Source organism: Mytilus galloprovincialis, chromosome 10 (assembly GCF_965363235.1).
Source record: "Mytilus galloprovincialis chromosome 10, xbMytGall1.hap1.1, whole genome shotgun sequence".
Taxonomy (NCBI): domain Eukaryota; kingdom Metazoa; phylum Mollusca; class Bivalvia; order Mytilida; family Mytilidae; genus Mytilus; species Mytilus galloprovincialis.
In genome coordinates this window covers 74,381,625-74,445,201 of record NC_134847.1, presented here as the reverse complement: position 1 = coordinate 74,445,201, position 63,577 = coordinate 74,381,625, and the positions used below count along the sequence as shown (strand labels likewise).

Below are 63,577 nucleotides of genomic sequence, written 5' to 3'. Positions count from 1 at the left end.
GTAGGTATGGAGTGAGTCGTGGATGACATTACGACACTCATTCCAATTAATAATTGACGGGGGACGATATCTAGGTCCTTTACTGAGGAATGATTTTAACTCTCGGTCGCGAACGATGTTAAGGTCTCCTGTTATGACATGGGAAATGGGCCATAGGTGTATTCGGAATTTCTGCAATTACACGACAAAGGTGTATTTTCAATGATATTTATATCTTTACACAATTGGCTATAATTAAACACATATTTCCGGGTAGATTTCTTGTAAATATAACAAATAAGAGGGAGTTCAGTATTATCAAAATATCCAGGAATTTGGTCTTTAACAGAATGGTCGTTGAAAATAAGAAGGCTTCTGCTACATAAATATGGGCTGTTTTTGACAATATAATGCACATATATTGGGTACTAGCATCATTAAGTCATGCTAAATTACTGAAATCTTCAATATTTTAGCATTTTAGTTAAATTTTAGACGGTTTCCGTCTTAAATGAAAGTGGCCGCATTCGTGTTCATTCATAATATTGAAATGTAAGTTGTATTTGATGATAATAGATAACATATATAAATGTTAATGATGAACACGGATGCGGCCACTTTCATTTTTGACAAAAAACATCTGAAAAGTGACGGTTTTTTTTGCATAATTGATAGATTTTTCATATTAGAGGTTGAATTGAAGCGTTTTTAATGACTAAACCAGTTAAAATCTTTCACATAAACCAATCGAATCAATTGAAATAGACACTTAAGTGTTTAAAAAGTGTCTAAAATTTTTCGTTAGATGAACTTGAAATTTGAGGCCAAAATCGGCCCTTACCGGACTTATTCCTTTGTTGCGAAGTTTGAGTAAACAATGACATCAACAGCACTTTTTTTGTCAGAGTAGGGCTACTTTGTAAATTGGAAGGTGGTAATTGGTGGTCTGACACCTTAAGTTATGCCCAGTCTTTTCAGTGAATTTGCAGATTTATCGACGTCACACCATTCAGTTCGCTTCAGAGAATTCAGTAAATAAAGTTCTGTTCAGTAGCTTTACAGACTATTCAGTATGTTGTTACTTTGTACCGGTAAGTACCAACGATTGAACAGTCTAAAAATAAACTGAAAAGATCTTAAATTACTGCAAGCAAAATGTTAGACAACACTGAATTTACCACAGAAGAAAAGTCTGAAAATTTACCGAAAATCTAAAAATGACCAGATCATTAATTGTTAAGTATTTTAAGAGATATTAAAAACCGAAGGAACGGTTCAGAATACATTTCGTTTACTATCTAAAATTACCTCCTTCAAGATTTCCCTCCTCAATGCCCTATGGAAAGTAATCATTGTCAATTTTGATTCGATAATACACTGTTAGTTTTTAGTTTATTCAGCAGACTGGAAGAGGTACAACTTCACAGCAAAATTGACAGTTTTTCTGTGTTGGTCGTAGGGCTGGATTAGAGATCTGTAGGTACAAGTTATCTCCTGGAATTTGTCTATTAGGATATGCTTGAGGTATAGATATGCTTGCGCATATGACAACACATTTGTAGATTGTATTGTTTCAACCGTTTATTATCAGTTTGTTATATTGGTTCCAGAGATTGAAGAATTAGACTTTGACTTCGATCAAACTCTATCGTATCATTCAGTGATCTCTTAGGATCAAGTTGGTCAAACTATAACTTATATCTGTTCTTCGACCCATCAGAATCTTACATCTTTATACCGTATGTTTTTATTGATCTTGTGATTTTGTTTCATTAAAAAGCAATGACCTGACTTGTATTTATTACATCTCAACATTTAATGGTCTAATCCTTATTGGTCATACATTGACATGTCTGAGGATGCAGTAGCTTTGGCGGTTAAGATTTAAGTACAGGAATCGAATATTTTAAAACATTTCTCCATGAATATCTTTCAATTTTATTAACATAGTTGGGTGTTTTCCGTTAATTATTCTTATCAGATAAAATGACTAGGAACAGGCACAGATCGCAGGATTAATTAATCCTATAACAAATTGATGATACTAGTATGAGCAAAAGTGTTGGTACAATAATTGATCCCATTACTGTGTCACTTCAGTGCAATTGCACTTTGGTGACAACATTAAAAAATTGTTTGATCTATGCACATGTTTGAATGTTCAAGTACTAACATGATATATAAAACTGCGACTTATCGATCATATACAACGTTTTAAATCAATTTTTTATCTAGAGGGGTGTGGCGATGGTTTTCCATAAAAAAGTTTTAAAATGTTTGCATGCTTTAATTACGACATAAGGTGGTATGGGAGTCTAAATGAAAAAGGATAGAATTTGCTCAAACTTTGCCAAAGTGTAGTATTTATTGATATATGTTCAAAAATATGATAAAAATGATAGGTCACCGGGCTACAGGTTATGACAAAATGAAACATTTTGTATGGATTATACAGGAAAAAACACCATTATATGATTAGAAGCTAAACTAAATGCTAGAATTGTAAAATGAAATACGAGAATATAGCTTTAAGAAAATACTTTGAGTTAATCAAGAGTAAAGATAATGTCACCGTGCGTTTTTTTCGGTTAGTACTCAAAATAGCAAAATTCCATGTAGATTACTACCGAAAATGCACTATTTCAGAGTTACTCCCCCTTAAAATGCCAATTTTTGAAAAACATAAAAAACCAAGCTAAAATAATTAACACTTGTAAAAATATCAATTTTTATAAGTTATAATCTTATAAATTTGTTCTATTTAATGCAAATTCAGATTCGTTAACAGCATTCCTGCATCAAATTTTGCTTACTTGATTGAAAATCTGGACCTAAGATTCTCTGTTTTTCACAATCAAAGAAGGCGAAAGACACCCATACCACCTTAAACTGAAATTTTAATAAAGTTTCTGTACTTAATATAGCGTATAATAATTATAACAACTGTCATACAAGTGGGATGTTAAAAATACACATGTACAAGAATTTGACAGTTGTTTTCCATTCGGAACGTTCCATTGGTTGATAACGGTGTAACGCTTGATGTTGTCAGTTTTATGGACTTCCACTTTTTATTTACCTTAGAGTTCGATTATTTTGTTATACTTTTTTTTGCCTACAAAATAGGAACCATTCCATACCCTTATTCTCGAGCCTATCCTCTTTTAATTAACACTTTTATCTACCTGCTGCTACATGATTTTGTGTATGTAAAAATAATTTGCTCGGAAATACATATTCTAAACCAGGATGATTGATAAATCCGTTATGTCCAGTTTTCCTATTGTTTACTTCTGGTTCCCGAGTAGTATCATATTATCTGCCTAAGTGTGTCCACATTTGTCAGTTGATTATAGATGACAGTATGGAATGTCATAAGCTGAAACATACTCATAACTCAATAAAAACTTATCTCGTCTAACTGGAAATAGGTAAATTCTGCAATAATCTTGCAGGTCCACTAGCGTTCGACTGACTTTACCATGTGCTCTGTAGTATGAAATTGACATTTTCTACTAGGTACGTTAATGAATTTTCGTTTATATCACTTACTTATATGCTATATACTCTTGTAGTTCATGTACTATACATTTATATATCACATTGTTTTCGTCTCTGAATAAAGTCAGGAAAATGGCAGCTGTTATCTTATAGTTCGTTTCCGTGTGTGTGTTGCATTTTAGTGTTTCTGATGTGTCATTGTTCCTCTCCTATATTTGATGTGTTTCCCTCAGTTTTAGTTTGTAACCCAGATTTGGGTTTTTCTCAATCGATTTATGAATCTCGAACAGCGGTATACATCTACATCTACATCAGTAACTGCTCTTATCAAAATTTAAACTTTACTTTCACCTTGTTTTTAAAACAAATGTGTTCACGTGATCTGATACATTTAACTCTTTTCTGACCAAGAGAACAAAAGGTTCAATGATGGGGCTTTTATTCTAGAGGTGAGGATACTAAAACATTCCAAAGATCTTTTAGAGTACATACAATCTTACTCTCTTTCATCTTGCAATAGTATTAACACATTTGACTTTTCTACACTTTACACAAGTATTCCACATTCCAAACTTAAAGACAAATTGAAAGAGTTGGTATTGATTTGTTTCATAAAAAAGAATGGCCAACGTAGATACACGTATCTTGTCTTAGGGAGGGATAAATCCTACTTTGTAAAGGATCACTCTGATTCAAACAAAAAATTCTCTGAATCTGACAGTATCAAGATGCTTGATTTCTTGATTGACAACATATTTGTTAGGTTTGGGGGACGTGTTTTTCAACAGATTGTCGGCATTCCAATGGAAACCAATTGTGCCCCTCTTCTTGCCGACTTGTTTCTTTATTGTTATGAGGCTGACTTCATACAGGAACTTATTAGGAAGAAAGATAAGACGTTAGCAATAACTTTTAACTTTACTTTCCGCAATACAGATGATGTTTTCTCACTAAATAATTCAAAATTTGGTGACTATGTTGAATGCATCTATCCAATCGAACTCGAGATAAAGGATACAACAGATACAGTTAAGTCGACCTCATATCTTGACTAACATATAAACATTGACATATGTAATGAGGGTCGGTTAAAACAAAAAAATAGAGATGATTTCAGCTTTCCGATTGTGAACTTTCCATTTCTAAGTAGCAACACCTGCATACGGGGTATATATCTCCCAATTGATACGATATTCCCGTGCTTGCATTTCCTATCATGATTTTCTTGATAGAGGGTTGCTGCTCACAAGGAAGCTATTTAACCAAGAGTTCCAAATGGTGAAGTTGAAATCATCAAATCGTAAATTTTACGGACGCCATCACGAGTTGGTTGACCGTTATGGAATAACCGTTTCACAGATGATACCGGATATGTTCCTTGCGTAGTAACTACAATCCCTTTCCCTTTCATGAATGTGACCTACCGAATTAGACTATTTACCGGATTTGATATAACATGAGCAACACGACGGGTGCCACATGTGGAGCAGGATCTGCTTATCCTTCCAGAGCACCTGTGATCACCCGAGTTTTTGGTTGGGTTCGTGTTGCTTATTCTTTAGTTTTCTATGTTGATTCATGTGTACTATTTTGTCTGTTTGTCTTTTTCATTTTGAGTCATGGCGTTGTCAGTTTATTTTCGATTTATTAGTTTGACTGTCCCTCTGGTATCTTCTGTCCTTCTTTTAAAGATGAGGTTAAAATCATCTCTTCGAAAGTTGCACGTACGTCATGTTGATTTAGTTGACCGTTATGGATTATCTGTTATAGATGACCGCGCGTACAAACATGTATGTTCCACTAGTCGTAGCTATAATCCCTCTGACTGGTATGCGATCGTTTGTCCTCACATGAGTTCGCCCCTGTCATTTGTTCTTTCAACATTTTTTTTAATAGCCATAAACACCACGAATAGTTATCAAAGGTACCAGGATTATAATTTAATACGCCAGACGCGCGTAAGGTGACAGGATTGGAACGGGAACTACTAGTACTTACCCATTTGAAGGACCTGAGGTAGTCAGTATTTTTTATGGTGTTTGTATGACTGCTGCTTTTAATTTCAGGGTTTCGTTTTGAGGGAGTTTATTTCATATCTTCAGTGACTGTAGAACGTCCACCATTTGTGATGAAAAATGAATCCAAAATTCCCACTCCTTGTCCATGTTGTCATAAAAATGAATTATATAATTTAAACGCTCCAATAAAATTTGAACTTGGTCATAACCTTAACTTAAGGTTAAAGAAGACACCTTTTAATTTTGTCAGCTATTTAATACCACCTTATCACCAGATGACCTTGTACACATGAATTTTTGTATGTGTCATTCGAAGCCAGGATGCAACTAGTGGTCGTCTTGGCCCCTCTGAGTTTGGCAATGACCTTGCCCTTTACTGGTAGCTGATGTCTCTTTTCATAGTATAGTAAGTGTTCCCTCAACTTATACGACAATTGGCGTCTTCTCAAATATTTTGAAGATATATAAATATTTACTTTTTGTTGTTTTTTGTACTTCACATACATATTTCCTTGAGATCTAATATACATCACACTCATTGTCATATTTGATGTATTTGCACTTTATTAAGCAATATTTTGTTTGTCTGTAGCTTTGATTGAAAACAAAATTGTTAAATTAAGATACAAATTGATCTGTTAAACAATAAATTAACAAAAGTCCTTGCAAGAATGTATAATTAAGGCATACAATTATAATAGATCACTTATGCAACATGATGAAGCTGCCGCGGTAAATTGAATTGATAAAAGACATACCTTGTATTTTTGTTGACCCCCATTATGATGATTTATTGACGGATTCATGTTAGTTTTTATTGGCTTTCATTTAATTTTGACCTTTTGACTTTCATTCTCATTTTATTACTCCGATATTGCATTGTTACACACACACATTTATTTTGTGTTTCATTATATTTCTTGTTCACATATAAACATGTATAGCTTGCTGTTCGGTGTGAGTCAAGGCTCCTTGTTGAATGCCGTACCTTGACCTATAATGGTTTACTTTTATAAATTGTTACTTGGATGGAGAGTTGTCTCATTGAAACTCATACCCTCATCTTACTACACATATTTGACATCAATCTTAAACTAAAGTCTGGGCTGATATGGATTTGGATCAATAATATTTTAATATGTCGTGTCTTGAACATATATCAACTACAACATTCCATTTTCACCTTATTCAAAAGTAATATAATAATCAATAAGGTGGACTAAATGTTTTTGCTTTTTTAAAACCAATAACATATGTCTTTTTCCTAAGATTTTTCGAATTTCTTGGATTACACAGGAATGTGATATTTGTGACAAACCTCATATAAACTAAAGTAAATAGAGACAAATAACTTAACTGAAAAAGAAGCATACATACCTAATATGAAATGAATGATACTGTGTCTATAAATTAGGAGCGGTGGAATGTTTAACCAACCTTTAAAGACCCGTCGAAATTGCATTTAATTGATAAATTCAACAACACTTACCGTTATCTTGATGATATTTTTTCGTTAAATAATCAAGAATTTTCTCAATATACTGCTGAAATTTACCCCAAGGAACTTACTTTAAATAAATCAAATTTATTCGGTAATAACTGTCCTTTCCTGGATTTAGATATTTCGGTTTTAGATGGGAAACTCCACACTAAAATTTACGACAAAAGAGACGATTTTTCGTTCCCTATTGTTAATTTTCCATTTTTAGATGGTGATGTTCCTTTGGCACCATCTTACGGTGTTTATATTTCACAACTTGTTCGGTATGCCCGTGTCTGTTGTGACGTTTTTGATTTTAATGAACGCAACCTATGTATTACTGGTAAATTATTAAACCAGGGATATTGTTACCATAAATTACTGAAAACCTTTACTAAATTTTTCCATAGATATAAAGATTTGGTTTTGAAGTTTGTATGTACCTGTAGAAAACTTATTTCAAACGGGATAGCACATCCTCGTTTTTACGGAAATGTTGTTAACCGTGCCCGGAAATTTAGAAATGATCCATGTAAACTTGTCGTTCCTTTAAAAAAACTTATTCTAAAAGGTTACCTATTCAACACCGTAATAAGATCATTGAATATTGTTTTTATTGGAAAACATATTGATTTTGTTATCAGTAGATTAAAAGCTAACTAAATTTTACTAGTATGTTATATATATACATATTCATGGATCTACAATCTGTCGATACCTGTAACTTGGCATTGCACAAGGTCATGTTTTTCTGTGGCAGTTTATGATGTCTTTACACTAAATCCATTGGATGTTGGATGTGTACGGATTGATAGTTTATTTTTAGATGCATGATTTTTTTGATTAGTTGTTAGTGGCTTTGAACTAGCTGTCAGATAACTGCGAGTACTCTCAGATCTGTTCATTGTGTCGTTTTGTGTCGGGATGTATAAGTACCCGGCCACGTCCATTTATATTTTTGTCCATCTGATGAGTTAAGCCTTTTTCAACTGATTTTTATAGTTCGTTCTTATGTTGTACTTTTATACCACTGTCCCAGGATAGGGGAGGGTTGGGATCCCGCTAATATGTTTAACCCCGCTGTCAGATAACTGCGAGTACTCTCAGATCTGTTCATTGTGTAGTTTTGTGTCGGGATGTATAAGTACCCGGCCACGTCCACTTATATTTTTGTCCATCTGATGAGTTAAGCCTTTTTCAACTGATTTTTATAGTTCGTTCTTATGTTGTACTTTTATACCACTGTCCCAGGATAGGGGAGGGTTGGGATCCCGCTAATATGTTTAACCCCGCTGTCAGATAACTGCGAGTACTCTCAGATCTGTTCATTGTGTAGTTTTGTGTCGGGATGTATAAGTACCCGGCCACGTCCACTTATATTTTTGTCCATCTGATGAGTTAAGCCTTTTTCAACTGATTTTTATAGTTCGTTCTTATGTTGTACTTTTATACCACTGTCCCAGGATAGGGGAGGGTTGGGATCCCGCTAATATGTTTAACCCCGCCACATTATTTATGTATGTGCCTGTCCCAAGTCAGGAGCCTGTATATGTAGTGGTTGTCGTTTGTTTATGTGTTACATATTTGTTTTTCGTTCATTTTTTTACATAAATAAGGCCGTTAGTTTTCTCGTTTGAATTGTTTTACATTGTCATATCGGGGCCTTTTATAGCTGACTATGAGGTATGGGCTTTGCTCATTGTTGAAGGCCGTACGGTGACCTATAGTTGTTAATGTCTGTGACATTTTGGTCTCTTGTGGATAGTTGTCTCATTGGCAATCATACCACATCTTCTTTTTTATATATACTAGTCAACATTTTGAGCTTGTCCTTTTGCATAACACCTGTCTACTGTTGATAGCTGTCATGTTTGTTGTTTAGTAGACGTCTTTTGATTGTTTGTGCCGTTCGATTGTTGTCCCATTATTGTGTTGCTATAACATTTCAGATTGCTCTCTCTGTATTTCATGACAGTGCGATGCATACGTAAAGTATTTTTCGGTCATTAAAATGAACTAACGCCTGGTCTATAAAATTGCTTACATGACGAGTGCCTGATTCTGAACAGAATAATTTTACAATTCGAGGGTACCTGAGATTATCCCTGGTTTCGAGAAGGGTTGGTGTTATAACTCAGTCTTCCATTTTCTATTTTGAGTTTTGTAAACTGTTTTCGTTTCTGCAAAAGCGCTGTCAACTTGTTTTCGACACATGAATTTGATAACCCTTTGATGTCTTTAGTGTCTCTTTTGATAAGTCCCAAACAAAAATGAAGACATTCAGGGACAGTTGCAATATTTATTTGAAATCATGCATTTTTTTATTCATTCTTCAACGAAAATAGCATTGAAGCAAGTTGAAAACTAATTAAGGTATATAAAAAACAACTTATAAAAGTATCAGGTTGACGATTTTAAACGTTAGATGCAGTTTTTCATTTAAACACACTTCAATAGTGTTATCGTGTTTCTATGCAATTTCTTCTTTTTGATGTGACATTCGTTTTCTTTTTAACATCGTTCCTGAATCTAGAGGTCTTATCCGAAATGTCAAAATAAACAATCATACAAGATCTCGTTATTTTGTTCATCATAAACACTATTAAGGTTAATATTCTGTCATTTTGGAAAAACAATGCCAAGCTTCATCTTCGATAATGATTTCTCACCACTTTAACACTTGATTATATAACATTTGATATTTATGATTAAAAATATGAATAATTCAAAATGTTTGTTTAATAAAAACAAATATTTATCAAAAATTTACAATAAATGTACTCGATTTTCATTGTGAGAGAATTTGAATGATCAAGTCTTACTACACTAGTCATTTCAACATTATATTTAAATTTAAAAAAAAGACCGATCACCGCAATCGACTATTTTGATAAAAGTTTAACATTTCAGCAATCTTTGTACAATAAATTCAATGGTTCAATATAACAGTAATAGCCATTTGAATAAATATTTTTTCATAATAATAGTTTTATTTTTTCCCAATCAAACGAAGTTGACGGAATGTACACAGACTGCTAGTACCTAAGAATATACCGAAATGAATGAAGGATACAAATAATTCGTTTAAACAGTATATATGCTGTGAAAAATAAACGGATTTTGTATGCCCCACCTACGATAGTAGAGGGGCATTATGTTTTCTGGTCTGTGCCTCCGTTCGTCCGTTTGTTCGTCCCGCTTCAGGTTAAAGTTTTTGGTCGAGGTAGTTTTTGATGAAGTTGAAGTCCAATCAACTTGAAACTTAGTACACATGTTAACTATGATATGATCTTTCTAATTTTAATGCCAATTTTAAAGTCTTGACCCGAATTTCACGGTCCAGTGAACATGTAAAATGATAGTGCGAGTAGGGTATCCGTGTACTATGGACTCATTCTTGTTTTTTATGAGAAGTTAAGCCTAATTATGCAAATCACATATTCTCATGCAATAAGTATTGGATTCATTTCCAAACCTGAAGTTTTTGTTTTCGTTGTTTTTCAGTCACGTCTGTTGGGATGTTGTTGGTTTGTATTCTGTCGTTATGTATTTGTTCTTGAGTTTCTGTGCAGTTTTCATCAGAATCATAACCTTGGTCGTTGCTAGTATGTCCAGATTTCGTACGAACAGTGCCTGTATTGTCACTACCATCATTATTGACAGTTTGGAATTTTAAGCATTTCAGTTTTGTTTTTTCATCTTTGCGTAACTGTTGCGATTGTCCACTCACAATTTTAACCGGCATGCTTTTTGGTCGTCTTGATGACACATGCAAGGACGAAAACAATCTTGGGTTCATTGAAGTATTTGAGCTGTTCTTTAAATTAGGCGTTGCGTTAGCAACTAATTTCTCCAGACTACTTTTTTGATAAGGATAAAGTGCTGCACGAAGCGAACGTTGTTTAAGGTAATCGAATTCTCTTTCATATGCAATACGAATAAGTGTTTCTCTCCAAGCAGCATGCTCAAAACAAATTTTTCTCAGTTTAACGTCTCTTCGTTTATTTCGTTTGATATCAGAGTTACTTTTCACTGGAACCATGTCATGGTTTACGTCTGTATAACATGTATAACATTCGCTAATCTTACAACAATTTTGTGAACTGTAATCGCACGTTGGTTGCGTAAAAAGTTTATGACCTTTAGGCCATCTACTGTCAATTTTGCTTCCAGACGTTACCACATATTTTTTCTTTTTACATTTCTTACATTTTCGCCTTGTACCTGTGGGTTTATCTTTTAATTTCGAAACATCAGGGTTTTTCACAACCTCTGGTGGCATAGGACTTTCGGTATGGATCTCGACTTGATGTATTTCTGGAGATTTTTCTGCTCGTGACGGAGAATCCGGAAGTAGAAAAATATTTAATCGGTGTGAGGTTGGAGTTGTAGGAACAGTTGAAGTTGCACATTCCGGAGAAGAACATCTTTCAGGGGTAAGCAGCTGGTTTGCTATCGGTGACAGTATTCTTTGACGATTTAAAGTTTGCTCATTGTTTTTCATGATTTCGTGTATTATATTTTCTCTGTGTTTAATATCATGTTTGTTTTTGAGGGCAAATTCTGCATTATCCGACACTTCCTGTTCACTCTCGGTTTCTGAATCTCTATAAAAGTCTTCTTTATCTACTCCCCTCAACATACGTATTGTTTCAAGTAACTCCATTTGTTTTTCTTGCTCCTTTTTATTTCGTTTTTTCAGCTCCGCGACCGAGGATAAATGTTTGGCAGTCTTTAGTTTCAATTTCACTCTTTTCTGAAAGCAATTAAGACAAAATGATTAAATAGATTAAAATACATGTTGAAAATTGCACAATCTCACATTTTCCATTATACCCAGCCATCAATAAAAATGTGTTATTCCGACATGGTTTTATTTTGGGGTGGGGGTGGGAGGGGGTGCATTATCTTGAAAAACAATTATAGATATTTTTTGTGTGCAAAATATAACTGATCGTCAAAACAAAACCATAAATAAAGTCATATGGACTAAATATACAGTGGACTTTTTATATGCGTTATTTCCCTTTAAAAAAGTGCTTACGAAATAGACAACTTTCGAGTTCGATGTATTTCCGTCAATAACTGTGGTTTTAGTGAACGTCATTTGTGCGTTTAGGGGCGTCGTCACTTCCATTCCAATGTTGAGCGAGTGGTTGGAAAACTATAATTCTATATTGTACGAATTATTCGGCAAATTGAATTTTCAAAATTGCAATACGTTAAACAAATTAAATTAATAACTATGTTGATATATAGATTAGTAAATAAACAATCAAAAGACACCATGCTTATAGTTTGGTACGCCTGACGCCTGTTTCGAGTACATGAGACTCATCAGTGGTTCTTGAAAGCCAGACCTGTTAGGTTTAGTTCTAGAGTGAGGTGTCAAAATCAGTTATAAAGAAGAGCTGGCAAAACTTGTTCAATTGTTGAACTATAAAAACCTAGGGTAGATTGTTATAATATTTACTCTAAGTCATCTACACATGTAGCAAAACTAGTCTATTGTGAAATCAAATGGATAATGTAAAACAGCAACTGTAATATGCGTAGAAAATTAGATGAATTACCATAGTTTTAGCCGGCGAGAATTGTGGTATACTTCCATCATTATAACTCTGTATGGTATCTCCTGATGGTGTGCCTTTTCCAGAATCCCTATTTTCGTTTTTTGATTGACTTATGGTAGTATTACCACCGTTAGGAGTCTCAGACATTGGCTGTTTTAATATCTTGCTGAGTAATGATGGGCCAGCACTGTAACGATCCAGCTTATCCTCTTCCTCCTCCTCAGAATCGGTATCAATTAAAGTATTTCTTCTCTCTCTTGCAGCTTTCAGTTTAATTCTAATTTTGTTTCTCGTTATTAGTTCCCTGAAATATCCCTCGGAGTCAAAGTTATTCTGAAAAATAATATGAATCAATTATTTTATCTTTGATCTCATAATAGGCGAGTGATTTATTTCAAAAAGACGCTTAGTTAACGACTTTAATGCACCCACCTAACACACGGCTGTATTATATATCATTGGAAAGCTGTTTATCTGTACTTTCTGTTTTGCCTGGTCGTAAAAAAATCGTACGGTGCAATTTTTGTTAAATCAAGGTCAAAGGTCATGAAAACACATTCCAATTTTTGCGATTACTAAATAAAACGCCATTTTCTAATTCTTGTACCATAAAATTTTCCAAAAGATCATATGAACTTTATGGAACATGATACATAATTTCCAAATCAAACAAAAAATAAGAGATTCGATGCGCAAAATTTCCCGAAAATTGAAATTTATCAAAAATCTAAAAAAAAATGAAAAATTATTCAAAAAGCAAAATATATCTTGGGGAATAGATATTTGTATGCTAAAAAAATGAATAAATGTATATGTTTTAGGTCAAGGAATATTTGTTTTGTAATTTTAAGATGCAATTATTAATTATTGTTCATGGAACAGCCTTCTATTGAAGTGTTTGCAGTTGCCCAAAAATCTGCCATCTGCAAATAGCAATCATTTTGTTAATCTATGTTAAAATAGCACATCGCTAATTGTGAATATCAGGGAGGAGAGGAGAAAGATTTTCCATAATAAAAGAAGGGGTATTTAACGTAAGAAAAGAATATATGCAGGGTAATTGAGGTTAAAATATGTTTTTTACGAAGTCAAACTTTTTGACTTTTTGTAATCATGTTTAAATGCAAACATTACTTTGCGACTAAATCGTAGGCAACATTGAAATAAGTAAACTTGTTTAGAAACACTTGGTTGTCTAAAGTGGGATGTAAACGAACTAAATAAAATGCGGCTGCTTCTTATTTAGTTTAAAATCGTGTTGTAGTAAGTCATATTCAATGTGTTTAGAAAGTTAATCGCTTTAATTATTTGAATAAAAGATGCTATGAGTATTTTCTACATAAGCTTTAAAAATACAAATGTACGGAAGCTTATAGGGGCCTTAAGTAACTAGCATAAGGCCCCTATAAGCTTCCGTAAGAAACAAATCAAGTTAGTTAAAACCATGAACAAAATAAAATTAAAGTCCAAGAGACGAACACCAGTCCAAAAAATACAGCATACCATGAAAACGAACACTTCTAACAGCGAATGATCTTATGAGGTCAGGAAAGGTATTTGACTTTTTCATTTTGTTATTTCACAACTGCTTATAGTGTTTTACATACACAATGACATTGATTCATGGTTTGTGATGTTGATTGTCCCTTTGGTATTATTTTACTTTAAAGACATTAACTTGCAGTAATGAAAATCGGCCAAAAAATCACCTCAAAGTAAAGTGAAGAAGATTAACGCAATAAGACAAATACCCGCGAAAATAAGTTAATTTGCTCACGGTGATATATATATATATAAACCAAATCGTTATCATGATACATTTAGCTACACTGATCTATAATTTTTAAACTTTTTACTACTTGAATAGTAACGAAATATATCAAAGGGACATCAAACTCATAATTAAAAACGCACTGACAAAGCCGGGCAAAAAACAAACAAGACAAGCAACAGTATACAAAACACAACATATAAAACTACAGATTGAGTAACACAAACCCCCAAAAAAGATTTTGAGTGAACTCAGGGGCTCCAAAAGGGTAGGCAGATCATGTTCCACATGTGACACCCGTCTTAGTTTAAACATATTTATTTATAGTGGATTGGGAAACAAGTTTTGCAACTTAAATTAATCGCTTTCCACTTTGCGGGTGCGAGTGCTGTCTTGTAGCGGCATTAGCCTGCTCTTTTTCGAAATCTACAAAGGTGTGTTTAACGTGCAAGAGATATGGCTCTCTCTTAACACGGGTCAGCCATTTATCGTCCCCTTCCGACGGACTTTTACCGTTTCCTCAAGACCATACTCACAAATGGTGCCAAGGAAGAGCCGAAAATTCAGTCCGATGCACTAACCACTACACCACGGCACTCTTTTACCCATCTTGTGGCTCATGTATTTCCTAACTCGGTGCCAAGCCTTACTCGGTTGGTGACATTCACGGCAAAAATGACGGCAATTGCACCGTACGATGTTTTTACGACCGGGCAAAACAGATAGTACAGATGTGTAGCTTTCAAATGATATATAATTTAGCCGTGTGTTAGGTAGGTGCATTAAAAATTAAATTTTATGGTTAAAGTCACTCGCCTATAATGAGTGTTTTGCAAAGTTATACATTATACGAAATATTCAAAAGACATAACAAGAATGGAACAATAGATGCCTCTAATGAAAACAAACCTCGTTGGTGTGTTTTAGTTCCTTGGTTAATCATTACAATATTAATAATTCCGTAAATAACTTATCATGATAAAAGATACAGGGACTGATGCAGTTTCCCCAATGACTTGATTTTAACAGTCAAAACTGACATGTACTATCCAACTATGGATAATAAACTCATCATAGATACCAGGATTAAAATTTAGTTTTTTGGCCATACGCACGTTTCGTCTACAAAAAACTCATCATTGACGCTTGATACATATCACACTATCGTTTTCTATCATTTACATATGCATTTAAGAGCAGGCTATATGTTTTAAACATACCTGTTGAACGCTTTCTTTTAGATATAAAAAATGTAGACCATTAGCTCTATCTGTCAGTAGAATGTCAATTATTACAATTCAGTTACAGGGTCAGACCAGATGACAGGTCAAATATATTCAATACTCATCAATAAAACAATAACCTTACTAAAAGTGGACATTTGTTTGTAGAAATTAAACCTAGTTTATGCGCACACGGTGAACAACCTCTGAAAGGGCATTAACGGTTGAGCGATATGTAACAAATTCTCTCAATCCTTGTTGAGAAAATGCCACGCTTTAAGTATGGAATAGACATGCAACAGCTGAAATACGTCTAATGCTAATGATTAAATGGCCATTCTCATCACTTCCTATATTTCTAAGTTTTTTTATCGTTCGATTTGCATGTGCATTAATTTCTTTTTCTTCTTAATATTTGTTTTATAGCATCAACTTTAAATCTAACCCTGCTGTATGCTGTAGTAATGCGCATGATCAATACCAAAAATCAATCAAATATATAATCGAAATGATTAGTTGAATAATTGAAATCGTAAATTTATTATCGGATCAATTCATTCTTTACTTTCTACTTATAAATTTACACATATCAGGATAAAATTGGCAGATAAAATTCACGAGGGGTTCAACTACCCACTGAAATAAAACAAACACGACTGCAATTATTCTCCATGACAACGATACAATGAATACTAAACAAACGAAAAGCTTGAACTTAATTTGAAAGAAAAAAATGGAATGCTTTTCTTTTTTACACTGGAACTTATAAAAACAAACCTAAAATAATGTTAAAATATATATATATTTTTTAAACTATAATTAACCTATGCATGAACGACCATTGAATATGATCAATGAACTTTAAAAAATATATGTTTCATTAATATTTCACTTTAACATTTCAGGATAAGTAGCGCGCGACATCATAAACATATTTCAAAATGATGTTTATGTCTTTTTTATGTGCATAGGATCGCCAAAAGGCATTATTTAAATGAATGCCATTAGTTATAGATCATGCGGCGAGTGTTCATTCATGCTTATTTTGTTTTATTATGTACAATTTTTTTTATGTCTTTTGGGAGTGTTTTTATTCATGCCATAGTTCCAAATACAGGTTTAACGATTTAAAAATTAAAGCATACACATACAATATTATATTAGAGGAGTACACATAAGGTCATTTAAACACACTTTTAGCAACAAATCAACTTTGCTTCAACCGACTCAAATACAAAGGCATCAAGTCAATATCAAGGCAACAGGGTCATGGGGTTTTATTCACCAGTAAATATCTTGAATCTAAGTTGTAGACTTAGACCTTTGACCGATATCTGTTTGACAGATGACGACAGAAATTTACCTAACTTCAATCCAATCCTTTTTTACCAGATTTTGAGCTATCGAGTTATCCTTATAACTGGATTTGTACTTCTGTAAAAAAACCAACTGCGGGTGGCATACGCAGAGCAGGATCTATTTACCTTTCCGGAACACATGGGAACCCTCCACCCATGTTTTCGATTGAGTTTGTGTTTCTCAGTCTTTGTTTTTCTATGTTGTGTTTTGTGTACTATTGTTTGTCTGTTAGTCATAAGGTTGTCTGTTTATTTTTGACCTTTGAATTGAAATGTCCGATTGATATCTTTTTGTCTCTCTCTCTTAGATAAAGGAAGATTTTTTTGTCATAGGAACTTTCGAAACAGAGATAATTTGATTGATAAATGAACTAGTAGATATAAACTCAATACTTTGTGTGCAGGAAGGTCACCTTTGAAGACGCGTTGAAATCATACACATTTCAAAATGGGAAAGTTTTTCGCTATAAGAATTGTACCGGTATATATGCGGTTGAATAGCGAACAAAATAGATGTGTATGGAAGACATAGAAATAATAGAATTTAAACTCGTAGAAATTCACGGAATATATGTATATACATATTGAAAATATTCCGCAAACCTGATGTTTTAACCTTTTATAAACTTCCCATTCCTGTAAATGATATGTCATTAAAGATCATTGTGAAGGTGGCAAATGTAAAGCCTCGGTCACATTTTATCGGATAGCTCGAACGGAAGCCTAACGGATAACTTTTTTTTCAATCCGTTCATGTCTGTTAGACGTCCGTTCTTATCCGTTAGACGTCCGTCCATATCCGTTAAGCATACGTTTCTGTGTGTGTTACATTGTAGTGTTGTTTCGTTGTTCTCCTCTTATATTTAATGTGTTTCCCTCAGTTTAAGTTTGTTACCCCGATTTTGTTTTTTGTCCATGGATTTATGAGTTTGAACATCGGTATACTACTGTTGCCTTTATTTATCCGTCGACGTCCGATCTGTCCGGTTGAAAATTTTGAGCATGTTCAAAACTTTGAACGGACGTCGAACGGATAAAATGTCCGTTGAACGTCCGTTAGGCGTCCATTTTGTACGGTACTCGTCCGTTTCGTTTCCGTTTTGTATCCGTTACGTGTCCATTATACATCCGTTGTAGGTCTGGAAGATAAATTCACCAACGGACTTCTACCGGACGTTTAACGGATAAAACGGATGAGAAACGGACTTCTACCGGACGTTTAACGGATAAAACGGATGATGAACGGATCTGAAACGGATAAATGCCAATTGAAGACTTTGCGTCAGAAATGCCAATTATTGGTATGTCAGATTTCTTAAGGTTCATGAATTCTTATTATTCATAATCGATATTAGAGTATAGGCACGTCTTCACAATCAAGCAGTTGTTATTCAGGCAGACACTGCCCTTTGGTGGAATTTTGAAGAACAAACCAAAACCAGTTACACAGAAACATTTTGAATATTTATGCGATTTACATGTATTATTATTGTCGCCTTTGATTTTTCCGTATATCTTGTTCATCCATTTTATCAGGTACGCTTTCGTTAGGTTTCCGTTTTATGCGGTACTCGTCCGTTGGATGTACGTTCGACATCCGTTCTGTCCGGTACGTGTCCGTTTCTCGTACGTTGCATATCCGGTGTGTGTCCGTTATGCATCCGTTACACGTCCGTTTTATTCGGTCAGTACATCAACGGACTCCCAACGGATAACAATTTTGTCAACGGACAACTTTTATTTTCATCCGTTAGGCGTCCGTTCGTGCTATCCGGTAAGGTGTGACCGAGGCTTAAGCTATAAAAGGAGTTCCTATCGGAAATTACATCGTCAATATTTACCCTCGAAAAAAGACCTGATATATATATAAATATACATATTAATTTGTACTTTCTCGTTAAGTGTTTCAAATGCCATTTCGAAACTTTTTAAAGCTTTTTAGACAGTACTCGTTTTGCTCGTTGTTGAATATTACAGTTTGTTGTATAATTGATTAATCTACGTCGTTTAATACTTTGTGGACAGTTTTCTCATTGGCAATCAATCACTTCTTCTCATGATTAAATCAAGAGTTTACAAAAAGAAAATATGGTATGATTGCCAATGAGACAACTGTCTACAAGAGACCGAAAGGACACAGAAATTAACAACTATAAGTCACCGTACGGACTTCAACAATGAGCAAAGCCCATTCCGCATAGTCAGGTATAAAAGGCCCCAAATGACAATGTTAAACAATTCAAACGAGAAAACTAATGGCCTTATTTATAAAAAAAAAATGAAAGAAAAACAAATATGTAACACATAAACAAACGACAACCACTGAATGACTTAACTAGTATATGATTACCCTTCCGATGCAGTTGAAACGACGTACAGCTCAGATGTTAGTTTTCTTTGTAGTCAGGAGCCTCTGGCCTTTGTTAGTCTTGTATTATTTGAATTTTAGTTTCTTGTGTACAATTTGGGAATTAGTATGGCGTTCATTGTCACTGAACTGGTATATATTTGTTTTGAGGGCCAGCTGGGGGACGCCTCCGGGTGCGGGAATTTGTCGCTACATTGAAGACCTGTCGGTGACTTTCTGCTGTTGTTTTTTCTATGGTCGGGTTGTTGTCTCTTTGACACATTCCCCATTTCCATTTTCAATTTTACAGTCTGCTGTTTGAATTTTTGTAATTTATTGATTTTATGTCCGATGACTTGCTATGTAAAATAAGTTTTTCTTCAACTTATGATTATCACTTTGTTATCTTCTCTCTCTTTCTAAACATAAAATAATTCGGAACAACCAAATATTATAAAGCACATTCAGACTTTTTAATTCCTTTTCTAAGCAGACAATTTTGGTCAAAGTAAAGAAAACTGGTTAACAAAGGGATATACACATTCATAAGTCGACAAAAACTGACAAAGAAATGGCAAAAAGCCTAAAACGACGAAAAGAAGAATACAAATACACAAAATGCAAAATTAAAGACAACTGCGAAAGAAAATTCCACATAAATCGATGAAGACAAACGTACACTGGAAGGGTAAGCAATCCTGCTCCAAATGTGTCACCTGTCGTTAAAATTTCTACTTTTGGGGTTTATAATGATCCCTAACATTTTATCTGTTAAACTGATGATTCAGATTGACCCAGCTGGTTGAGGTATATGATAAATGAACAAGTACTAGAAACTAATAATCTATAATTACAAAATATTTTAAAATTTGGTATGCCATGTCAACTGTAAATTATGAATATATTTTTGAATTAAAGAAGACGAGAATCGATAAAACATCTTGTTTCTTAGCGTTACAATTAAAAATCAAATATACGTCATGTTAAAGAAGATCAAATTTGTGTATTTGTCTGATTAAAGTAAACAAGTAACTTAAATCTTAGATAAACATGCATTGCTATACCATTGTTTTAATGGGAAACTCATGTAAATCAAGAGTATAACATTACCATATCGCTCATATTCGATACGTTCTGGTAATTCTAGTTCTTTTATAAATCCTATACAACTTATAATGAAGCACCATCACAAATTTAGTAAAGACAATTAGATATAACTGAGGGATCATTAAACCTTATTGGCTGGTAATGACACAATTGTTAAGCGGTTCTTGTCTTAATTAAGAATTTCATTAAAACGATTGCTTACTGGGATGTATCTCTTTATTACTATGTATGATAGAAAAATAAAAAAATTGTGTAATAATTGTCAATGTGAAAGTCTTCACCAGAGCTCTAACGACATAAAAGGACAACAACAGGCCACTGCGCGGTCTTCCGCAATAATCAAATACACATAGCAAGATATAAACAGCTTGAAATGATAAACGTAAACCAATTTAAACAAGAAAACTAACGATCTCATCTCAAAACAATAAACAAAAACCAAATACGATGTACTTCAACAAACATCAACCATTGAAGTACATGCTCCAGACATAGGCCAGTGCATAATGCTAATGACTCGTCCATTGAAGTACATGCTCCAGACATAGGCCAGTGCTTAATGATAATGACTCGTCCATTGAAGTACATGCTCCAGACATAGGCCAGTGCATAATGCTAATGACTCGTCCATTGAAGTACATGCTCCAGAAAAAGGCCAGTGCATAATTCTAATGACTCGTCCATTGAAGTACATGCTCCAGACATAGGCCAGTGCATAATGCTAATGACTCGTATCAATCAAATATCGACCATTGAAGTACATGCTCCAGACATAGGCCAGTGCATAATGATCAACCATTGAAGTACATGCTCCAGACATAGGCCAGTGCATAATGCTAATGACTCGTATCCATAAACATCAACCATTGAAGTACATGCTCCAGACATAGACCAGTGCATAATGCTAATGACTCGTAAACATCAACCATTGAAGTACATGCTCCAGACATAGGAAGTACATGGTCCAGATATAGGCCAGTGCATAATGCTAATGACTCGTATCAATATTTAATCAAATGCATAAAATTAGTTCCCATTTCAATATCCTTTAGAGAGATGTATAAAAGCAATGATAACGCATTTTCTTTTGATGCATTGTTATTTACCAATTGACCTCAAATCACTGTTGACTGATCATTATTGAAGCATTTTCTCCTCAATAATAAATTGAACTAAAATGTGAGTGTTGGACTGTATCACCATTTTTCTTTATCCAATCAGAATTATTTAAATATATCAATTTGAAAAGTGTCAGCAAGCGTTTCAAGTTTGTACAAGTCGATAATAATCATCAACATGCTGCACGGAGGTGCTTAGAACTTTGTATTTTTCATCATCTTGCTTTAAACGTTGGTAAAGAAAAAGATACAACACGACTGATCATTAAGATGCATATAATCATTACACGACTACCAAGATGTTAATTCTGGATTAAGTTTTATGCATCCATTAAAATGCATTACGAATTGACAATATTTATTTCATTTACTTTTTTGCGTTTTTGTTTATGAATACTTAACTTATTTGTATAGTGACTTTTAAAAGAATTACTAATGTTGAGCAAAATATGACTACTGGTATCAACGTTTATAAAAAGAAACATGAGTTACATTTTGAATACTTAAAGGTTATTGGACTTATATTAAGGTCTTTTATCTTGATTGAGTAATATATCGTAATACTATCGAAAAAAATAGTAAAATGATAAACAGTGAAGAACAAATGGAAACAACCCTTATACATTTCTTTCGTCTGAAAACCAAATATTAGAAAAAGCCAGGGATGAATATATATATTTATATATATAAATACGTAGCAATCTAATAGACTAACAAAATTTACCATACTCTTCAATATTAGTGTAATAACTCATTGATAGTATATTTAAAAATAGTTCGAGAACATAGGTGATACTTTGTCTAATTTCTACAAATCTGATGAATACAGTGAGTCAGCATGTTTCTTTTTTATTTTCCGTTTGCGTATGTGCAAATATCATTTAATTGAATACGTCTTAGTTTCAATTATGTCTTATTTTTAATTCATTTAGAAATTGCACAAGTAAACCAATTGTCAAGCAAAAACAATTTGAGTTCATGTTATATAAATAGAGGTTTTCTTTGTAAAAAAAAACCCAAATGTTATGTAATAAATGCAACATTAAACGGTACATAGTTTCTAGCATAAGTTGAGAATTGTATCACTTAGTTTAAATTGCTATCGATGCTAGAATCATTATATTTGAAAATTCAAAATCTATTATAAACATATAAACCTGAAAAATTTATAAAACTGTAACGTATGTTGCTTAGAACAAAATCGGTATGAGAAATCCGAGGTTTGGTTGAAGGAGATTCTTTAACTTATTTAAATATTTATAAAAGTTTTATCATTGTAAACTACTAGAAAATATATCCATATTTTAATGTCAGTACCGAAGTACTAATCTACTTATAGATAATTAATCTGAATCTGATGTAATTATATCCTTTATTTTAATTCTACATTGAACATTTTAAGACGATAATTAAATTTTCAAGAATGCAAGCTTAACACTGGTAAAAATGAAAAATCATCTACATTATTTGGGATATTATCTATAATATAAACATCGTGTAGAGTCAGCGACCGAAGAGTTCATTGATAATACTTATTAATTAACAGAAATGTTGATACCCATTATTGGATTAGAGGCAACAATATAAACCGATGTTTAAATTTCATGAATCCATTTATGAGATAAATTTCAAGGTTAAAAACATCGAATGTAACAGCGGGAATAATTGACAGTCACCAAAGTACTAGATCAGAAGACTATTCTCGTATCTAAATCTCTAAAACCGCGAATATATGTTCATAGCGATTTGAGAATTAGACACATCGTAGCAGTCATCTAGTTCGTAAAAAAAATTGGACAGATAATTGCAAAAGAAGTAATAAAGATTTTACTCTCGACAACCAGAAAATCCTGACTTAAGCTTATCAAACGAACACGTAACGGGGTATCATTTTTTTTTAATTACACTTAATTCTTTTTAAAGCAAAGAATAACGTGAAATAAAAATCATTTGAAAAATACCTTAAATAATTAACAAATGCACATGTAAAGCTGAATTGAATAATCTCAAATCAAAGAATGCTGACTGTTATAGCTTACAAACTTACGGTTTAATATAAAATCTGCTGTTGTGTAAATGATAGAGTTCAGATGAAATAAAAAGAAAAATACTGACAAGACCGAGTGACAAACTGGTAAATGGTTATAAGAATTTATTCAACACAATAGTGTTGTATTTGATGTCGCTTTTAAGAACCCTATCGACTCATCTCGGAAGATCAGAAGTTACAGCGTAGATTAAAATAATTTGTCTAATAAATTGAAATATACATGTCTTGTGAAAAGTTAGATCTTACTTTATTGTACAATTTGTTCCAATCACACTATTTCTTCGTAAGTTCCGATATGTTTAATTGAACTACTGTGTATATTAACAATGTTTATTTGTATACGATTGCATGATCAAAGTTCATTTAAGTTAACAAATAAACAGCATGCAACTGACAAAAAAAGCCAAAATTAGACATGTTATGTGTTATGTGCCTAAATAAACTCATCATAGATACCAGGATTTATATTTTGTATTTACGCCAGACGCGCGTTTCGTTTACAAAAGACTCATCAGTGACACTTGATTCCTAAAAAGTTAAAAAGGCCAAATAAAGTAAGAGCATTGATGACCAAAATTCTTAAAGTTGTCCCAAATACAGCTAAGGTAATCTATTCCTAAGGTAGAAAAACCTTAGTATTTCAGAGGTCAAAGCTTTATCAACATTTGATTTTGAAATATGACCAAATCAATGATATTTCAAGGCAATAGAATTTCAAGCGTAAAAACGTAGAGTATCCATAAATTACAGGTTGAAACGGTACACTTATCGTATAAAAATAATAACAAATTGTTGTCGTAAAACATAGTAATTCATCGAATTTGTAATTAGTTATCAAAGTTACCAGAATTATAATTTAGTACACCAGACGCGCGTTTCGTCTACATAAGACTCATCAGTCATCTTTTAATTGAACAGTTTTCTAAAATGTCCTAAAACTGATTTGCATCCAGCAGAACGTTGGGACTATGGCACTACTTTAACGTTCACCATTTAATACGTACACGTATCTATTTTCAATTGACGAATAAACCAGTACTGTTTCAAAGGCTTCATAAATTAAATACTTTGCAGTTATGAATGAAAAGTGAAGCATTTTAGACACCCTGCAGTTTAAATTACCAATTACTTCACTAACAATAGAAGTTAACGAAAACTTATTATTCGCACTAAGTACATCAACGTTCCCCTACTAAAGAAACCCAACTATTGAATAAAATCTAGTAAAAAAGTGTTGTTAATTGTTTAAAATTCATATATAGATTTGATAATGTTTGTTTTTATTGCTTAATTGATGTACTCCTATTTATTTAAAACGTCCTGTCTTTAACGTTTTAGTTAATATCTTTTGTCAAGATTATTGACGTGGCTTGTACAAATTTAATTAGCAAACATAGAGATACAGATCTTAAAATAAATTTGTGCGTTCAATTCAATTGACTGACGCGAATGGCACTGCACCGATCTTCAACGTCTTATTCTAAGTACAATTGAAATTAAGGTATATATCTACAGTTGATAATGTACTAACAAAGAAAAAAAAACACATTGTAGCCTTCATGTTTATAAGTTTGAATTTCTCTTTATGCATACTATTTATTTCAGTACAATATAAAATATATAAATGATTTCATCAAAATATATAATATAAATGGAACTGAAAAACTCGAACAAAATTTTATACAGTTTATGTAGATCATTATAAATAAACTCATCATAGATACCAGGACTAAATTTTGTATATACGACAGACGCGCGTTTCGTCTACAAAAGACTAATAAAATACCAGTTTTGTTTCATCGATGTAATTTTCATTGAATCTATATATACAGTATCGATAAAAAGAATAACGTCATACATAAGATACTTCTATAAATGAAACTGAATTTAAAGTCGACATAACTTCATTTAAAATTCGAGCGGAATCTATGTACATATGAATGGAAAAATAAAACATTCAGGCAAGAGAGTTCTCAGTCCTTGGATATGGTAATCTCATTTGATTCAATAATATGTAACCAATATTTCATACTACAATGCTTAGTAATTGCTTCTTGTTTGCTTATGAACGATTGAATATAATGTAGCTCTATAATTTCCCAATTCTCATTATTGTATCATTATATTCTAATCGTTGTATTTGCTTTGTTGGCAAATTGGCAAGTAATTGACACTAAGGGAAATCGGAGACTTTATAACATTATAAATATGCATTAATGTAAAGATAAAAAATGGTTTAAAGGAGAAAAAACTGGATGTAGAGAAATATTTAAACCCTTCTATAGGACACATACTCATTGATAATTAAACAAAGTATAAAACATTCTGTTGTTAGGCTATGTTCATTAATACGCTTGAACTGTCATTACTTAAGTATTCCATTCTAGATAGATATCATATCAAGATATTTGTTATTGTAGTCCAATATATATATATATATATAAGTACTGTCTACAACAGATGTATCCATCGGATAACCAGCAGTGATGGTGAAACATGGCTGTGTACATTATGTGTATACAACTCGTCTAAACATCAACCCAACAATGTTAGATCTTTAAATGTGCTTTCGCAATTTTTTTGTTCTTCCCTCGCCGGGATTCAAACCCCATGCTACTGAGATGTCGTGACACCATATATATATATAAACATTTCGTAGAGATAAACATTTTCCTGAGTATAAATTCGCATGCAGGGTAAGTTTTTTTTATAGGCGCGTGTTATCTCTGCGCTCTTGATCTCGCTCTGTTTAAGGTTCATGTAATCCCCTGAGGTCTTTTTAACCTTTTCTTGTATGTTCTAAATGCAATCACAATTTTGAACATTGGTAATAAGTAAAATCTCAAAAATACTGTACTCCGAGGAAATTTCCAAAAGAAAAGTCCCTAATCAAATGGCAAAATCAAATCATAAAACACATCAAACGAATGGACAACAACTGTCATATTCCTGACTTGGTAAACGTCTGTGATCTTTAATTAAATCAAAATTGTTTTGATCCTTTTTAAAACACCTCAGTTAAAAATATGTATTTTCTGTTTAACTTCAGAATATAATTCAGATTTTTTTCTCTCGTTCTATCATTTATTAATATTGAGTATCGGATTCCAGTTATCTATATTCTGCATATATAATAGCATTTATGTCTGCAACATAACTATGCAATTTAATGTGTTGTATAATAGATGAAATTTCGTGCAGAATTTCTTTAATCAAATAATTGAATCAATTTGTCCTGTTTGTATTTACCAGACAAAACTAATATAAAGTTTCAAAGCAAAGCAAACATTTCATCATTGCATTGTGATAAGTCAATGTTAATGTTTTAAATGTTCTTGACATGTTACATTATCGGGTACATCTTTTCTGCTGTTTTGTTAACTAGCAGAAAAGTGTGTTTAATCAGATAACACATGACTTACCACAACATTCGTAGATTTAACGGCTTTGGCGTTTAGATAAAAAAAATATTTACAGCATGGTAACGATGACGCGCAATGTAAATTTAACGAAGGAGAAGAAATACAAACATAAAAACTTACGGACGGACAAAAGTAAAGACAAACAGACATACATGGTATGAACAAATAACAGAAAATTAAAGATATTTGAACAAAATCAGGGTGTAAAACATCTTGAAAATGAAAAACAAAATGTAAGAATGATTAGTGAAAATCAAAATTGGTCAAATCAGATACGTCATTGGTGCTTTTGAACAGTCAGAAAAGTTTTCTAGGGTATACATATATGATTAGTAAAAAAGAAAAAATAACAAAACAATTTACGAAAAAGAAATATCATAAACGTGAAGCAACGACAATGAATAAACTATGGGATTCTGACTGGAACATGACTATCAAATTCAGTTGCAAAACGCTCAACAGACCATCAGACCGATACAACGAAAACCTTACACAGGATATGCTTTTGAGGCAATTAGTGCACCCGTACCAAGTCTGGTTATCCGGCCAATGTTTTGTTCTTTGTCTGTGTTGTATGTCTTTGTTTGTACGCATTTGATTGGTGTTTTTTGGTGTTTGGTGAGGTCTGATGTACTTTCCAATATATTTTGAAACTCCTTTTGACCTTTTAATGTACTACACAATTTTGTAAATACATAAGGGATTCGATTTATGGATTTGAAACCTTTTAGAATTCCTTTTGAAGACTACACGTAAACAAAGCTACCCACAACTTATAAGTTCGATAAATAAAGTTCTTGATAACTTACGATAATAACAAATTAAAAGCAAAATAATGAATCATGCATGTTGTAAAATGTTTTGTTTGTAATGTTAGTGGCCAACCTATTCACCACGTAGAACGCTTGTGTTTATAGCTATATAATTAGCCTCAACACTCTGTAATGAAAATAATGATAGGAATTGCAAGCTCTGAAATATCGTTTCCACTCTGAGCTATATGCTCCAATACAGTACGACAGACAAAACCAACAACATAGACTTGACTCCTCTGAGAAAATGGGAATTTAGTTCATAATTCGGTTGAAGCAAATTTGGAACATTTTAATTTTGTTTAGTCAGTTAAACTAATAAAGAACATATTATTTGGTTGTTGTCTTAATGTTTTAACTTAAGAAAGCAAAACAGGTAGCTATAGCTTAATCAGATGACAAACTATCAATGTTTATACTATGACAGTTTTTCATACGGATACTGAAAGAAATCTACAAAGATCCAATGTACGACAATATTGATTAGATTATAAAGGAAAAGCAAATAGTTACTTTCAAATCAAACAAATATATTTGAATAAGTTACAAAATATCAGCATAACTTCATACTTCAATTCAAATGTTTTACCAAACATATACTGAAAATGCATTCGAATGAATTTGAAAATGGGGACAACGTTTGTTGAAACTGGTACAAAGTTCTCAATACAATGGTATAATTACATATAAGTTATCGATATATTATTCTAATTCTTTCTTTGAGGTTAATGGGTCGTTCTAGTGACTGTTAACTTATCAGCTATTATGTTTGAGTTAGTCTTGTGCAAAGCCTAGTTAATTTATATTTCATTAGCTAGATATCCCATTAAATATGCGTTTAGCAATTGCCTCTACACGTTATGTCAGACTTTTGTATATTTCTATATTATATTCAAATAATACCTTACGTGACAATTTTGGAGAGTGAAATTCGTGTTATTTAGAATCATAAGTGAAAATGTGTCACACTTAACTACTATCAGTATTCTAAGATGTCTTATATCTAGTGCAGAAGGTCGTCTGTTTGATCACAGCTTTGGTCAACCCGAACACATAAAAACTATAAAGAAAACACATTTTCCAACGATTTGTGATATTGTCATGTAGCGCTCTGATATATTCGAGTTATAAAGTCATAATCAGATTGAACACTTTGGTATGAATAAAGATAACATAGAACAACAACCAGAATGATTTAATTTTAATGACATTTTAAATAGATAGGTTTTATATTTGATCAATGTAAAACATATTACTTTGTAAATGCGATTAATGCAAATATACAGATTGCATTGTGGAGATCGAATTCCATAGACGGCACAATACACTTTCATATGTATTAAAAATGTAGTGTAATAAGCGTTTGATAACGGACGCATTTTTTAAAAGTTTAACAGTTTCATATAGTTCTTAAGAAATAAAATTGGCATATTATCAGTCAATTTCAGTCTTATAAAGCGCTTTCTTATTGGCAAAAAAGTTATGGATGGCATTAAAACATGCTTATTCATACGGAATTCTAAGTTTATATCTAGAAATATTAAATTGTTTTTTTTTTTTCCTTTTTTTAATAGCATTGTCGGGTCAACAACAACTGTTATTCCTCGAAAGTGTCATAAATTCTGTGGGCAATTCTTTCAAACTGTCTTTATTCTGTGTCGATAAACTAAGAAGTTGTTTAAGCTTCCAACTCCTCCATTCTTTAAGATTGGTTTGGCTAATTAATAAGCTTTTGTTCTGCTGTTATACAGATTCTCAAGTTTTGATATATTTATAATTATCATTGTCTTTCTTTCAAAACTGCGGGGTTGAGCGTTCGAAGTAAGGTATGAGCCTCTAATTCAGTAGTTGTCGTTTGTTTATGTGTTACATCTTTGTTTTTCGTTCATTTTTTGTACATAATAAGGCCGTTAGTTTTCTCGTTTGAATTTTTTTGCATTGTCATTTCGGGATCTTTTATGGCTGACTATGCGGTATGGGCTTTGGTCATTGTTGAAGGCCGTACGGTGATCAATAGTTATTAATTTCTGTGTCATTTTGGTCTCTTGTGGAGAGTTGTCTCATTGGCAATCATACCACATTTTTTTATATTGATATCAAGAAAAGCAGTTTGGACGGTCGGAATATATATATATATTTATTTTAAATAACAATAAAACTTTAATGGCATTTTTTAGATTGAATAAGTATTCTTTATCCTAAAAGAAATATCATTAGTCTTGTTCCTTTTGTCTGTCTAGTAATGATAAGGCTATAACAAATTTGTACCGGATTTTGGAACATGCCCTATCACTATGGTTTTTATATCAAATCAATGATCTAGTTCATTTTTCACTCTCATATTATTGGATATTAGATAACATTACTTATTTATTGATTTGGAAGATAATTCAAGTTATAGAAAACAAATATGACATATTAGTTATCAATGATGTCTAAATATGATGTAAGGCGTGTAATATCAGATCGATGTGTCCTTTATTTCTCTTTCAGAACCACATTTATGTATTTGTGTCCTACACAACAGTTGATGTTGAATAATCAACAGTAAATAGACTTAGTAACAAACGTTAAATGAAATACAAAGATGGTAAAAAATTCAGTGATAACGACATATAAACAGAACACTCCTATAAATTCTTTACAAAATGTTCTTTATCAGAATGTTAAAATACCGTTAGCCTAAATCTAACAATAAAACTCGGATTATATATAGAATTATCTTTGTTTTAGTGGAAAATTGGTAAGAATTAAACTATTTACAAGAGCATCTGAACATCAAGAATTCTATTGATTAGGGTACATAGGAGGCGAGCATAACGAATTAGAATTTTATAGTTGTCTAGTGAAATATAAAATGGTAAGTTCGAACAACCATGCAGATCTTTTTAAACCAACTTAAAACGGATACCACAGATACAGCTAAAAGATGTAGAGGTACGTGCTGCATTCCTTGATTAGCACATCAAAATTATTTGTACCGTCTGTCGTCTAGTCGTTACAATGAATCAGTCATTCTATAGGGACCTATTAATTAATTCTTAATATTTGTACAAGCTGGGAACATGTATACGTGAGAAATATATTAACATTGTTGTTATATTCCTTACCTTTTGGTACTATCAGATTTGTTATGTAATTTTTAAACTTATGAAAGACACAAAGTATGTAATAGAGAGGCGAAAGAAAACAAGGGACATATAAACTTATAAGTCGAAAATAAACTGACAACTCCATGGCTAAATAAGATAAAGGCCAATAAATATACAACAGTACACACAACACAACATTAAAAACACAAAACTGAGCGACACAAACCCCACCAAAACCTTGGGGCGATCGTATGTGTTCCGGAAGGGTAGGCACATTCGATAAATTACAAATAGTTAAAAATTTCCGTCGTCATCTGATAAACACTTAGATCCTGCTCCACATAAATGGCATCCGTCGTGTAATTAGGAACCAGATAATGAAGTATAATTCGGTAGTTCATATTCGTGGAAAAAGATCGGGATTAATGTTACGACTATTGGAACAATTCCATCAATATATGTGAATGTTACACAGCATGATGAAAAATCAGTCATTACTTTTAACGTCAGCGTGACTCAATAACATGTTGAAATTGACGGAATTCATCCGTAAAGCCATTAAACACACAACTTTTGTTTCAGTTAGTTACAAACTAACGCCTTACCTGAACAGATATTTTACTTGGATTAGCATATTTAAATAATATATATTGTTACAAAATACCGTATTGGTAAAGTATTACCTCATCTTTTAATAAAAATGATGTCTATGTTGGCAGTATTAACAGAATTCAATGAGATTAAAATAAATGGATAAGACACAATCAAAAAGAGCAGTCATAACATACATTATCCCTGAGAAGTTTAATAGAATATTTACAAAAATGAATAGAAACTAAAATACAATTGTTTTTAACATCTTAAAGGGGTAATACATTTTAAAATTAATTATTCAAAGGTCGAAAATGAATGTCGAATATGCATGTCAGACTATACACAACGGTTCATAAGTTGTCTAAATTTAAATTGAAGAGAAAAAAAGGGCGCACACTTATATAAAAGTGTAAACATACAAAAGAGAATCAGAAAAAATATTGAACTCCGAGGAAAATTATATAGACCAAGCATATTATCAAAAATTAAAGACAAAAATACACAAATTTACCTAAGTACAATAACGCAATTACGGGATGTATGTATAGGGCCACGTCATATATGTAACAAAGAAACATAAAAAGGCATATAGACAAAGCACAAATAAAAAATGAAAGACAAGAAACAAACAAGTTTTCACTATAGCACAATGCCGGGATATATAAGCACAGAGCCACGCCATATGCATCGACGTAACACTAAAACGTTATACAGACAAAGCAAAAACACACTTGAAACACACAAAACACAGGACGAAACATCAAACAAGAACTATGGTGTACCATTGGTACTATGTATATGTGTATTTTGTTTTATTCGTATCATTCATGTGAATATGCATAATGATGGTGAAAGAGATAGCCAGAAATATAGATATGGTCTGAATCTATAAGTTCTCTGGGCCAAATCTGTTGAAAATATATGTAGGGTGCATTATTATTTTTTAGGTTTGGTCCTTGTTATTGGATCATTGACAATTTTATGAAAAACAATATATGTTTACTCGAGCAGTCAATATGCTCCATTACGATTTATTATTCTTGAAAGCAGGAACTATTAATTAATGATTCATATATGTAAAACGAGACCAGATACTCAGTGATCATGCAACGCGCAGTTAATTTATAACAGAGGATGAACTGACCTGTTTTCGTTATTAAGAACATCACATTAGTTAGAACATAATACATTCTATTTGAAAATTAAGAAAAAAAAACATGATATATCTACTATAGTCGGTTATGATATATACAGTCATCATGTTACCACTGAACATTCCCAAATTTCTTTGTATCTTACACAACTTCTTGTGCACGTGTACTTGTATAGCACTGTAAGCAGAAAATGTACCTAAACTTTAGTGGTTATGTAGTACTTCCAAACTATTGTTCTAATTTGATACCATAATTATATAATGTTCGCTTTGTACGAACTTCTTAGGAAGAAAGATAAGAAGCAATATCCCTTAACTCTACTTCCGCTATATAGATGATGTTCTTTCACTAAATAATTCAAAATTTGGTGACTATGTAGAATGCATCTATCCCATCGAGCTAGAGATAAAGGATACTACAGATGAAGTCGGCCTCATATCTTGACTTACATCTAGAAATTGACAATAAGGGTCGGTTGAAAACAAAACTTTACGACAAAAGAGATGATTTCAGCTTTCCAATTGTGAACTTTCCATTTCTAAGTAGCAACATTCCAGCAGCACCTGCATACGGGGTATATATCTCCTAATTGATACGATATTCTCGTGCTTGCATTTCCTATCATGATTTTCTTGATAGAGAGTTGCTGCTCACAAGGAAGATATTAAACCAAGAGTTCCAAATGGTGAAGTTGAAATCATCCCTTCGTAAATTTTACGGACGCCATCACGAGTTGCTTGACCGTTATGCAATAACCGTTTCACAAATGATATCGGATATGTTCCTTACGTCGTAACTACAATACCTTTTCCCTTTCATGAATGTGACCTACCGAATAGACTATTTACCGGATTTGTTATCACATAAGCAACACGACGGGTGCCACATGTTGAGCAGGATCTTTTTACCCTTCCGGAGCACCTGAGATCACACCTATTTTTTTCGGTGGGGTACGTGTTGTTTATTCTTTAGTTTTCTATGTTGTGTCGTGTGTGCTGTTGTTTGTTTTTCTTTTTCATTTTTAACCATGGCGTTGTCAGTTGTTTTATATTTCTGAGTTTGACTGTCCCTTTGGTATCTTTCGTCCCTCCTATATCCTTATAACAGGATTTGTACTTCTGTAAAAAAACCACTGCGGGTGGCATACGCAGAGCAGTATCTGTTTAACCTTCCAGAACACATGGGAATCCCCCACCCCAGTTTTCGATTGTGTTTTTGTTTCTCAGTCTTTATTTTTCTGTGTTGTGTTTTGTGTACTATTGTTTGTTTGTTAGTCAAAGGGTTGTCTGTTTATTTTGACATTTGAGCTGAAATGTCCGATTGATATCTCTTTGTCTCTCTCTTAGATAAAGGAAGATTTTGTTTGGTATAGGAATGTTCGAAAGAGAGATGGTTATATTGATAAATAAACTAGTAGATATAAACTTTTTGTGCAGGAAGGTCACATTTGAAGACGCGTTGACATCATACACATTTCAAAATGGAAAATTTTGTCGCTATAAGAATTGTACCGGTATATATATGGTTGCATAACGAACAAAATAAATTTGCATGGAATACACAATGTAAAAAGATGGGCATAATATAATTCAAACTCGTAGACGTTCAAAGCATATATGAATATACATATTAAAAATATTCCGCAAACCCTATGTTTTAACCTTTGATAAACTTCCCATTCCTGTAAATGATATTTCATTAACGTTCATTGTAAAGGTGGCAAAGTTAAGACATAAAAGGAGTTCCTATTGGAAATTACATCGTCAACATTTACAGTAGTGTAACCTATAAGGCCCTCGAAAAAAAGTGATATATATATATATAAATATACGTATTAATTTGTACTTTCTCGTCAATTGTTTCAAAAGTGATTTCGAGACTTTTTAAAGCTTTCTGTCAAAGTAAAGAAAAGATAATAAAAGGATATACACACTCATAAGTCGACACAAACTAACAATTAATTGGCAAAAAGCTTTAAACGACGAAGAGAAGAATAAAAAATACACAAAACACAAAATTTAAAATTAAAGACTGCGCAAAAAAAACCCCACGTAATTCGATGAAGACAAACGTACACTGGAAGTGTAAGCAATCCTGCTCCAAATGTGTCATCTGTAGTTAAAATTCGACTTTTTTGGTTTATAATGATTCCTTATATTTATCTGGCAAACTAATGATTCAGATTGATCCAGCTGGTTGAGGTATATGATAAATGAACTAGTACTAGAACCTAATAATCTATAATTACAAAATACTTTAAAATTTGGTATGCCATGTCAATTGTAAATTATGAATATATTTTTGAATTAAAGAAGACGAGAATCGATTAAACATCTTGTTTCTTAACGTTACAATTAAAAATCAAATTAACGTCATGTTTAAGAAGATCAAATTTGTCTAAAGTAAACAAGTAACTTAAATCTTAGATAAACATACATTGTTATACTAATGTTTTAATGTGAAACTCATATAAATCAAGAACATAACATTAACATATTCGCTCATATTCGATACGTTCTGATAATTCTAGTTCCTTTATAAATCCTATAAAACTTTTAATAAAGCACCATCACAAATTTAGCAAAGATAATTAGATATAACTGAAGAATCATTAAACCTAATTGTTTGGTAATGACACGATAGGCAAGCGGTTCTTGTTTTAATTAGGAATTTTATTAAAATGATTGCTTACTGGAATGCATGTATATATTTATTACTATGTATGACAGAAAAATAAGAAAATGTGTAATAATAAATAAGAAAGTCTTCAACAGAGCTCAAACAACATAAACGAACAACAACAGGTCACTGTACTGTCTTCCACAATAATCAAAAACGGGATTCACATAGCAAGATATGGACAGCTTGAAATGATAAACGTAACCAATTTAAACAAGAAAACTAACGATCTCATTTATGTACAAAACAATAAACAAAAACCAAATACGAAGTTCAGCAACAAACATCAACAATTGAAGTACATGATCCAGACATAGGCCAGTGCATACTGCCAATGACTCGTATCAATATTTAATCAAATGCATACAATTGGTTCTCATTTCAATATCCTTTAGAGAGATGTACAAAAGCAATGCTAACGAAGTTTCTTTTGATTCATTATTATTTACCAATTAACCTCAAATCACTGTTGACTGTTCATTAATAAAGCATTTCCCCCTAAATAATAAATTGAACTGAAACAACGTGGGTGTTAGACTGTATCACCATTCTACTTTATCTAATTAGAATTATTTCAATATATCAATTTAATATTTTATTCTATTTATCCTATTTTATTGAGACAAATATTTGAAAAGTGTCGGGAAGCGTTTCAAGTTTGTACAAGACGTTACTGATCATCAAAATGCCGGACGGAGGTACTTTTTAGAACTTTGTATTTTCCTTCATCTTGCTTCAAACGTCAAAAATAAAGAAAAAATAACAACACAACCAATCATTAAGATGCAAATAATCATTACAGGTACCAGTCTTATATTACAACTCCAGTTTACGGTGCATGTCAAAATATGGAGGGAAACAAAATAGTGCATTTTTTTCTAAATTTTTTTTCTGAATTTAATTTATTCTGTTTGATTATAGGTTTATGCTGGATTGAAACATATATATAGACTTTTAAAAAATCTTGTATCTTTTGGGGGATATCAATCCAGAAAAGTGGAAGGATATCATGTTTTCTGGAAGTGGTGCTGCCTAGTAAAAACAGCAAACAGAAAGTAAAAAAAAAGAATTTTGACTTCAGGATTACGTTACTTTTTATTCTTCGTGGCATGACCCACTTTTTTATCGATTAAATCACAATTTTACATTAGTACATACATGAGATGAATATGAAATTTGGTTTCTATGTAGCATTTTTTTTTTTATTTTTAAAGATCAGCTGTTTTGCATGTAAGCCTATGGAGCAGTCAATTACAAAACTGCAACCTACACGACTACTAAGATGTTAATTCTGGATTAAGTTTTATGCATCCATTAGAATAAATTTTGAATTGACAATATTTATTTAATTTATTATTTTGCATTATTTTTTTTACTGTGGCATTAATATTTGATTTATATATAGCCTTTGAATCATAAAATTAATACATTTTCATGTAAACATCATTTTCTTTTAGATAAAGTTTATTAATATTTGAAAAAATACTTTTATGGTCCAAATACTCATATGGTCCGGACTGTTAATAACCAGACCGGTATATATACTCATATGATCGGACCAAACGCGTATGGTCGGACCATATGAATATACGCATTTGATCATGACCATACGCGTATGGTCCAAATACTCATATGGTCCGGAACATACACATATATACACATATTTTTTTCTTTAAATAAGTGTGAATTCACATTACTATAAGACGTGTCACGGTACTTTTCTATCCCAAATTCATGTATTTGGTTTTGATGTTATATTGGTTATTTTCATCGGATTTTGTCTAATGCTTAGTCCGTTGCTGTGTGTGTTACATTTTAATGTTGTGTCGTTGTTCTCCTCTAATATTTAATGCGTTTCCCTCAGTTTTATTTTGTTACCGTGATTTTGTTTTTTGTCCATAGATTTATGAGTTGTACAGCGGTATACTACTGTTGCCTTTATATATAAACCTGAAATGCTTATAATACTGTAACGTATGTTTATTAGCAAAAAATCCGTATGCGGAATCCGAGGTTTGGTTGAAGGAGATTCAAAAACTACTAGAAATAAAATTGAGAATGGAAATGGGATTATGTCAAAGAGACAACAACCCGACCATAGAACAGTCAACAACAGAAGATCACCAACAGGTCTTCAATGCAGCGAGAAATTACCGCACCCGGAGTCGTCCTTCAGCTGGCCACTTAACAAATATATATTCTAGTTCAGTGATAATGAACGCCATACTAAACTCCAAATTGTACACAAGAAACTTAAATTAAAAATAGTACTAGAAAGTATATCCATATTTTAATGCCAGTACCGAGGTACTAATCAACTTATAGATAATTAATCTGAATCTGATGTAATTATATTCTTTATTTTAATTCAAAATTAAACATTTAAGACGATAATTAAATTTTTAAGAATGCAAGCTTAACACTGATAAAAATGAAAAATCATCTACATTATTTTTAACTTGGGATATTATCTAAAAATTATACTATATACACAGTGTAGAGTCAGCGACCGAAGAGTTCATTGATAATACTTATTAATTAACAGAAATGTTGATGCCTATTATTAGATTAGAGGTAACAGTGTTTACCGATGTTTAATTTCATAAATCCATTCAGGAGATAAACTTCAAGGTTAAAAAACATCGTATGAAACAGCGGGAATAATTAACAGTCAACACAGAACTAGATCGGAAAACTATTCTAAATCTCAAAAATCGCAAAAATATGTTCATAGCGAGTTGAAAATTAGACACGTCGTAGCGGTCATCTTAAGTTCGTAAAAAAAAGATTTGGGCCGACTTCAGCAGCAGAAGTAATTAAGATTTTACTTACGACAACCAAAAAATCCTAACTTAAGCTAATCAAACGAACACGTAACGGGATATCATATTGTTTTTTTCTATCTATTAAAGCAAAGAATTACGTGAAATCATAAAATCATTTGAAAAATTACCTAAAATAAACAACAGATGCACATGTGAAACTGAATTGAATAATTTCAAATCAAAGAATGCTGACTGCTATAGCTTGCAAACTTACGGTTTAATATATAATCTGCTGTTGTGTGAATTATAGAATGAAGTTGAAATAAAAAGAATACTGACAAGACCGGGTGTCAAACTGATAAATGGTTATACAAATTTATTCAACACAATAGTGTTGTATTTGATGATGCTTTTAAGAACCCTATCAACTCATCTCGGACGTAATCATTATCAGAAGTTACAGCGTAGAATAAGATTATTTGTCTAATATCTATAAATTGAAAACTGCATGTCTTGTGAAAACCTTGATCTTATTTTATTGTACAATGTTGTTTCAATCAAACTATTTCTTTGTAAGTTCCGAGATGTCTAATTGAACTACTGTGTATATATATACAATGTTCATTGATATACGATTTCATGATCAAAGTTCATTTAAATTAACGAATAAACAGCATGCAACCGACAAAAAAATGGACAAAAGACATTAACAGTACTCAAGATTAGACATGTGATGTGTCTAAATAAACTCATAATAGATACAAGGATTTACATTTAGTATTAACGCCAGACGCGCATTTCGTCTACAAAAGACTCATCAGTGGCTATAGAATCAAATAAAGTAAGAAGTTGAAGAGCATTGATGACCAAAATTCCTTAACGTTTTGCCAAATACAGCTAAGGTAATCTATTTCTGAGGTAGAAAAACCTTAGTATTAAAAAAGGTCAAAGCTTTATTAACAGTTGATTTATATATATATGACCAATTCATTGACGATTCCAAGACAATACATTTTAAGCTTAAAAACGTAGTATATCTATAAATTACAGGTTGAAACGGTACACTTATCGTATCAAAATAATAACAAATTGTAATCGTGTCTTAATACTGATTTGTATCAATCAGACAGTATTTGTTGTGACTATGGTTGACTTCATCATTTAATATGCACTAGTATATATGTTTTAGGAAAGAAACGAAATAACCAGTAGTGTTTTAAATGCTTCACAAATTAAATGTTTTGCAGTTACAAATAAAACAGTTAAGGCGGCTCGCGGGTCTAAATGATTTTTTTTTATTTAATATAGGATTTCTCTATATTTTTCTATAAAGGAACTTTATCTTATACTTAATAGAAAAATGAAATTAAAAAATGGGGTCACCGTTCATTTACGCACACAATCTGCTCTCGAAAGAAGCATACATTTTTGTTAATGTCCTTTTTTTCTGTTGAACTAATAGGAGAAATAGCGGTAATATCGAAATAAAAAAAGAACTAAATTACAGAAATCGCTAAAATTTTATAATTATTTAGTTTATGTACAGCTTATTCGAAAACAACAATAAAAAATATAGGTCACCGATGAGTTAAAAAAGATATTTCAATTTTAATGCCAAAAAATGGCATCTTTGCACCAAAGGGAGATAATTTGGAGCTTTTTAAGTGATATCTGCATTTTAAAAGTCCGCTGGGGCCAACACGAATAGATTTTTTGGAATGATTTTTGTACCACATGATAAAGTAACAACTACTTAAGGTAATAGATAAAATTTGTAATGAAAATTTAATGTTTAATTTTTTTCTGAAAATCTTATGGTACCCGCGAGCCTCCTTAAGCATCAGAGATGTCCTGCAGTTTAGTTAACAAGGACTTCTTTAACAATAAAAGTTATCGAAAACTTATTATTCGCACTAAGTAATTCAACGCTCTTCTACCAAAGAAAACCAACTATTGAATAACATCCAGTGAAAAAGTTGTATTGGTAATTGTTTAAAATTCCTATATTGATTTTGATAATGTTTGTTTATTATTTCTAAATTGATGTACTCTATTTATTTAAAACGTCGTGTCTTTAACGTTTTAGTTAATATCTTTTGTTAAGGTTATTGACGTGGCTTGTACAAATTTAATTAGTAAACATAGAGATGCAGATCTTAAAATAAATGTTTGCGTTCAATTTGAATGACTAACGCGATTGGCACTGCACCGATCTTCAACGTCTTATTTTAAGTACAATTGAAATTATGGTATATATCTGCAGTTTACAATGTACTAGACAAGAAGTCTTAAAAGAACCCAAATTGTTACCTACATATTTATCAGTTTGAAGTTTTTTATGCATACTACTGATTTCAGTACAATATAAAATATATAAATTATTTCATTAAAATATACAATATAAATCGAATTGAAAAACTCGAACAAGATGTAAAACAGTTTATATAAAAAAGACGATGTGGTATGATTAGATCATTATAAAATACCAGTTTTGATTCATCGATGCAAATTACATTGCATCTATTTAAACAGTATCATTAAAAAGAGTTACGTCAAACATAAGATACTTCTTTAAATGAAACTGAATTCAAAGTCCACATAACTTCATTAAAATAGGAGCTGAGTTTATGTACATATGAATAGAAAAAATAGGCATTCAAGTTAGAAAGTTCTCAGTCCTTGGATATGGTAATCTCATTTGATTCAATAATATGTAACCAATAATTAATTCTACAATGCTTAGTAATTGCTCCTTGTTTGCCTATGAACGATTGAATATAATATAGCTCTATAATTTCCCAATTCTCATGATTGTATCATTATATTCTAATCGTTGTATTTACTCTGTTGGAAAATTGGCAAGTAATTGACACTAAGGGAAATCGGAGACTTTATAATATTATAAATATGCATTAATGTAAAAGATAAAAAATGGTTTATACGAGAAAATACTGGATATAGAGAAATATTTAAACCCTTCTATAGTACACATACTCATTGATAATTAAACAAAGTATAAAACATTCTGGTGTGAGGCTATTTTCATTAATACGCTTGAACTATCATATTTAAGTATTCCGTTCTAGATACCTATCATATCAATAAATGTGTTTTTGCAGTGAAATATATACATGTACATATCTATCATTACCAGAGTAAGGAAAAAAACTAAAAGAAGATAGACCTACATGTATCATAAAGAAAGTTCTTGAATTTATCTTAAAAACATCTAGAGGATTGTCTTAAAATAAGATATTAAGAGGGTAGACCTTGGTTCAAGGAGATAACTCTTTATATCAGTAAATAGTTATCAAAGGTACCAGGATTATAATTTAGTACGCCAGACGCGCGTTTCGTCTTCATAAGACTCATCAGTGACGCTCATATCAAAATAATTATAAAGCCAAACAAGTACAAAGTTGAAGAGCATTGAGGATCCAAAATTCCAAAAAGTTGTGCCAAATACGGCTAAGTTTATCTATGCCTGGGATAAGAAAATCCTTAGTTTTTCGAAAATTTCAAAGTTTTGTAACAGGAAATTTATTAAAATGACCACATTATTGATATTCATGTCAACACCGAAGTGGATACTGGGCTGGTGATAACCTCGAGGACGAAACGTCCACCAGCAGGTGTAAATTGTTATCAAAGGTACCAGGATTATGTGATATAGATACGATGGATAAGGGTTTATTCTTGAAAAAGAAACCATGAGCCCGCAGGACGAATGGTTTGTTTTTCATGAATTAACGCTTATCCATTGTATCTATAACTTAAACTATTGTGATAATGTCTTTTCAAAATTAAAGCCTATTCTTATTTAGAAGGTATTGTAAGTGAGTTTAAATAACCATGTTATCGTGACAAACGATGCATTACCATAAATTATATATTACAATTAAATGGTTAAAACAATACAAATACATGTTGAACAAACAATGCCCTTAAATATTTTCATTTATCAGGCATCTGAACATTATTTGTTTTGACAAAATGAGACATATTCGATCTTATTTCTAATAAGATTGAGAATTAAATTTGGGAATGTGTCAAAGCCGGGGATAACAACTTGACAAAAAAACATGTATATGGCTTATATATAAAGCATGTGTCCGAAATTTCTTACAAGAAGTCTTATTCTAGGCATATCACGATTTTCTAGCATAGGAATTTGCGAATACACAGATGAAATCCTACTATATTGATTTATAAAACAAAACTGGACACCTGATTCGAACCTAAACCGGCAAGTTCGAACTCCTCATGAAGCATAAACATGAAACCTCGCGGCTACCAACTCAAACACTACGATTGCCTATTATTGTATATATAAAGGTACAATCCATATGTGTCCGTTGTACCGATGTATACCAAATAGTCATTAAAATATATTTTAGACAATTAAATCATAACCTATTGGTAGCCGAGAGGTTTCGTCGATATGTTGATGTTAGTGACAGTCAAGAGAATTCATGGACGGGTTCGATTCCCATTGAAGGCATATAAAAATTACAAAAAAATTAAAACAATTCCATTAGTGAACAGAAATCAGTAAATTGGCCAATTCAAACTTAATGAAATTAGACACACAAAGAACACAATTGAATATAATTTGGTGAGTCCATTTCAGCGACGGATTTAGGAAGCGTTGATTGTAGAAAAAGAACCCACGGTAAATGAATAGGTTGACGTCACCACACTGGTTTTAAATTTAATACGCCAGTAATGCGTTTTATAAAGTCAAGTTTCATCAACGGTTTTTTTTAAGCATTTACCTGAAACAGATTGGAAATAATCTATGTAACCTAGAAGTTTAGAATATATTGATGAACATGGCTGACACAAACGTATGATTTTAAGAGTTATTTTCTATAACCTATGTCTTCCACTTTAAGTTAAGAGGTTATTATGTTTTACTAGATAACTCAACACTCTTGATATGGACATATGATTTCCATGCGAGTTGTACAAGTATGCTTTTTGTATCAAATGTCATTTAAATTGGAACATATATTAATTTAAATCGAATAATTAATATCAGGAAAACGTCATGTTTTTTTATGGTCATTTATATGTTTTGGAGTAAAGTGTCATGCCCATTTTCCATGAACTAGTATTTTATGTAGGGGCCTGTTGATGACCACGTCCGGCTGCAGTATTTTATCTCTGTGTTGAAGACCCATTGGCTGCCTTTGGCTGTTATCTGCTCTTTGATCGGGTTGTTGTATCTCTGACATATTTCCCATTTTCATTCTCAATTGTAGGTTGTCCGATACGATGTGTCTGTGTCTCAACTCTCATGAGACATATTTTTACGGTCTTATGTTTTATTTACTCAAAAAGTCATCTGATCTGTTAAAGTATCAAATGCCCTTATATAACATTACTCTGAGTATAAACTCGAATGACGAGTAATTTGTTCATAGGCGCGTGTTGTGTCGGCGCACCCCGATCTCTCTCTGTTTAATGTTCATACATTTTTTTTACCTTTATTTGTATGTTCTAAATGCATTTGCAAAATTTGAACTTTAGTGAACCTCTGTGATCTTTGATTTAGTCAAAGTTGTTTTGATCCTTTTGAAACACTTCCGTTAAAAAAATGTACTTTCTGTTTTTTGAGCATATAAAAGTCTAAAAGTCATATAATTTATTAATATTGAGTATTGAATTGAGTTATCTATTTCTGCATAATTATTAGCATTTATGTGTGCAACATCACTGTGCAATTTAATGTGTTGTATAATAGATGAAATTTCGTGCAGAATTTCTATTATCAAATGATTGAATCAATTTGTCCTGTTCGTTTTAAACAGACAAAACTAATATAAAGTTTCAAAGCAAAGCAAACATTTCATCATCGCATTGTTATAAGTCAATGCTAATGTTTTAAATGTTATTGACATGTTACGTTATCAGGTACATCTTTTCTAGTGTTTTGTTTATTTGCAGAAAACTGTGTTTGATCAGATAAAACATAATTTACAACAACATCCGTAGATTTTACGGCTTTGGCGTTGAAATGAAAAAAAATATTTACAGCATGGTAACGATGACGCGCAATGTAAATTTAACAAAGGAGAAAAAATATACACATACATAACTTTTTTGAATTCGAGCGTCACTGATGAGTCTTTTGTAGACGAAACGCGCGTTTGGCGTATATATAAAATTTAGTCCTGGTATCTATGATGAGTTTATATACAAACTTACGGACGTACAAAAATACAGACAAACAGACATACATGGTATTAACAAATAAGAGAAAGTCAACGACATGTGAACAAAATCAGGGTGTAAAACATCTTGAAAATGAAAAAATATATTGGAATTATTAGTAAAAAATCAAAATTGGTCAAATAAGATACGTCATAGGTGCTTTTGAACAGTTAGAAAAGTTTTCTAGGGTAAGTAAAATATAAAAAAATAACAAAACAATTTACGAAAAAGAAATATCATAAACGTGGAGCAACGACAATCACTAAACTATGGGCTTCTGGCTAGAACATGACTATCAAATTCAGTTGCAAAACGCTCAACAGACCATCAGACATATACAACGAAAATCTTACACAGGATATGCTTTTGAGGCAATTAGTGTGCCTGTAACAATTGGTTTACCCCCACCACAATTTGCACCCGTACCAAGTCCGGTTATCCGGCCAATGTTTTGTTCTTTGTCTGTGTTGTATGTCTTTGTTTGTACGCAGTTGATTGGAGTTTTTGGTGTTTGGTGAGGTCTGATGTACTTTCCAATATATTTTGTAACTCCTTTTGACCTTTTTATGTACTACACAATTTTGTAAATACTAATGGATTCGATTTATGGATTTGAAACCTTTTAGAATTTCTTTTGAAGACTTCACGTAAACAAAGTTACCAACAACTTATAAGCTCGATAAATAAAGTTCTTAATAACACACGATAATAACAAACTAAAAGCAAAATAATAAATCATGCATGTTGTAAAATGTTTCGTTTGTAATGTTAGTGGCCAACCTATTAACCACGTAGAACGCTTGTGTTTATAGCTATATAATTAGCCTCAACACTCTGTAATGAAAATAATGATAGGAATTGCAAGCTCTGAAATATCGTTTCCACTGTGAGCTATATACTCCATATACAGTACGACAGATAAAACCAACAACATAGACTTGACTCCTCTGAGAAAATTGGAATTCAATTCATAATTCGGTTGAAGCAAATTTGGAACATTTTAATTTTGTTTAATCAGTTAAACTAATAAACAACATATTATTTGGTTGTTGTCTCAATGTTTTATCTTAAGAAAGCAAAACAGGTAGCTATAGCTTAATCAGATGACAAACTATCAATGTTTATACTATGACAGTTTTTCATACGGATACTGAAAGAAATCTACAAACATCCAATGTGCGACAATATTGATTAGATTATAAAGGAAAAGTAAATAGTTACTTTCAAATCAAACAAATTTATTTGAATAAGTTACAAAATATCAGCATTACTTTATACTTCAATTCAAATGTTTTATAAAACATATACTGAAAATGCATTCTAATGAATAGGAAAATGGGGACAAAGTTTGTTGAAACTGGTACAAAGTTTGTTGAAACTAGTACAAAGTTCTCAATACAATGATATGATTACATATAAATTATCGATGTATTATTCTAATTCTTTCTTTGAGGTTAATGGTTCGTTCTACTGACTGTTAACTTACTAGCTATAATGTTTGAGTTCGTCTTATGCAAAGCCTAGTTAATTTATATTTCATTAGCTAGATATCCCATTAAATATGCGTTTAGCAATTGCCTCTACACGTTACGTCAGACTTTTGTATATTTCTATATTATATTCAAATAATACCTTACGTGACAATTTTGAAGAGTTAAATTCATGTTATTTAGAATCATAAGTGAAAATGTGTCACACTTAACTACTATCAGTATTCTAAGATGTCTAATATCGAATGCAAAAGGTCGTCTGTTTGATCACAGTATTGGTCAACCCGAACACATTAAAACTATAAAGAAAACACATTTTCCAATGATTTGTTACACTGTCATGTTGCGCGCTGACAAATTCGAGTTATAAAGTCATACTCAGATTGAACACGATGGTATGAATAAAGATTACTTAGAACAACAACCAGAATGATTTAATTTTAATGACATTTTAAATAGATAGGTTTTATATTTGATCAATGTAAAACATATTACTTTGTAAATGCGATTAATGAAACTATACAGATTGTATTGTGGAGATCGAATTCCATAGACGGCACATTACACTTTCATATGTATTAAAAATATAGTGTAATAAGCGTTTGATAACGGACGCATTTTTTAAAAATTTCATATAGTTCTTAAGAAATAAAATTGGCATATTATCCTTTAATTTAAGTCTTATAAAGCGCTTTCATATTGGCAAAAAGGTTATGGATGGCATTAAAACATGATTATTCATATGGAAGTTTATATCTAGAAATATCAAATTGTTTGGTTTGTTTTCCTTTTTTAATAGCATTGTCGGGTCAACACCAACTGTTATTCCTCGAAAGTGTCATAAATTATGTAGGCAAACTGTCTTTATTCTGTGTTGATAACCTACGAATTCGTGTAAGCTGACAACTCCTCCATTTTTTAAAATTGGTTTGGCTAATTAACAAGCTTTTGTTCTGTTGTTATACATATTCTCAAGTTTTTATGTATTTATATTTATCATTGTCCTTCAAAACTGCGACTTTGAGCGTTCCTAGTAAGGTATGGAGCCTGTAATTCAGTGGTTGTCTTTGTTTATGTGTTACATCTTTGTTATTCGTGAATTTTTTGTACATAATAAGGCCATTTGTTTTCTCGTTTGAATTGTCATTTCGGGACCTTTTATGGCTGACTATGCGGTATAGGCTTTGTTCATTGTTAAAGGCCGTACGGTGACCTATAGTTATTAATTTCTTTGTCATTTTGTTCTCTTGTGGAGAGTTGTCTCATTGGCAATCATACCACATTTTTCTTTATATTGATATCAAGAAAAACAGTTCGGACGGTCGGAATATATTCATTATTTTTGTTTAAAAGAGATAAAGAAAATAAATAATATAATTATTACGAGTTTTGTATCTTTTTCTGTCCAGTAATGATAAGGCTATAACAAATTGCTACCTGTATGGAGCCTATAATTCAGTGGTTGTCTTTGTTTATGTGTTACATCTTTGTTTTTCGTGAATTTTTTGTACATAATAAGGCCATTAGTTTTCTCGTTTGAATTGTCATTTCGGGACCTTTTATGGCTGACTATGTGGTATAGGCTTTGTTCATTGTTAAAGGCCGTACGGTGACCTATAGTTATTAATTTCTTTGTCATTTTGGTCTCTTGTGGAGAGTTGTCTCATTGGCAATCATACCACATTTTTCTTTATATTGATATCAAGAAAAACAGTTCGGACGGTCGGAATATATTTATTATTTTTGTTTAAAAGAAATAAAAAAAAGAAATAATATAATTATTACGAGTTTTGTATCATTTTCTGTCCAGTAATGATAAGGCTATAACAAATTGCTACCTGTATGGAGCCTGTAATTCAGTGGTTGTCTTTGTTTATGTGTTACATCTTTGTTTTTCGTGAATTTTTTGTACATAATAAGGCCATTAGTTTTCTCGTTTGAATTGTCATTTCGGGACCTTTTATGGCTGACTATGCGGTATGAGCTTTGTTCATTGTTGAAGGCCGTACGGTGACCTATAGTTATTAATTTCTTTGTCATTTTGGTCTCTTGTGGAGAGTTGTCTCATTGGCAATCATACCACATTTTTCTTTATATTGATATCAAGAAAAACAGTTCGGACGGTCGGAATATATTTATTATTTTTGTTTAAAAGAAATAAAAAAAAATATAATATAAAAATTACGAGTTTTGTATCTTTTTCTGTCCAGTAATGATAAGCCGAAAACAAATTGCTACCGGGTTTCGGTACATGACCTATTACTTTTGTTTTTATATCAATCAATCAATTATCTTGTTCATTCTTCATATTATATAATATATATAATATTAGATAACATTACTTATTTATTGATTTGGAAGATAATTCAAGTTATAGAAAACAAATATGACATATTAGTTATCAATGATGTCTAAATATGATGTAAGGTGTGCAATAACAGGTCGATGTGTCCTTTATTTCTCTTTCAGAACCAATGTTATGTATTTGTGCCCTGCACAAACCGAACAAACCACTCCTATAAATTCTTTACAAAATGTTCTTTTTCAGAATGTTCAAATACCGTTAGCCTCAAACTAACAATAAAAATATATCGTATTGCGTATAGAAATTATCTTTGTTTTAGTGGAACATTGGTAAGAATTAAATTATCTACAAAAGCATCTGAAGATCAAGAATTCTATTGATCAAAATACGTAGGAGGCGAGCATAACGATTTAGAATTTTATAGTGGTCTAGTGAAATGTAAAATAGTAAGTTCGAACAAGCATACATATCCTTTTAAACCAACTTAAAACGGATACCACAGCTATAAGATGTAGAAGTATGCACTGCATTCCTTGATTATCACATAAGAATAAGTTGCACCGTTTGCCGTCTAGCCGTTACAATGAATCAGGTCCTTCCAATATTCCCATAGTGACCTATATATTAATTCTAAATATTTGTACAATGTGTGAACATGTTTACGCGAAAAATATATTCACATTGTTGTTATATTCCATACCCTTTGATACTATCATAATTGTTTTGTAATTCTTAAACTTATCAAAGATACAATAACATTAACGGTACCACTTTTCCGCAACAGATGCGCATTTCGACAATACATGTATCTTCAGTGATCCTCGTGGCCAAAATATTTGAAATCCAAAGCTTATATAAAAGATGATATGAAGAGCTATTAACCAAAAGGTCTAAAAAAAAGTATAGCCAAAGTATGTAACAGAGAGGCGAAAGATATCAAAGGGACATTTAAAACTAATAATGTGGAAATAAACTGACATCTCCATTGCTAAATAAGATAAAGGCCACTAAATAAACAACAGTACACAAAACACAACATTAAAAACACAAGACTGAGCGACACGACCCCCACCAAAACCTTGGGGTGATCGTATGTGTTCCTGAAGGGTAGGCACATTCGATAAATTACAAATAGTTAATTATTTCCGTCTTCATCTGATAAACACTTAGATCCTGCTCCACATAAATGGCATCCGTCGTGTAATTAGGAACCAGATAATGAAGTATTATTCGGTAGTTCACATTCGTGGAAAAAGGTCGGGATTGATGTGACGACTATTGGAACAATTCCATCAACATATGTGAATGTTACACAGCATGATGAAAAATCAGTCATTATTTTTAACGTCAGCGTGACTCAATAACATGTTGAAATTGACAGAATTCATCCGTAAAGCCATTAAACACAAAACTCTTGTTTCAGTTAGTCACAAACTAATGCCTTACCTGAACAGATATTTTACTTGGATTAACACATTTATATAACATATATTGTAACAAAATACCGTATTGGTAAAGTATTACCTCGTCTTTTAATATAAATGATGAGTCTATATTGGCAGTATTCAATGAGATTAAAATAAATGGATGAGACACAATCAAAAGAGCAGTCATAACGAACATTATCCCTGAGAAGTTTAAACGAATATTTACAAAAATGAATAAAAACTAAAATATAAATTGTTTTTAACATCTTAAAGGGGTAATACATTTTAAAATTAATTCAAAGGTCGAAAATGAATGTCGAATATGCATGTCAGACTATGCACAACGGTTCATAAGTTGTCTAAATTTAATTGGAAGAGAGAGAAAGGGCGCACACTTATAGAAAAGTGTAAGCATACAAAAGAGAATCACAAAAAATACTGAACTCCGAGGAAAATTATATAGACCAAGCATATTATCAAAAATTAAAGACAAGAATACACAAATTTACCACAGTACAATAACGCAATTACGGGATGTATGTACAGGGCCACGTCATATATGTAACAAAGAAGCTTTAAAAGGCATATAGACAAATTACAAATCAAAAATGAAAGACAAGCAACAAACAAGTTTTCACAATAGCACAATGCTGGGATGTATAAGTAACGAGACATGCCACATGCATCAAAGTAACACTAAAAAGTCATACAGACAAAGCAAAAACACACTTGAAACAAGCAAAACACAGGACGAAACATCAAACAAGAACCCTGGTGTACCATTGGTACTATGTATATGTGTATTTTGTTCTATTCGTACCATTCATGTGAATATGCATAGTGATGGTGAAAGAGATAGTCAGAAATATAGATATGGTCTGAAACTATAAGCTCTCTCTCTGTCTAATATTGAGTTGGTCCAAATCGTTTTAAAATATATGTAGGGTAATTTATTATTTTTCAGGTTTGGTCCTTGTTATTGCTTCATTGACAGTTTAATGAAAAACAATATTTGTTTACTCGAGCAGTCAACATGCTCCATTACGATTTATTATTCTTTAAAGCATTTAAAAGTTAAATGTTCACATATTCATTACAAATGATTACTTTGAAAGCAAGAACTATTAATTAATGATTCATATATGTAAAATGAGACCAGATACTTAGTAATTATGCAACGCGCAGTTCATTTGTAACAGAAGATCTAGATGAACTAACATGTTTTCGTAATTAAGAACATCACATTAGTTAGAACAGAATACATTAAGAAAAAAACATGATATATCTACTATAGTCGGTTATGATATATTCTGTCATCATGTTACCACTGAACATGCCCAAACTTCGTTGTATCTTACACAACTTCTTGAGCACGTGTACTTGTATAGCATTGTAACCAAAAATTACAGAAAATGTACCTAAAACTTTAGTGGTTATGTAGTACTTCCAAACTATTGTTCTCATTTGATACCATAATTATATAGTGTTCGCTTTGTATATATAATGTATATAACAAATTCTAAGTTACACTTTGGTACCTAAGTAGTGTAGTGCTATGCAGGTACCATTGATTTATGATACTTGTAATGATAATTTGATTGAAAACTTTATTTTAATGATCTGAACTAATAAAAAAAGTTTATGTAAAATATATATAAAATTAAGAATGGAAATGGGGAATGTGCCAAAGAGACAACAACCCGACCATAGAGCAGACAACAGTAGAAGGTCACCAACAGGTCTCCAATGCAACGAGAAATTCCCGCAACCGGAGGTGTCCTTCAGCTGGACCCTAAACAAATATATACTATTTCAGTGATAATGAACGCCATACTAAACTCCAAATTGTACACAAGAAACTTAAAGTTAAAATAATACAAGACTAACAAAGGATGTTACATGATCCAGTTCTATGAAATTATTGTACTGTAATTGTATACTAGTCAATAAAAGAAACGAAACTAGGCTATGTATTTTTCATATTTAATGAAATTGAATTCACTGTACTAAGGGAAATACTTGCTCAATTGGTATAATATTTCTAAGTGTTATTTTACTTATCAAAACCATTGATTTAAGGCAAATACACGATTACAAAAAATCTGTTATCTCAAGAAAACATTTTCACTCAAAAATCAAAACTCAATATTACAACTTAAAACTTTAAACTCAAGCATGGTGTGGTTATCATTTCAAATGCCTTTGTAGATATTTAAAAAAGGTTAGTTCTCATCTTTGAAATTAAGTTCCGACTTTTGACATAATTTTTTGCAAAAATAAATTTAAACCCTGGGTTAGATAACACATTATTTTTTCACTTTGATCAGATTCTTTTCATCATTGGCCTTTGCCTTGCAAATGAATGTCCTATTTATTATATGTTATGATAGATTGGAGCTCAAACTTGTTGTGTATTGTTTCTTTTGTTGACTTGTATATTACAATTTATAAGTTCTGAAATAGTATTATATTTTCAAAATAATGAAGTAGTATTACAATTTTGAAGTTTTTAAGTTCTTTAAATGTATAGTGTTACATAAATAGACTTGGAATAGTAGCTATGCATAAAATAAGTACATTTTTTTTTTGCAAAGCACAAATGTAAATAAAGGAATATTGAACATTTCCTATTCCGCTTGGTATATGTTTAACATATTTTAGTCGGAAAATTTCAATTAAAAACATTTATAGATTACCTTTAGGGAATTTTTTGAACATGTAGTTATTCACGGTATGAATGAATCGCCATTCAATCACCTAAACACATAATACGCAATCAAAGTAAACTATGTCTCTCTGCTAAGTTGAGAAACTAATACATTGTAACAAACAACAGATTTAGAATAGAGACAAACGTACAATAAGACTTATGAGTTTCTTTTCATAAAAAAACAGAAGATACCAGGCTAGCAGCAAACAAATGTCGTCGATGAGACTTTTGGTGAACTATTTGATCATTCGAAACACTTTTGTTTTCTTCCCCAAGAAATAAACTGTCTTAGTCGTATCTGGTATACTATTGTTTTAGAAATTTTGTATTTGTATGCCTTCCAACTCTGGTGAGTCTAATATATACGGTTTTTTGGGACAATTGCTCACTTTATGGTAAAAGCATGAAACTAGTATAAGAGAAACAAAAAATAACAAAACAAACACAGCAAATACTCTATGAAAAGGTAATTATATAGAAATATCATTTTATAATTAAAAATAAAATGAACGTTTTTTTAAGAGTGAAAACACTTTGAATTCTTGAACAAATTACCGTTTGAGTGTAACATTGCAACTATTTAAAAATGACTATAAATAAGTAATTATGGCGTCAATATATAATGTCTGATATTTTAAAGTTAGGTACATTCATGAAGATAATATGGTGGTTTTTGAGATACAATACTTTCCAAAATTATAATAATAGTTCGTTTTTTCGATTTTCTTGTGTGAAATCTGTTGTAAAAGAAGTGATTTCCTTGGGTAAAGAGTACTCGGCCAGTCTTCGGCAGTTGAGCGCAGGAGGTCAAAGCGCTGGTTTTAACGGAGGGTTCCGTATTCATTCAGGAGAGACACAAAGCCATTTTTCCTGTTACATTATGATTAAAAATACGAATATTCAATTACACATAAGAAAAAGTTCCAATTGTTTTTTCTAGATACATATTTTGTTTTTGCAATGCAATAATATATATATAAAGACATAGACCGGATTGAACATACATATTTTGCATTTGCACAGAAAACAAAAACCACCGACTCCTCCTCTTTTAACATAGATAAACATAGATAAAACAACAATAAACAAAACCTATATATACATATATAGATACACTGGAATAAAGGGGTAGCGTCCTTTTCTTGTCTATATTCATTGGCAAAAACATGTTACTTTGAAAGCCGGAACTATTATTTATTCATTTATGTAAAAGAAGACTGTTAATATTAAATTTAAGCAAAGAAAAACTTTCTTTTCCTCTATATTAAAATATCAAATAATTTTAGGAATTGATGGTGATTTCCATGTGGGTCTTTGTTTTGAAACAATATTATCAGCTTGCCGCTTTTTATTTAAAGGTGAAGTGGAGCATTTTATTTACGGTAAACAATTACATAGGAAATAACAATATATAAATTATGCTGAATTTAGCTTTGAAACTTAACATGTACTTTTCAGTACGGCAGAGGTTTACAGTACACAAGGCAAGGAGTGTTTAATTATTTCTAGAGAACAGTGTACTTTAACTTTGCATTTAGTAACTGTCAACATTCTTAAATATGGGAAATCTATTATGTATATTTGTCCTATTCAATACCTATATTATTGAGTGTATAGTGTTTTCCGGAATAAATATTATTGAGAGTTTTTCGACGTATTACGGGTTTTAAACTTTAAAGGTTAGAGTGTCCGTCACAAGACCACTTAATTCCTATTGAATTTATATTTACGAATTCATCCACTCTTTGCGGCTTTTTTTCTTTGAATGTCACAAAAGAATATGTTTTGGCTCTAAAAGACCCTTCTCAAACTATGGATCGGTTGTTTTGTCCTTTTAATTTACATAATATTTTTTGCTTGAAAATGAAAATGAACTTGAAAACTTTTCTTGAATCACAAATGTTCTTCCCTTGACTTCTCCTATTCCAAAATACATTGTACCTCTATATCACATATTTACTCAATGGAGATTGTTAACAAAGTTCTTTTCTGTTGAGATTTGATGTCCTTTCCTTTTCATTTATATTCGAGTAAGTCACAAATTAGAAGCAAACGAATGTAAAAAAATGAAAGATACACGAATAATTAAGTTAAAAAGGAAATTTTATTATTAACGATTAGACAAAGTTTGAATAATTTATTAAAACAACAACGAAGGGGCATACTTCTATTAACAACGTTTACCATTAACCAGTTATGAAATGAAGAGCATACATGAGACATATAAATTATTTTTTTTTAGAATACTTCAACTTTTTAAAACAATTATTTTAGAATTTTAATTAGAATTAAAGGATGCTTTAAAAATAATTTGCCTTTAAACATATGTAAAATGCTTTCCCACTACAAAATTCAAGAATTATGTAAACGAGAGATAGGTAGATTTAAGATGTGTTCTCACTTCAGAATTCAATTACTATCAACACATTAAATCGAGAGAAAGGTAGATTATATATCATGAAAACAGACGAATTTCAATTGTAAATTTGAAAGATTGATTAAATGATACTTACGTCCATCGTTCCGTCTGTTCCATACAGGTTCTTTCCAAATTTTTCTTTTCGTCTCTCTCTAATTACACTTAAAAATTTCCCTGTCACATCAATTTTGTCGTTGGCCATGCTTTTATCTGTGTTTTTCTTTCCTTTTAAAAACAAAATATCAAAACATCCAGTAGTGAATTTTAACTAATTAAATGAACACAAGCTTACTGATTTAAAACAGTGATTAGCAGGAAATTGATGTCGTATGATACGGTGATGTTATATCAATAATTGTTTATCTATCTTTTGTTTAGAATTAGAAGGTTTCAAATACTGTTGTTCCAATTGAGTGGTATTACCACAGGTCTTTATCACTTATTCTGCATGGAAACCACCATCACGGTAACTAATTGCTTCTATTGTGGGTTGTAAAACTTTAATGCCATCGATTTCAAAATTAGAGTTTTTATAAAGGATTATATGAAGTACTAACAGAGTTCACCTTTTGTTGGAAACTTATCAATTTATCGAATTTTCTTTTGTGATTTTTTGGTTTTCTCTTTTGTTTTCAATATGGCTGTCGGTAAAATCATGTTATTGGAAAGCATGCTATTAAACAGAAATAAAATGGTAATATTATATATCAATCGACTAACTGAGTAGTCTGCTTCTATTTCACTATCATAATGCAAACAGATACCCAATTATCAAGTCTTGATAAAGTAATATGAAAAAAAAAAATAGATTATTTTGCTCAAATATAAATGAATAAGTTATTTAATACGATTTCAGGCTTTTTTTTTTTTTTTTAATTTAAACGAAAGTATACTCTTCATTTAACTTTAATTCAACAAATCCAATAAACTGTAACAATGCTAATTAGCCTTATCACCTACTTTTAATTTGATTTTGGAAGTCATTGTATAGGCATACACAGTTTTTGTTTTGTAATTTCGTTATATTTATGGAATATTCTTGCTTTTGGTTTGACCAAAATTGAAGAAAATAAAGTTCACAAACAAATGTATACTACAATACAAACAGTTTTTGACAGGAGTTTAATAATATTTAATTCCAGTTATTGTTTTAGTCCCGAAACAGTCAAATTGGTGGTGCATAAACATATAATATTGATATCGGTAACAGATTCAACGCGGAACTAGTTAATTATTGGTAGTATTAATTATATGGAAAACAACGGGACCTGGACGGGTTTCGCTTTTTATTCAACACCATTGTCCTATATAAAAGAGGGAAGAAGGATACCAAAGGGACAGTCAAACTCATAAATCGAAAATAAACTGACAACGCCTTTGCTAAGTTATGTATAAAGTTGAATCCTTTGATTCGTCCTCTTGGTGTCATACGCCTAACAAATTGGACTTCATAGATACGGATATTAAAATATCATTTCAAAATTCAACAAATGCTTGATTAATAATTCTGTTAGAATAATGGAGGTACCTCCGTCAATGGGAGATCGTTGGGCATTTTGATGAAATAAAAGATCGAGGTTTCAATATCAGAAATGTCACACCAGTAATAAGGTTAGGATTAAAAAATGAATATTTCTCAAATGTACCAAACAAAAACACTATATATAATTTCCCCATATACAATTTAGTTTTATCCCATGAGTGAAATGAGCTGTTTATATGCACATCTTCATGAAGTCTACATGCAGTAAGCTCTTCAAGGCAAAGCAAGTAAGATATTTTTTGAAATGAACAATCAACAAAAACTATCCGTTCCATTCTGTAGAAGCTTACATTTAGAAAGAAGGAGGCAATTTTTGACCCCTGTAATTAAAAAATAGTAATTTCATTCAATTCGTTCCAAAACCATGTTGATTTTATTGATTAATAAACAGGAATATATATGTTAACACTTAAATGCATGAATGTCACTTGTGATGTCACTATGACGACATACAAATAGTACACACCACTAACAACCTTTTACAACACATTTGTGTTTGGCTATTAAATACATTTTATGGTAAAGCTGTTGTTCATATCTAAATATAAATGATAAGGTATGAAATGATTTTGTTTTTGCGGTTTGAATTGTTTTACATTGAGTGTAAGAAGGTTGAAACCCTATTGCATTTATGTAAGACAAAATCCCCAAAAATAAATGCTAAAATCGGACACGAATATCTTATTACGATCTGAAGGATACTAATACGATTTAGAATATTTTCGAATCTAAGGAGTCAAGAAAGTGTCCTCTACGACGCCCGTCCCCTTTCAACGAAGCTATCTTTTCGTATTCAACTAAATCTGCAGTTATGATATTGAAGTGTTCGTTCACATCAACATCTTTCAATATCATGCATATGATTTCGATTAATGATGTACTTCAAATAATATTTTTAAAAGGAACATATGCTGTCAAAATATTCCTCGATTCGACTCAAATATAAAATACTAAAGATAAGAAGTTAGCAACATCCTTCAACTTTACTTTCCGCTATATAGATGACCTTATTTCACTAAATAATTCAAAATTTGGTGACTATGTTGAACGCATCTATTCTATCGAACTAGAGATAAAGCATAATAAGAGTCGGTTGAAAACAAAACTTTACGACAAAAGAGATGATTTCAGCTTTATAATTGTGAACTTTCCATTTCTAAGTAGCAACATTCCAGCAGCACCTGCATACTGGTTATATTTCTCTCAATTGATACGTTATTTCCGTGCTTGCATTTCCTTTCATGATTTTCTTGATAGAGGGTTGCTGCTCACAATGAAGTTGAAATCATCCCTTCATAAATTTTACAGACACCATCACGAGTTGGTTGGCCGTTATAGAATAACCGTGTCACAAATGATAAAAAATATATTCATATACACGTGAAATAGCGTAATGGGAAGTTGTCTATATTTGTCTATATCTGTTCGATTTACATCATTGATTGAAAATGTGTTAAACCTTGTTTTACCTGAATAGGAATTTATTTACCGGTAGAATCAATCAACGAAATGGTTCTTCATAGTGGCAGTAATGTTTCACGTTTCATCTTGACATTATTTTCTTTTTTAAGCATTCTTTGCATATGCATAACCCATCTCAAGATAGGTGTGAAATCGAAATTTGCATGCATAAAACATCAAATAACATTGGTTTATTAAAGTCATAAGAAACCTCAAATTAAAAAAAAAACATATGCATATGTTTTTAATAACTAAATGGAAAGTTTTCATTATACAACTTATGTACACATGTTTTTTTCTGTGGAAAATTCTTTAATTTGTCCACATTTAGAAGAAGTTTAGTTATTTTTAATTGCTAGGAAGCAATTCGCCGACATATTTTCCGAATGCATAGTGACCTGAGCATAACCCTCCTCGTAAAAATCCGGTGATCACAACGAATACGCATGGATCTGTCTTTAGAATAAACAATTATCTGTTTGTACATGTTAAACACGTGCTCAAAACCCATGCTTTTTGTTATTTGTTTTCTATATGGTGACAATCGGTAAACTTCGGCTTCAAAACACGGCATTTAATGAGCAGCCATATTTATTAAATCATAACAAACAGAGAGAGAAAAAATTGACGATTATACGATATATTTGCGTAAAAAATGATAAAATCGTGCACAGAGGACTAAGTTTATGATATATACATGCATTGGTTCAAGAATTGGAAAAACGTGCTATTTTTAATTAATTAAAAATATATAAGTGGCGACTGGAGATAAAAGAAATAGACTTTATACTGTTCGAATTATTTCGGTTCTTTACATACAGCTAATGATACAACTTGTTATGAATTTTATAACATAACAATGCATTCTGATTGGTTCCTTTATATACTTGTGATTTAAAGAATTTTAAGTTTTTCATTCTGCCGTCGATAGCCGATAACTAAATTCCTTTCCTAAAAAGGATTCAAAAGAACGCAGAGTTATTGTTGATTTGAGCTTTCCAGAGGGCGAGGCGGTGAATTCTGGTATTTTCAAAGATCGTTATTTCGGCGATGAAATTTCAGTTTCGTATCCCACGGTTGATGATTTTATTATGTTAATTAAGAGTAAAGGTCAAGGTTGCAGAATGTTTAAGAGGGACCTGAAACGGGCTTATAGACAATTAGTCGTTGACCCCGGTGACATCCATCTCTTAGGTTACAAATGGAGAGGACACTTGTATTACGATCGTGTATTAACAATGGGGTTGAATTCTGCTGCATATATATGTATGCGAACAACAAATGCTATTGCATTTATATGTCAAAACATGGGTATAGATATTTTGAACTATTTAGATGATCTGGCTGGATGTGATATTCCTTCCAGCAGTGATGATGCTTATGCTAAATTGGGTCTTTTTTTACAGAATTGTGGTATTGAAGAATCAATTGAGAAGGCTTGTCCGCCTAGTACTAAAATGATGTTTATTGGCATTTCATTTGATTCTGAGAACATGACAATTTCTATTGATACTCAAAGATTGTCAGAGATTCTGCAGTTAGTTTCTAATTGGCTCTGTAGCACAAACTGTACAAAGAGAGAATTACAATCATTGCTGGGAAAATTAAATTTTGTATCTCAATGTGTGCGTTCTGACCGAATTTTTGTGTCAAGGCTGTTAAATTGGTTAAGAGATTTTCCCGAAAATGGGAAAATAGTAATTCCAACTGATTTTAAACGTGACTTATTCTGGTGGCAGTAATTTTTGCCTAGTTGTAATGGGATTTCTATGATTTTATCTGATGAATTCTCAAACCCTGATCAATTGTTTTCTGTTGATGCATGTTTGACAGGATGTGGCGGATGGATGGACGGAAGATACTTTCACTGTTCATTTCCGGAGTTTATTTTAGATCAAAACTTGCATATAAATTTATTAGAGATGTTGACGATTGTAGTAGCCTTGAAATTATAGCGAAAACATTTCACAAATTTAAAGGTGATTATTTATTGCGATAATATGGTATCAGTACGTGTTTTGAATACAGGCGCCACCAGAAATGAGTTCCTGCAGTCGTGTTTGCGGGAAGTTTGTTGGATTGCAGCTGTAAATAATTTTGAGTTAAAAGCTATACACATTTCAGGTTGCGATAACCGTTTACCAGATCTTTTGTCTAGATGGGATTTAGATTATAAATTTCAGTTAGACTTTTACGAGAGGACAAAAGGCATGTCCCTATTTAGAGATTTGATTTCTAAAGAATTGTTTCAGTTTGAACATATTTGGTAATTGTTTATTCGTGTATTTGTAGATTTGCAAGTACTAAGACGAGATAGGTTTGTGACTAGGATTTCGGCTTTTGCGAAAGGTACTTTGGTTAATTTTAAAACGCAGTGGAGAGCTTATTTATTGTTTTGTAATTACTTTCATTTAGAACCGTTTGATATTGATTCTGAATTATTATGCACTTATTCCGAGTTTCTCAGTAGAAGTTTCAGATCAGCTCAATCCATTCGCAATTATTTAAACGGAGTTAAAATTCTTTTCCTGTTGTTAGGATTACATGTGGATGTTTTTTCGTCTTACGAATTGAAGTTGACGATGAAAGGGTTAGATAGGAAATTAAAACATTTACCTAAACAGGCATTTCCTATCACTTTAGAAATTTTAGGAAAAATTCGTGAACATTTGTCTTTGAATACGCCGCTAGATGCGACATATTGGTGTTTATTTCTTTTTGCTTTATTACTTTTAAGCAGGAAGTCTAATTTAGTTCCAGTATCAACCAAGAAATTTGACAAAAATAAACAGCTGTGCAGAGGTGATGTTACAGTCTTTCCGTCTCTTATAATAGTTGCATTCAAATGGACAAAAACAATTCAGTCGGGTAATCGTATTTTAAGGATACCTTTGCTTGCATATCCTCTATCTAAATTTTACCCAGTAAATGCATATAAAAGGATGTGTTCTTTAAATCCTTGCACGTCAGATGATGCCGCTTTTTCTTGTAAAAAAAGGGGAAATGCATACCAATTACTTATAACCAGTTTCAGAATAAACTGAGAGAATTACTTTGTAAAATCGGGTTAAATCCAAATTTATTTTCTTCCCATAGTTTCCGAAGAGGTGGAGCAACGTTGGCATCGAAAGCAGGGGTTTCTCCTAGTTCTATCCAATTGATGGGTGATTGGAAAAGCAATTGCTATACTAAATATATTGTCAGTTCTTTGTCTGATAAAATCAATGTAGCGGAACAAATTAAAGACTTTGTTTTAAAATACAATTTGCTCTTTATAGATTTTTAGGTCTACTCTGGTGTGCAATTCCATTGCCAAGCATGTTAAAACTATTAGAAGGTGTCACTTGCAAGCCTTTCCTGGAGCAAATATTTGGGACATGATCAATTTGCTAAATTGTGGAACAATTCAGGTAAATTATGATATAATTCTGATGCATGTAGGAACCAACAATGTTGATATAGGCTATAATGTGCTTATCTCTACAATTGAGAAATTAGTTAAGCCACATACCGTCATAGTTATGTCAGCAATTATTCCACGCTTACTTGATTTTCAGAATACAAGTTATTTTGTCACTACTATTAATTCTAGATTAAGAAGTTTATGCTTTAAACGTGGTGTTCAGTTTGTAGCTACATATAAACCTTTTTTGAAGTTTGGGATGCCAGTTTGTGAACTTTATACGGGTAACACATGTGGAGCAGGATCTGCTTACCCTTCCGGAGCACCTGAGATCACCCCTAGTTTTTGGTGGGGTTCGTGTTGTTTATTCTTTAGTTTTCTATGTTGTGTCATGTATACTATTGTTTTTCTGTTTGTCTTTTTCATTTTTAGCCATGGCGTTGTCAGTTTGTTTTAGATTTATGAGTTTGACTGTCCCTTTGGTATCTTTCGTCCCTCTTTTATTCACCCATCTGTAAGTTACATTTGAATTATTTTGGTAATTTTTTGTTCAAATATTGTCTCATTTTTAACAAGAGGATGTTAAGTCTCATCTTATTACTGTTAAACAGAAGGAGCAATCTTATTCTGTCCCTTTTTTGTCTAATTGTGCTTACAGTAGTGGGTGATTGTATATATCCTTAAGGGAACATTTTGTTTTCTGGCCAATCTTGTCAGAAAGATCTGACCATTTATGTCAGTGGTATTGTTTGATATCTGACCATTCATGTCGGTATTATTATATTATGTATTTGTTAGAAATATCTGACCAATCATGTCAGTGATATTTTTTTATTTCTGACCATTCATGTCAGTGATATTTTGTGATTTCTGACCATTCATGTCAGTATTTTCATTATTTTTGCTTGTAACTTAAATAGCTTTTAAATTTTGTTTAATATCAATCAATGTGCTTTAGTTACTGTTTGGCCGTTGGGGTTTTGGTGCTGAACATTGATTGGATTAACTTTAACGTCTATCATTGTTTTTTCATATGAAATTGTAATAATTTGCCAAAATTAAATGTTTTATTTTAATTCGTTTTAATTCCTACTGAGCATTTATGTAGTATTGCTTTGCATCCAGTCGTCTCATATCTTTAATATATCTGCGTCTATTTACTTCGAAAGAGCAAATTGTGCTATTTTTAATTAATTAAAAATATATAATTGGCGACTGGAGATAAAAGAAATAGACTTTATACTGTTCGAATTATTTCGGTTCTTTACATACAGCTAATGATACAACTTGTTATGAATTTTATAACATAACAATGCATTCTGATTGGTTCCTTAATATAAATAAAGGCAACAGTAGTATACCGCTGTTCAAAACTCATAAATCCAGGGACAAAAAACAAAATCGGGGCAACAAACTAAAACCGAGGGAAACGCATTAAATATAAGAGGAGAACAACGACATAAATAAAGGCAACAGTAGTATACCGCTGTTCAAAACTCATAAATCCATGGACAAAAAACGAAATCGGGATAACAAACTAAAACCGAGGGAAACGCATTAAATATAAGAGGAGAACAACGACATAACACTAAAATGTAACACATATAGACAAAATCCCACGAGAATAACAAATATAACATATATATATAACATCAAAACCAAATACATGAATTTGGGATAGACAAGTACCGTGACACGTCTTATCGCAATGTGAATTTACACTCAAAAATAAGAGAAAACAAACGACACAACGTTATAATGTAATACACACAGAAACGAACTATAATATAACAATGACCATATTCCTGACTTGGTACAGGGCATTTTTAAAGGAAAAAATGGTGGGTTGAACCTGGTTTTGTGGCATGCCAAACCTCGCACTTTTATGGCCATGTGAAATATAACATCAAAATGACAACACAGGACTACAATATAAATAAATTGGAGAACACAATTGACAAAGAATCACACGAACAACAGCCAACAAAAGGCAACAAGTTCAAAATTTTGATACGCCAGAAGTGTATTTTGTCCACACAAGACCTATGTGTGACGCACAGATACAAAAGTTTGAAAGCCGAAACGAGTACAAAGTTGAACAGCATCGAGGACCAAAAGATCAAAAAGGTTGTGCCAAAAACGGCAAGGGTTTTCTGTTAAGTTACCAGAAAATCCCTATAATATAGAGTAATTTATACTTTTGCAAACAGTAAATTTAATAAAATGAATATTCAAAAGATGTACATGATAAAGCTGAAGTATTAACTAATTACAGGAAACAACTGAAATACATTTACATAACCAGACATTTGAAACACAAAAGTAGACACATCCGAATACGTTTAAACCTCTACGCCAAGTGACGTCCTATTTGAAACCGAGAAATGACGAAAAAATGACGTCATTTGAATTAGTAAAACAGAGCATCAAAAAATGAAAAGTGACGTCACATAAGAATGAATAAGATAAAATTAGGATTAATTTAAGATTATATATTTGAACTAAATACTGATATTGCATTTAATAACAAAGCACATTTTAATTCTTATTAATATAAAAC

The 63,577-nt window shown here is 31.8% G+C and overlaps 1 protein-coding gene across 1 annotated transcript; it reads right to left on the bottom strand.

The window, feature by feature from the left end:
- Window positions 1-9,269: 9,269 nt before the first annotated feature.
- On the bottom strand, window positions 9,270-55,087 carry LOC143048369 (uncharacterized). The gene is made up of 3 exons (XM_076222022.1): window positions 54,705-55,087; window positions 12,552-12,884; window positions 9,270-11,734 (listed from the first exon to the last, which is right to left on the bottom strand). Exons 1-3 carry the CDS (start codon window positions 54,810-54,812, stop codon window positions 10,442-10,444), a joined length of 1,734 nt encoding a protein of 577 aa, XP_076078137.1. The 5' UTR covers window positions 54,813-55,087; the 3' UTR covers window positions 9,270-10,441.
- Window positions 55,088-63,577: the final 8,490 nt, after the last annotated feature.

Bases quoted from the DNA above. Each gene is read 5' to 3' on its own strand.
- LOC143048369 (XM_076222022.1), bottom strand. From the start codon at position 54,812: ATGGCCAACGACAAAATTGATGTGACAGGGAAATTTTTAAGTGTAATT. The intron at 12,885-54,704 runs GTAAGTATCATT...ATTATTTTTCAG, and splicing joins GAACAGACGGAACGATGGAC to AATAACTTTGACTCCGAGGG. The intron at 11,735-12,551 runs GTAATTCATCTA...AATTGCTTTCAG, and splicing joins TCTCGCCGGCTAAAACTATG to AAAAGAGTGAAATTGAAACT.